Raw genomic sequence first — 72,089 nt, forward strand, 5'->3', positions numbered from 1 at the left:
ATAATTAGTTCTGGGACTTCGCAGGGATTTTATAAATACATCTGCTAATTGATCATTGGAGTTGACAAAACTTGTAACAATTTCGCCTGATTCAATCTTCTCTCTGACAAAGTGACAGTCTATCTCAATATGTTTGGTTCTTTCATGGAAGACTGGATTTGAAGCAATGTGCAATGCAGCTTGATTATCACAAATAAGTGTCATTGATCTTGCTTCTTCAATTTGAAGTTCTTTGAGTAACTGTTTTAACCAAATGAGTTCGCATGTTGCCATTGCCATGGCCCTATACTCTGCCTCGGCACTTGATCTTGCAACTACATTTTGTTTCTTACTTTTCTAGGATATAAGGTTTCCTCCAACAAGTACACAAAACCCAGAAGTGGATCGTCTATCAATGGGTGACCCTGCCCAATCAGCATCAGAGTATCCAACTATCTGAGTATGTCCTTTATCTTCATACACGAGACCTTTTCCTGGAGCACACTTGATGTATCTCAGAATCCGGACAACAGCATCCATGTGTTCTTGGCAAGGAAAATTTAAGATGTGGCTTACCACACTAACTGCAAAAGAGATGTCCGGACGAGTGACTATGAGATAATTCAACTTTCCAACCAATCTCCTATACCTTCCTGGACCAGATAGAGGCTCCCCCTGATTGGGTAGCAATTTGACACTTGGATCCATAGGAGTATCAGCTAGTTTAGCGTTCAACAACCCTGTTTCTTGCAAAATATCCATAGCATATTTCCGCTGGGATATCACCAAGCCATCTTTAGATTGGGCCACCTCAATTCCCAAGAAATAGCGGAGTTTACCAAGATCTTTTGTTTGAAATTGATTCGAGAGATGTTGTTTCAACTGGAGTATTCCTTGATGATCACTGCCAGTTATCACAATATCATCCACATATACAATAAGATAGATACACCCTTGGGCAGAGTGACGATAAAACACAGAGTGATCAGCTTCACTATGGACCATACTAAACTGTTGTACTACAGTGTTGAATCTGCCAAACCAAGCTCTCGCAGACTGTTTAAGACCATAAAGAGACCTGTGTAGCCTACAAACCATTTGTGAGGACTCCCCCTGAGCAACAAACCCAGGTGGTTGCTCCATATATACTTCCTCTTCAAGATCACCATGTAAAAAGGCATTTTTGATGTCAAGTTGATGAAGAGGCCAATGTCGAATGGCTGCAATGGCTAGAAGAAGTCGAACATATGCCATCTTGGCTACAGGCGAGAAAGTATCACTATAATCCAACCCGAAAATCTGAGTGTATCCTTTGGCTACCAAGCGAGCTTTAAAACGATCAATCTTACCATCTGGACCAACATTCACTGTATAAAGTCAACGACAACCTACTAATGATTTCCCAGGGGGTAGATGAACCAGTTCCCAAGTACCACTGCTTTGAAGAGCACACATTTCGTCAATCATTGCTTGCCTCCACTCAGGGTGAGATAATGCTTCACCTGGAGTGTTAGGAATAGAAACAGAAGACAAAGAAGACAAGCAAGTATACTGCAAAGGAGAAAGACGATGATAGCATAAATCAATATAATGTGTAGAAGGATTTCGTGTTTGACGTATACCTTTTCGAAGAGCAAATGGAAGATCAGACTCAGGTTGCGAGATCGGATCCGGTGATGGCGAAGGCGTCGGAGGAGATTCTGCAATGACCTCAGGGACAGGTACTGCCTCAGGAATAGGTACGACAGAAGTGGGTTGGCGACGCTGATATGTTTGAAATGGGCGAGTAGTGGGAGGCTCAACCGTAAGGCTAGAATGGTGGGGGATAAGGGGAAATGAGAATTCTGGAAGAGGTGTAGGAGTACTTTCCTGAAAGGGTTCCGGAGTTACTTGGCTGGACTCGAAGTATGGAATTGACTCGATGAAGGTAACATCGGCCGATACGAGGTATCGTTGTAGAGTATGTGAGTAGCAACGATATCCCTTTTGGGGTCGATGATAACCAAGAAAGATACACTTTAGTGATAGAGCTGATAGTATATCAAGACCAGGGGAGATATTGTGTACAAAACACGTAGACCCGAAAACTCGAGGAGGAACTGTGTGAAGAGGAGAGTTTGGAAACAAGATTGAGTGAGGGATTTTATTATTAAGGACAGATGAGGGCATGTGATTAATGAGGTAACATGCCATGAGCACCGCATCCCCCCAAAACCAGAGAGGAACATTACCATGGAGAAGTAGGGTCCGAGTGGTTTCTACGAGATGCCGATTTTTACGTTCGGCTACCCCATTTTGTTGAGGTGTATGAGGACAAGATGTTTGGTGCAGAATACCATTGGATGACATAAAAATTTGAAATTGTTGAGATAAATATTTGCGTGCATTGTCACTTCTTAAGGTACGGATAGACAAGTCAAAAATAGAAAACAATTCTGATCTGTTCTTCATTAAAAATAGCCACGTGTAACGTGAAAAATCATCAATAAAAGTGACAAAATACCTAGACCCAAAGGTAGACTCAGTACGCGAAGGACCCCAAACATCGGAGTGAACTAAAGCAAAAGGGGACGCAGCCCGTTTATTGAATCGATTGGGAAAGTGACTATGAGTATGTTTCCCTAACTGATAAGACTCACAATGTAAACTAGATAATTTAGATAAGCTGGACACCATCTTTTGGAGCTTGGGAAGACCTGGATGACCTAACTGCGCGTGTATAATGAGTGGAGAATCTGTGGCAGAGCATGTGGTGGATGACGCAGAGAAGTAGTAGAGGCCTTGAGACTCACATCTGACGCCAATCGTCTTCCCTGAACTCCGATCCTGCAAAGTAACAGCACTATTAGTAAAGGTGATAGAACAATTAAGGGCACGAGTTAAACGACTGACTGACAGTAAATTAAACGGACAATTATGTACATATAGGACAGAAGTAACAGAGAGAGATGGTAGGATTTGAACAGTACAAATCCCTTGGGATTGGGTTTGAGAACCATTTGCGGCGGTTATACTAGGTAAGAAACCAGAGGTAGAGATGGAAGAGAAAAAACCTTTATTACCGGTAACATGATCAGACGCACCAGAATCGAGGACCCAAGGACCAAGAGGAGATGATTGAGAGAGGCAAACAGATGAATTACCAATGTGTGCAACCGAAGCCGTGGAACCAGAGTTCTGATTAGTCTTACACCATCTGAGAAAATCGTCGTAGCTTGGCGTAGGATTTTGAAGTGAAGGTGAAGTCTGCATAGTATCGGGATAATCAATTTGAGCTGCATTTACCTGACGTGGAGGTCTGCCATGCAGCTTCCAGCAACGGTTGATAGTATGCCCAAGCCAATTACAATGGTCACACTTGGGACGAGGTTTAGAGTTGGATGACCCTCCTCGAAGGCAATTTTGATTGTTTCCAAAAGATGCAAGGGCAGCAGTGTCACCTGGTGTTGGAGCAGCAATAGATGGAGGAGAAATCGGACCAAACTCATGAGGTGTAGCCAAGCGCAATAGTTGTTCACTAACTGTATCATAGCTAGGAACAATAGTACCTGATAAAATCTGGTTACGAACGAATTCGAGTTCTGATGGTAGTCCTTTAAGTGCCATGACCATGAAATATTTACTCTGTTGTTCGGCATGAGCTGTTGCATCTTTTGTGTAAGGCATGAGGGTTTCATAACTTGCTTTCAAGGCATCAAGCTTACTCAGATAAGCTTGCACATCCATATTTTCCAACGTCAGTGTGTTGAGTTTGTGGATGACACTGTATAAAGAGTGAACGTCGTTGGAAAAGACTTTCTTGGCCTTTTCCCATACCTCATAACAAGTGGAGTAGGCTTGGTACTGAGCTAGGAGGTTAGGTGCTATGGAAAACCACAACACAGTACACAGAGAGGCATCATTTTTCTTCCATTTAGCGAGTTTGTCGGTTGCAACGGCAGACAATTTTATGGTTAAGTGCTCTTTAAATCCCTGACCGTGAAACCACATATCGACAGCACGAGCCCATATGTTATAGTTTGCTGATCCGGTTAGTTTCTCACATGGGATTAGAGGAACTTTAGTAAACGAGTATCCCATAGCTTCAAGTTAACAAGAACGGGGCTGTTTGAACTGGAGGGTAGATTTTTGCGAGTCGGAAGAATAAACCGAGAGCGGATCTGCGATCAGAGAACAAAACTGAGCCAAAAAAATTTTTTTTTGATGAACAGTGTCGCGGTGATGAACAATACCAATATAGTCGCCGAAAAAAAAAAGGTAAACCGGAGTGATGACACGGTTTGCAGAAGGAAATTTCTCACCGGAAGACAGTAGGTCAACCGGGTAAAACACGGCGAAGAATTTCCTCTTAGTAGGCTCTAGATACCATGTTAAAAAATGTGGCTAGGCCTAACTCAACCCTACAAAACCGGCTTGTAGGGTGAGGATTGCCCCCACTTATAAGGACATGTTCAGGCCATATATTGTCTGATGTGGGACTCTCAACACACCCCCTCACGCCCAGGACTAGGCAATTGGAGCGTGGAAATAAATGGTGGGTGGCCCGATAGCGGAAACCATAGAAGGTGGCCCACCGGATCTTAAACGAGGCTCTGATACCATGTTTAGATACGAAAGACTAAGAGGCATTTGAATCAACAGTGTGTCTTGCAAAACACTACGGAGACTTTATTATATATAGAGAGATTACAGCTAATTACATAATATAGTCGATGTGGGACTATTTTATATACAAATATTCTTAACACTATATTTACAAATATCAACACTAATAATAGCAATATTGTCTTGCTTTCTTTATGTCGATGACATGATTATCATTGGTGATGAATCTATTGGAATTGAAGAGCTCAAAATAATTTGTGTCAAAATTTTGAGATGAAGGATCTTGAACCATTAAGTTACTTTCCAAGGCTTGAAGTTTTATCTTTGAGCGATAGATTGTTTGTCTCACAAGCTAAGTATGTCTCTTATCTTGTCTCTTGACAAGCCTTGTTAATTGTAAAATTGAATACACTCCTCTGGATTTGATTTACAGTGCAACATGGTATTGTGCTTGACAATGTCACTCTTTATTAGTAGCTCGTAAGAAGTTTAATTAACCTAACAGTTACTTGGCCAAAATATCTCATATGATGTTGACCTGGTTAGTCAGTTCATGGCTTTGCCACGAACCACCTATTATGTTGCTTTCCTCAAGATTATTTGATATATTAAAGGTAGTTTATTGTCTTTATTACTTAGATGCATCCTCGTTGATTCTTAGAACATACTTTAATGCAGTTTGGCTTAGCAAGAAATAAATTTTGATAACTCGTTTTAGCAATGAAGAAAAATATCACGCTTTTGCTGATACTATCTATCTTAATTGACATATAATCATGTTAGGATCAATTAGTCTTGATTTTTATTAATTTCGTTTTTCTCTGTCTCTAATCCTTCAATATAAATAAGAATACATACATATACATGAAATATCCTATGCATATATAAATAATTATCATATTTTCTTGAGCTTCTATAATAGGTAAAAAAGTTTTGGGAAATAGAAAAATAACAAAAAAAATATTTATATGGGTTTATTGTCAACATAATACACTTAATATAACTTTTCCATCTTGAGAACTTTTTTTTAAAACAATCTCATGTATTAAAAATTAAGGGTGGCAAAACGAGTCAGATCCACCAGGCATGCATGTTTTATCCATTTTTTTTGGCGGAGCAGGTCAAAAATTTATGTCTACACTATAGCGGTGAATTTGGTGAGACTAGAGTCATGGGAAGACTTAGCTCATTTTAAACAGAGTCGCCACCGCACTTTATTGTTTCCAAAAAAGGAATGGGTGAAAGAGCGAATAAAACCCACATAGGTTTTTAAAATCAAAACTAATAAACTTATCAGAGTTCTGGCTACGGAGGGTTTGTTATACAAGGGGAAGGTTTTAAGCACCCCTCATATCCATGGTACTCCATGAGAACCTCTTTGTTTTTATGTTATTATCTTTTGTTTATAAATAACCTTTTTTTTTTTTGTGAAAAACCTATGTGAAAAACTTGTTTGAAATAGAGGGTGGGGATGGGAAGAGAATGTTTTGAAAGTGGGCTCGATAAGATATCGCATCTTAGGCCTACATACCCCTTAAGTGCCATAGGGAAGTCAGAGCTTCTGTAGTTCCTCTTTTTTAAAAAAGGAAAAAAAAAAAGGCCAAAGTGGCCAAAATCTTTTGGGTGTGAGCTTTAAAATACTCACAAGTTTTTAAAAGAGGGTTAAGCTTTAAAATACTTAACAAGTTTGAAAGAAGATTAGGCTTTAAAATACCTAATAAGGGTTAAGCTTTAAAATACTTAACAAGTTAAAAAAGGGATTAGGCTTTAAAATACCTAATAAGTTTTAAAAGGTTAAGCTTTAAAATACTTAACAAATTTTAAAACAAATCAAAGAAGGACCAAGCTTTAAAATACAAGGTCAATGGGTTAAGAGAAGTTTCACCTGGAATAATTCATCTCTTAACACCAAGGTTTAAAAACAAGATCAATGGATCAAGAATAGTTTCATCGGGAATAATTCTATTCTCAATACCAAGGCTTCAAAACAAAAGGGTTTTTGGCTAAACTTTAACGATACTAAACCATAAACAAGTGAAAAGCCTTAAAATACTTTGAACAAACATAGAAGAGATTGGAAAAGAATTTAAGTACCTTGACAATTTAGTCAATATAATTCTCATCCTTTGGATAAAACATCAAGCTTAAACAATTAACAATAAATACCTCATGTATGTATAAGAACAAACAAGTGAGTGTTAACAAGCAAGAGATAAATGTATCTAAACCCTTGGATTCAAATCATGTATGAATGATGAATGATTAATGTGATGATTAAACATTGGGTTAGATAAACAAAAATAATAATAACAAGTACAAATCACATGGATATAAAATCAACAAGTATATGTACAAGACAAGGTTTAACATCTAAGTACAAAGCATGGATTAGAAAATCAACAATTATGTACAAATATTAATAATTAAGTACAAGACATGGATTAAAATCAACAAGTGTGTACAAAGATAAACATGGATAAACAAAGATCAACATGTTGCAAATTTTTTGGTTAGGGTTTTAAACCTAAGACTTTTAAAATTAGGGTTTTCAAATTAGGGTTTTTAAATAAACTTCTAAACCTAATTGATTTTAATTGTTAAATGCCAAATTCTTTAAGAGAGTTGGTCTAAGGGTACATGATAAAGTCAATGACATGATAAAGAACAGAAGATCTGCATCTTCTTCATGAAGACAACATCATCACCATCAATGGTGATTTTTGAACTTCATCAAATCTCAACCAATTTTCACAAAATAAAACCCCAACATGATCAGCATGAACATACGAACTTAACCATATAATTAACACAAATTTAAATTCACTTAAACACACGAATTTTCTAGAAATGAGTATGAACCCTAAAATTGAAATTTAAAATTAAACTCTTAATATGAAGAATCAATGATCAGAACCTTAGGGCTATATATCAATCAACATGTAAAACAGATCACTTTGGTAACAAGAAGCACATAAATTGAGCTCCTTTTGAGGGAGCTCGAAATCAAGTCACATACCTTTTAAAATGGAGGTCTGGAGAGCAATGTAGTGGACTTGGGAATTCCTCAAGGACTCAAACAGCTTCTATGAACCTCGGGAAAGCTATTGCAATGCTTATAACTCTTTGATTGTACCTGCAAAACAAAACTCGATTTCCACTTGGAGGAGAAAAATTTATGGTTAGTGTGCTATAGAAATGATGTTCCAGATGCAAAATAGAAGTTTGATTAGCTTCTATATGATGTTTGGAAGCTATTAAACTCAAAAGGCCTCAAAACGCACGAGCAAAACTTGATTTCCAAACTTTGGTTCAAAGGTTCTTTAAAATGAAAATTTGAAGGGTGATTTTGGATTGCAGGTGTTTGGCAAGTGTTTACGGGTTCTGAATAGCTTCAATATGGTAAATAGAAGCTATTAGAATAATTGGTTTGGTTTGAAAGTGTTTGGTTTGAAAAATGACAAGTTATGAGCTTAAAGAAAGCTTTAATGGAGTGAAAAATGTGATTTTTGGTTTGGAAGTGTTTGAAATGCTAAGAGAGGTATGGTCAGCTTCTAATTGATGTTTAGAAGTTGTTCAAACTCTTGTTTGACACCCAGAACTTGTAGAACAAGAATTCACTATAAAAGTGAAAAGAAGAGAAAATGGAGAATTTCAAGTGACTATGGACTTGGAGAATTCTGGTGTCAGGGATGCAATGAATAATGCCCTCTATTTATAGGCAAGATTTAGGGTTTGTGGAGGGAAAAATCTCAGATATTTGAAGCTCCCATGTGAATTTGTACTTAGTTGCTTATTTGTGAAGAAATGAGAAAATTGGAGTTCCAATGGCAAGGTACAAGTTCAAGCATGCTTTCATGACTTTATTATGAGTTTGGAGAGCTTGCTTGTGGTGTTAAATTTGCTTTTGGTGCAGAAGAGACATTGTAGTGGCTCAAGGAGTGGACTTTGCTAGAGTGGAAGTCATGACTTTAGTCCATAAATGGCATGAATTTTGAACAAAGCTTAGAACACTTGGTCCATAGCTCAAAAGCAAGTGAAATCATTTGAGTTTGGCCACTTGAACAAGTTAAAATGGTTGTACTTGAGAGATTCTTTCAGATTTGCAAGGGTTTTGGATTTGGTTTTTCACTTTCTTCATAAAGCTTCGTCATTTCAAGTATTCATGGTGCCATATTGACAAAATCATATCTCATGAATGGAGCCATGGATTTTCATGCTACTTAGCTCTTTGGAAAGCCCTTGTTACATACTTCAATCGAGTAGTTAAAATTTTCCTCAAAATCCTTTTGGATCTTGGAGAAAAATGGACTTAAAGTGGAGGAAAAACTAGGTAAAACACTTAGAAAATTTTCTAAGTTTTTTGAACATAAACCTTGCTTGCTCAAAATCACTTATAAATAATCACTTTTTGCCAAAATGTGATGCTGACAAAATGATTTTTATTTGAAGAGATCTACAACTTTTATGTTGGAAGTTTTTTTAGTTGTGTAGGTGAAATTTTGAGATCCATGAACTAGGTCAAAATGTACTTAAAAAACCCTAGTTTGACTTTTGTTGAATTTTTTATTCTTGATGAATTCTTTGAATTTTCCTTGATCAAATGTCTTCAATATCTATATGATAATGTTTTGGGCCCTTAAAAGTCCATGGTTGACTATTTTCCTCAAAATTCAAAGGTTGACTTGTACAGTTGACTTTTTCCAAATAAATGGTTGTCTTGTGATTTCCAAATGAATCAGGCTCTCCTCTTCAAATGAATGATGTGAATGGACTATAATGTTAATTTGGATGCCCTTGAATCATATTTTGAGTCTTGGAACCATCTCCTATTAAAAGTCAACCCTCTAGTGGAATTAGGTCAAAAACCCTAATTAGAGCTTCTGATGAACTTGAAGGTGATTGATCTTGTATTGAACCAACCATCTTTGGGCTTTGATTTTGATTGGAGAACTCCTTTGAATCATATAAGAATGTAGAATTTATTTGTGGGCATCAAAACCCTAATTTGTTCCTTCTTCTCTTGATCTGTCTCCTGTCTTAGGACACAAGCAACAAACAGCATTTTTTTGTATTTTTGGTTAGAAAATGATAAATGCATGATGATAATGATGACAATGATGATCCTAATATTTAAGCTATGGTGGGATCTCAGTGGTCAAAAATTTGGGCGCAACATACACCCTCTAATATGTTTGTTCCATCCTACTAGTTTTTTGCAGGTTTTTGTGGGTGCAGATGTTGACAAAAAAATTTGAAATTTTTATTTATAGGGGTGAAAGACTCGCATAACCATCCCACCCACCCCACCCTCATTTTTTTACGAAGCATACCAAAGTTGTTTTCCTGCACCCTTAACCATGTATGTTCTATGTAACACCCCATATTTTCCATTTTAATTTAATTAAGATTTAAATTAATTATTGGAAATTAATTGGCATTTTATTGGAATTATTTAAATATTATGAATAAAGAAGTTATTGGGCTTGTGTTGTAGTTAGTAAAGAGGGGGTGTGATGGTTGGGCCTTTTTACTAAAGTTTATTCTATTTTTCATAAAATAGAATAATTGTGGAAAAAAGAGAAATTAGAACCAATTTTGGAGGAAAAAAAAGAGAAGAACGTGAAAGAAGCAGAGAAAGGAGAAGAAGAGGAAGAGCTTTCAAGGGATTTTAACCAAGGTAAGGGGGGACCCTTCCAGTTAATCTCTATTATGTGATTATGGGCAATAGAATAGATTGGTATATGATTCGATTCAATTGGGTATATTGGGATTGAAATTTTTAGGTTTAGGAATGTTATAATTGATGAATTTGCATAAATTGTTGGTTAATAATGTATTGTATTGATGTATGATAATGTATTACGATGTAATTGATGATTATATGTCTGTAATTGGTGTTTAGAATCGATTTTGGGTTGAGGATATGTGAAATTGCAGGTCTGTCGTAGACCTGAGAATCTGCAGAATCGCACGTGCGCTAAGCGGAGCTAGGCTCGCTAAGCGGATACTGATTGTTTTTCAAAAAATAAAAGGGCTCGCTGAGCGGAGCCAGTCCACTAAGCGGAGGTCCCAATGTGGTTCGCCTCTAGGATGCTTCGCTTGAAGTGGGGTTGTTAAATTTTTACCCCATAAGCGCGCTAGTGGTCGCTAAGCAGACCCAGTAGTGCAGAAAATTATTGGAACTTTGAAATAGCGTATCTTTTGATCCGTGTATCCTTTCTTAGTGCTGTTTTAGGCGTTGTAAAGAAAAGTAAATATTTTATATGAAGAATTGGGAGATGGGCAGTGGTCCGACTTATTTTTAGAATTGATTTAATTGCTTTGTGAAATGAAATATTGTGCATATGTGTGATTGAGTGAATATGGCAATGTTTCGGTGTGATGATAGATGAATGGTGGTTATTGTTATGGTTATTATGATTAATGTGTAAATGATTGAATGATTGTGCGAACATGTACATACTTTGTCGGTGATAAAAATGGTGAGTTATGGTGAGACGATGTGGTGCATCGGATCGATGATGTTTTTAAGTATGCTATATGTGTGCATTCATTCATATGCATTCGGTGATGGATCCCGGTGATGATTGGATCGATGGTGAACATAATTTCCATTGTGTGGAATTTGTGTCGGTTGGGCCGTATCTCGATGAGGTTTAGATCGGTCAGGTGGATTATTTCCACGGTTTATTGGTACCACATGCATAGTGTCAGTTGGTCATATGCATTGATGTTATAACATGATTAAATGATTTCAGTGTTATGTTTGTTGTGTGTTTATTGTGGTTGATGAATGATGATTGAAATATGAATATATGACAAATTGGGTGAATGATATGCATTGATGTTATAACATGATTAAATGATTTCAGTGTTATGTTTGTTGTGTGTTTATTGTGGTTGATGAATGATGATTGAAATCTGAATATATGACAAATTAGGTGAATGATATATTATGATGTTTTGTTGTTTATGAATGCATAACATTGGTTAATTGTGAATGAGACTCACCCTTACTTGTTGACATTTTCAGATTGAGGAGTAGCGGCATTAGTGCTCGGTGAGGATGACTCGTAGAGTTTATGTGTTATTTTGGGTAGTGTTGGTCATGCTCTGATCTTGTAACACTGAGGAACGATAGTTTTAGAGTTTTATGAGATTCCTCTATTTTAATTGGCGTTGGATTTTATTTCCATTGGTTGTATTGGCGATGTTTTATTTCTGTTGTGATGAACATGATTATGTTTTGATAATTCGTTTCCTAATGAAGCATGACTTAAGACTAAGGATGGTTTTTTATTGTTTTTAAATAATTGTGGCTCCCTTGTTTCATGTTTTACTCTGATTTATCTATTAATTGTCGCAGGGTTTAGAAGGGTGTTACATTCTACCCCGTCCAAATTTTTTTGCGGACTTTTGCATAATAATTTAAATAGAGCGGGAATATTTGTTTGCCGCCCTTACCAAAAACCATTAGAATATATTTCGGTCAACATGACTATATTTTCGTCTTTTCAAAATATCTAGCTTAGTATGGTAAAAGCTTTTAAAAATCAAGGGCAAATCTACATGTAGGTATGGTGTAGCCACAATGGATCTTTCGTTTTTCTTTTTATATATATATATATATATATATATATATATATATATATATATATATATATCACTTTTTTCTCTCTCTCACAACATTTTCTTTTTCTATTCCTCTCAAACCCCACCATCTTCAATGCTTGTCTCTTCCTCTCATATTTGTTAATCCAATCATTCTTTATTTTTCTTTAATTTTCTCACTTGGCTTGGTTGCATTTATTTATGGGTGATTTAAAATCAAATTTAAAGTGAGTACTTCAATTTTTCCTTATTCTTTTCTCCTTTTTTGTTGAACCCTTAAACACCAATTTATTTTAAAAAAAAATCAATTTTTCCAATTTCTCATAAATTGTTTTCTAAGTAATCAATCGATTTTATTGTTATCTTTATAGTACGAATAACTAATTTAAATGGTTTCATTATTTTCTTTATAGGATGAAGAAATTTTTTCCTGTGCTTTTAGAGACAAAGTTACTTCTTCGACTAATTTAGAAGAATCAGAAACTCAACATCCAAGTGAGACTATTAAATTTGTTGATTATAAATTGTTGGAAACAGATCCAAGAATAAGGCCTCCAATTTCAAGCTATCATCTTGACATCCCAAATGAGGTAAGGAAATTTTATTTAAAAATAGGTCGTTATCAACCTCCTCAGAATTTCGTTTACCCTTGGTCTGTTCAAGGTAAACAAAGACGTCGATTTTGTAAAAATTGGTTTGATTTGTATAATTGGATTGATTATATTGAATCTAAGGATCTATCTTTTTTTGCCATATTTTTTGTTTAAGAATGTCTCTAAATATGGGAGAGATCACTTTGTAACAGAGGTTTTGGTGAATGGAAGAATTCTCAAAGACTGGCTAATCATGCTACATCTTTCAATAGTCATGATGATTGTGTGCATGTGAGTTACGCTCTCATGAACTCAAATCAAAGTATTAAGGTTGCGTTTGTTAATCAAACTATATAAATCAATTTCAAATATTGTGTCTGTGTGAACACATCTCTTATAGAAACTAAGTTTCTTTTGAGGTGGGGCATGTTGTAACATCCCGATTTTTATTAATATTTTTATTAATTATATTAGTAATTATATAATTTGGTGTTTTTAATAATTACTTATTTATTTAGTTATTATGTGATATAATAATTATTTAAGTATTTAATTATGTGAGTGCTTATGTTGTTTGATTTAATTGAGTTATTAGAGAGATATAACTAAATGGGCCTAAGTGATAGAAACATAATGGATGGATTGGTGGGTTAAGCCCAATTGACATAAGTGAGATAGTAAGAAAAGGTTAGGGTTTTAGAGGTTCCTATTTTCATTTGGAGGAAAAGATAGGAAGAAGAGAAAAGAGGCAAGAGGGAAGAGAATAATGGTGGAAGAGAAAAGCTAGAAGAAACCCCATTTTCGCAGCTATGTTTCAGCAAAGAGTCACCTTAGTAAAACGGACGTATCTCTCAATCCAACCGTTGGATCATTGCGGTACTTGGACACAACGTTCCTGACCCATAGAGGTAAGTTCTGACCGGAGCGATTTTGATTTTGAGGGTTTTAAGTTCGTCCGATAAGCTGATTTCCGAACTGGTTTTTAGGTGTGTCTCCAAATGATGTTAGAAAGGATTTCTTTTGGAGAAAAGCTTAGAGCTATGGTGAAAGAGTCCATATTTACCAAGGTAAGGGTGGGGTTCTTTCATGCTAAAGGGTTGTATGATAGTATGTTATGGTGGGTTTGATTCTATACTTTGATATCCATGTTCTTCTATGTTGCAATTTTGGGTATTTGATGATTTGTTGGAATGTGATGATATAAATGTGATAAGTTGTGTGCAATTGATAATCTATGTGTATTAGATTGTTGTGTTTGTTGTGGGTAAACCATTGATAGTGAAATAATGAGTTTTGTTGTAGAATTGAAAAATAATTGAATAGAAATATAATAGTTGAATTGAAATTAATATAGTTTTATTATTAATTGGATAATTAAATTATTAGTTGAATTGATTCCAATAAGTCTATGTGATTGGAATATACTTGGACTTGGACCAATTATTCGATTTATCGGTAAATTATGGTATTTTGAGAAATTGACCGTAATTGTGTTTTGGTTGAATATTCAAGTTGAGAATAATATATTGTTATGCCAATGATGTTGTTTTGATAATTAAGATTATTTCCAATTGATTTAGTTGATGATTGAAAGCCGATTTGATTTACTTGATATATTGGCATATTGAGATTATTTTGCGAACTGACCAAAAATTGTGATTTTGGTTTGGATGCCTTTGTTGCGAATAATGTTGTGATTGCCAATATGATTATTATTGTGCACTATTATGTGATTAACCTTATAGTATGAATCCTAGTTAATTGTCGTTAGTTTAGTGGATTATGATGATAATTGCGATGACTGTGTTAATATGTGAAATTGAGTAATTGTGCCGATGTGCCAAAACATGATGATAATTGTAATGATCTTGATGATATGCGAATTGTATATTTGTGACGATTTTGTGAATACGTGATGTTGTATATATTTGTGAGGATGATTTTGTGACTAAGTGAAGATGAAATATTATGGTGACGTGAATTACCTCGTATAAATGGTAATTGATTGTGATATAGGCTTATGCCTCGTGACGATATGTGATTGTGATGAGTATGTTGTGTTGTCTTGTTTTTCGAGTCACATTTCATATGCATACTATGTGACGGCCTGGATTGGCAAACTAGTGACGAAGGCTTATGCCTTGTGCCTCTGAATTGGGCAATTGGTGACGGGGGCTGATGCTCCGATTGGTACCACATGCATATGCACAGTTGAGTCGCATATTGAGTCGCATTTTGAATTATTGTGTTTATGAAGTGAATGCTATGATGTGTGAATGCATAGTTTGCGAAGTTGAATTCATTTGATATGAATTGTTGATGTGTGTAGATGTGATATATGTAAATGAAACGTATATGATGAGAATGCGAATATATATGTATTAATGATATATGTATATATGTGGAATATATGAACCATGTTTTGCCATTGTTGATAGTTGTATTAATTTACGTTGTAATTATGAAGTGTATGTTATTATGTACTTGAATGACATACTTGTAAACTTGAATACATTGTTATAGTTGATAGTTAACATTATTGTTGTGATGCAAATTGCTTATATTGAGAAGTGGTGAATTGTGTATGATTTTACCTTTGCTATATTTATTATCATACTTTCCTTTATAATGTTTGATATCTCACCCCTTCTGCTGATGTTTCCCCTACCATGGGAAATGGGCAGGTACTCAAGTATAGCTATGGAACTTTGTAGCTTCATCGTGTCCGGTTGGTGTGTCGCTCTGATACGTAGCACTCGGGGGTTGTCTATATTGTTGTTTCTATGTTGTTCATGTTTTAGTTGTTGAGTTCCAAATTGGATAATGAGAAGTACTATGATGTTTGAAGTTGTTTCCGATTAAATAAGATAATTTGTTTATAAAGCCGAATGTTATGATTCTGCTGCATATTAAAATGAAGTTGGTTTGTCTAAGAGCTGTTATAAGTTGTTTTGTGCTTCTCTGAGATTAAAGTGCTATGTATCTGTTTATGAGTTGTTTATATGAAGTAAATGTGATATCCCAAATGCTTGTTGATAATTTTTAAAATACTCTGATTTCTTGCATGATATTTTCGGGTAGAATCTGGGATGTTACACATGTCATTTAGAGGGAGTGACAAGTCCTTAAGTCTTTATTTAAGGGTCATTTCTTGAGTTGGTGGACACTCTAAAGGAAATTAACCTAGACATAACTACTGTAATATATTGTGCTCCGGGAATAACTTTATGACTTCCATTAAGATTCAAAAGGATCTTGTTGCTGATTTTGCATGTGAAACAACTCAACAAATTGTATGTAATATTTATGATGATGTGTTTTGTGTTTAGGTTGATGAATCTAGTGATGTTGCTGGAAAAGAACAAATGTATGTTGTTATTCACTATGTTAATAGTGAAGAATTGGTAAAAGAAAGGTTTCTTGGTATTGTAAATGTTAAAGAAACAAGTTCTAAGTCACTTAAGGAGGCACTCGAGAACTTGTTGTTTATTAATTGATTATGGGGTAAGGATATGACGGAGCTAGCAATATGCGAGATAAATTTGGTGGTTTGAGAACTTTAATTCAAAATGAAAATCCATCTGCTTATTATGTGCATTGTTTTGCCCATCAACTTTAATTGGTACTTGTTGCATGCTCTAAGTCTCTTAAGTATGTTAGTGGTTTTTTCGGTAAGGTCAATATGCTTGTTAATTACATACATTCGTCTAAAAAGAGACAAGAATTTCTCCGGGACAAACAAGTATCTCAATTTTCTAAACTGGTTGAAAAGGGCCAGATAGAGAATGGTAATGGATTAAATCAAGAATCATCTGTTGTTAGAGCGGGCGACACTCGTTAGGGTTCCCACTTTAGGAATCTCACTAGTTTGATGACTTTATATGGTGCCATTTTGAAGCTACTTGAAGAATTCAGGAAGGATACATCATTTGAAAAATATGGTGAAACTATGCTTTTGCTAGAGGTGCTTCAGCCCTTTGATTTTATCTTCATGTTATACATGATGGTTGAAATTTTAGGATTTACAAATGATTTTAGTGTAGTGCTACAAAAGCGTGATCAAGATCTTTTGAATACTTTATCACTTGTTAAAGCTACCAAACAAGAATTATAAGAAACGAAGAATGATGGATGGGAAGAACTTATTTCTATGGTTATGGAAATTTGCAATAAGCATGATATTGATTGCCTAATATGGATGCACCGTATGTGAAAGGGAAGAAACCTAGAAGACATGCTACAACTTCTAGTGTTTCTAATTTGCATCATTATAAGCATGATTGTTTGCTTAGTGTTTTAGATTTGCAGTTGCATAAGCTCAATGCTAGGTTTGATGAAGAGAATACTGAACTTTTACAATATGTTTCATGTTTGAATACATTGTCGTCATTTGCAGCTTTTGATGGGAAAAAAACATTGAGCATGGTTGAATTTTATCCAAATGATTTCGTAGATCTGCCGGAAGTGGTGGTGCAACATCAGCTTTAAAATTATGTTATAAATGTTTGATGTGACCCATAATTTGCAAAGTTAAATGATCATCTTGTGACTTTTATAGAAATAAGTGTTCTTATAACAATTAACAATGATGTTATTTTAACTCATTTTCAAGAAATGGATAGTAGACAATTTTCATTGTAAATGCACTTCAATTAACAACATTATTTCTTATTTTTAATATAATTTAGTCTATACTTTCATTCATGTTTAACCACGCAAATATGTAATGTATGGATCATCCCCTCTTTAAAATACTAGGATTTACCAAAGATAAAATTTTAAATGATTTCAAATAGAATATGAATAATTTGCAAATAAAAAGTTAATAGATTTTCCATCTTTCATTCAATGACTCCCATATTTTCTATCTTCTCACTTATAATAGTTTTACTTTCACACTTGTTTCCCTGATCCATTACCAATCAAGAGGCTTTAACAAGATGTTAAAAATAAGCTACTAGAAAATATTTACCCAAGATCATAAGACTATCTCTATATTCTACCGAATTCGTGACACAATCTGTTATTCTTCAATACATGAATCACACAAACTAAGGGGGTATATAATGGTTTTTGAACCCTTAGATACTTCTAAAAATCTTCTAATTTTTGAAATTATAAATCCTTATTAATCTTTCTCTTTGCATATCTAAGTTCCCATATCTATAAAAAATAATCATATTTTTAAAAAATCGCAGAAAGTCATAAATATGACACATGCTCTAAAACAAAACGCCTAACATTTCTTCCAGATACTCCACTTCCTCATCCAAACGCCACTTCTTTCTCCTCAAATGTCTCACACTTGAGGTAGACCCAAAGTGCATCACCATAGCACCTCACATTTGATGAAGAATGCAAAAGTTGAAATCTTGAGATTTTTAGGTGTACTTCACAAATCTCCACATTGTCTCTAAAAATGATGGTGATGTCAATTAAACCATCAACCACCTTGTTGATTTCTCCATTCTTATATCACTCTTCAAGCATAATTTGCACCCATATATCCCTCCAAAACTTATTTCCCTAGAGTTTCCTTTGTATACATCAAATCACTATTCAATGAACTATTCAAATGCCTCAGCACCCACTTCAAATCTTCCTAATGAACTAGGCCTAGATTTTCCCTAACTTAACTTACTATGCTAATGGCATTGGTAAGTCTGATCTATTACAAACTTACCATACATGTGTTGAATCAAATATTGCTAATTTGAAGAATAGTGTTCTTTTATTTGGTTTTGATGATAACACAACTTAAAAGGATAACTTATCGTCTAACATTTGTTACATGTGTTAAAAGTTAATAGATTCAATGTAATCTATCATATGGAAAGAGTAAGAAAGTTCTTCTTGTATGAAATGATCCTCTAGTATAAAGATGAATCTGAAAGATATCATCTGCCACTATGAGCATTAAACATCTTGGGATTGCATCGATTAAGACATCATTGGGGTGTGTGTTATAAAGACTTCACTTTGTTACCTTTTGGTACACGTTGTCAGACCTATCGTCTCGTCATGAGTACTCAAATAATCATTAGTTTTGTCTGGTCAACTTTATGTTGAAAGTCAACAGTTTGAATATTTGTTAAAAGATTAAATTATCATCCTTTGTAGAGTTAGGTCATCTAGAAACCGTCGGTGAAGATTCTTTAAGCTTATTCACTAGAGAATAAGTTGGATGATTTCCTTCTTAGTGTTAATATTTCAAAATTGAGAAAAATAAAAGAATTTTCAAATAAAGAACATATATAAAAGAAGCTCTACTAAATGAAAGAAATAATAAAACAGGTGATTTAATTGGATGCATTTTTTTGTTGAAATATTAAAAAAATTTATTTGTACTTAAATTTGTGTATATTCTATGTTGAGTGATATTCGTAATCATCCTATCAATTATTTATTTATTTGATTGTATTTCCTCTCAAAGGACTAAGTGTTAGTCAAATTCTACGAGAAGACAAAGAAATCTATTTGGGATATGTTCTTTGTATTTGAGAAGTATAAGAAATAGATTAGGTGAACTAGGAGATACCTTAATAATAATGTAATCATTTGAAATCTAGTGAAAATATCTCAAGTGTAAGGGAAATGAACGTGACTCCAAATTGTAGGGTTAATAAGAACAAATTCTTCATGTCAATCCCTCTTCCCTTATCTCTTTCGGTTCAACATTTTTTTGTGATTGACTTAAGTTTATTTTTAAACAAATAAGAAAATGTTTTTAAACGTTAACATTATTAAACCCTTTTTTCTTATGTTTTTCTCACCTTAAGTTGGCATTAGACCTCTGGTCTCTTATTTAAACACCTAATTGTGTAAGAGTAAAATATATTTTAGAAAAATGTATAAGCCGTCATTGAAGTGATAATGGTTATGATGTTGTCTTTAATCAAAAGTTATACAAGGATATTAGTAAAAAAGATGGCTTTGCCCTCTTTAGTGGTATCAGAAGAAATATATTCGTAAAAATCAAGTTATGTGACCTTTATAAAAAAGAGGTGAAATGATTTTTGTCAAATGAAGGAAGAGCAATGGCTATGCCATAGATGATTAAGGCATGCTAACTTGAGATTAATCTCAAAGCTTAACAAGCTTGCTCTTGAGAGAGGCCTGCATAATTTGAAATATCAATCATATGCTCTTTGTGAGTCATGTCAAAAAGGAAAACTTGTAAAATTTTATTTTTATGTCAAAAACACTATTTTCTTTTCTAGACCACTAGAGTTAATTACCTATTGGCATGTTTGGACGAGTAAATAACGCACCAAGACAATTATGAGAAGTATTAACTCGTTATTATTGATGAATATAACATATGGACATGGATAAAATTTCTAAGACACTAACGAGTCTCATTTTATGTTCTTTTTTTTATGCGACTCATTTTATGTTTTTAGTATTGTGCGAATAAAGGGAAAGTTGAAAAAGAATTGAAAATTTCAAACATTAGAAATGATCATAAAGTGAAATTTTAAAATAAACCTTTTGAAAAGATTTGTGAAAAAAACAAATTGATTTATCTTATCCTAGAACAATCACACAAAATGGAATTGTATAAATAAAAAAATAGATCTCTTTAAGAATTGATAAAATTCATGATCAACGAGAACTAGGGATTCTCAACCCCGGTTACAAAAAAGCGAGACGAAATTTCAGAAACAAAGAGGTTACAATCCAAATGAGACTTAAGTTAAATAAAACAAAGGATCTTTGCTGAATTCATAAAGGTTACAATCCGCGCCACTCTTTTCAAGAGGTTGTTGATACAATATGTTATTTTTAAAATAGGATCTATGTAAAACCTATATTAAATATAAATATGATTAATTTATATCTGATTTAAAATTAAAATTTGTGGTTTATATATATCTGAATTAAATATAAATTTAGATATGGACAAAAATAATTGTTTATTTTACTTAATTAACCACATTTAAGTATGATTGAAAAGATGTTGAAAAATAAATGTCAAAATATATTTTTGTATATTTATATACAAGTTAAAGGCTTTACCTAGACATATACCAAAAAATTGAAAGTGGAATAATGATGCATCTCCTCTAAAAGAAAGGCAATAATAACATTTGACAAACAACACTATTTTCAGTTTCTATATACATACAAAGAGAAAGTGGCATTTGGTACTATATATATCATGCATATTTCAAGTTGCAAAACATGGAGTTTATGCAATGTACATTGTTGTTATCAGCTGGATTCTACACGAGGCCTATCTGAGTTGACAGAAAAATGAAACTTAAATGCTCTATTCTTTCTATTTGGACTCACATGAAATATCTCTTGTACATTATTAAGAAAACTATAAAACAATGCAGCCATATTTTGATACCTTTGGTACTATAAAGCTAACAAGTCAAGGCCAAAACTTTTTGCAAATTTCAACAGCCTTTTGATTTCGTGTTTCAGTACCACTTTGCAAAAGATACTCAATCATGTATTTCAGGGAAACTGAATTTCTTAACACAACTTTTCAAGTACATAAAAAATGTCATCATTATTAAACTCTAAGATATAATTTATGTAGCAACTTGCACTTGATCAAAAAATATGGAATTAGAGACTTTTTGACATTTTGAGTTTCTAATTTTTAGTCGTTATTTTAACTTTTTTTGAGTAGAGGAATTGACATGATTAGAAATTCAAGGGCCTTGTCACACTATTATTAAGATTCTTTTTTCTATAGCTTCCATATATATGAGACATCAAAAACAAAAGAGAATATTGTGATAATTATTTATATAATATATAATATATATCAATAATCAAGAAGTTCAAAACATTGGAATGAAAAATAAACTACAAAAACCAACAAATATATATAAATATGAAAGAAAGTGAACTCATTAGGGTTTTGATTTGACCAACACAACTTCTATAGCAGTTTCAAATTTACAGCATTTCATATAAAAAATTTGTTATTGCATTTGCATTCCAAAATACCTAGACTCTTCAAAAACAGCTTGAGGAAGAATTGATCCTTCATAATCAGAAACCAAAGGTGAATAAACCAGAGAGTTCATATCTCCCCAACTAGTACTTTCTGTTGAAGTTGTTGTTGTGATGGTGCTACCACCACCATTGCTCATATGATCAATGGATTCCATTCCATAAAAACCATCAATTGTTCGATTCATAATTACTTGTTGGTTCTCACATACAAGCTGATCACTTAAATCACTTGGAAAATTTTCGAACCCTTGAAATATATTGTTTGCATTACTCACCATGGATAAAGGGTTTGATGTCATGTTCATTATGGTTGGAGGATGAAGCATGCTTGTGAAGGATGTTTGATTGTTGAGATCATAGTCAATTATGGATGAATTTGAAACTGGCATGGGATGAATAGAAGAATACTCTACAGGCCAATAAGGAGTAGTACTACTCATAGTATTAACACCAGAAGCTGCTGCTGCTGATGCTGCTGATGCTGCTGCTACCATCATATTCTGATGATCTTCTCTTTTCATCTCTTGTTTCATGTTGCTAACTCGGCGAGCCCGTTGAGCTTGAGCTTGTTGCTCCTTCCTTTGTTTTCCAAGAAGCTTCTTCTTCAGCCTAGTGTTCCAGTAGTTCTTTATATCGTTATCCGTTCGTCCAGGTAACTGCGCTGCTATGATAGACCACCTGCAAATGAATTTCATTATTCTCAAGCAGACAATTCGATTGGCGAGCCAACGAAACCGAAGAATTTCTAAAAAATTAGGAAGTTTAGAGTTGAAATCTAACAAAAATAACCAATTTGATTACCTGCTTCCAATACTAACATAGAGACTACAGATGATATCATCTTCTTCCTCAGAGAAACCACCATGTTTGATATTTGGTCTAAGATAATTTAACCATCTAAGACGACAGCTTTTTCCACATCTCTTAAGTCCTAGACCACACACATCCAAAGAAGAAGTAAATAAGAACAAAAAATTTCAATATATAGAATTTGTTTGATAGATGAAGATGAAGCTATGGAGGTAGCATAAGCATATACATACCTATCTTCTGAGGAAGGGCTATCCAATTTCCACCAGTTCCATTCTGCTCTATGTAAGACTTGAGTTTGGCATCTTCTTCAGGTGACCATGGACCTTTTTTGACATTGGCTTTGTCACAGCAAGGAGCTCTTCCCATGTTTGTTGTTATGAGTTTCAAGTAAAGCCAATCTTTATGATAATGATAATAATGGTGAGTTGTTTATATATAAAGAAAAGTAGGAGTAGGGGTAGAGAGAAATAACCTGGAGAAAGAGAGAGAAAATTGGTTTTGAAAAAAGGTGAAAGGAAAGAAAGAAAAAAAAGATGTTACTTTATGACTAAAATAATGGATAATTTGGAAATGCCAGTGCAATAGACCAATGTTTTTCTAATTGTGTCCTTCTTAGTCTAGAATCTCTCTATCAACAAATCATCTCTCTTGTATTATTTATAAAAAATAAGGAAGGTGTGAATTATTGTTGTGGATGGGGGGATTGAGATCATGAAACTTTTATGCATGGAGAAAGTATGTGGGGCCAATTGTAGTGGAAGGTTAAAGTGTGATCACCTCATTTGGTTGAAATGTTCTTTGATATAGATCATGCATAATGCCTAGAGGAGATGAATCTCTTTTGTTACGCATGAGGAAATAAATTGATGGTGTCGTCTACATGTTCTATGAAACCTCCTCACCTGTCACAAAGGTGAAAATTGAGACTAAACCATTGTTAATTTCTTGTTCATCTCAATTAACTTTATTGGATTTTAATTTATAAGTGTCCATCCTTTTTGTTTTACGCAATACCAATATTGATCGTGTGAGATTCCAAGAGGTTATACTCCGTCATCAACTATAAATGAGTTAAATGTAAGATATACAAGAGATGTGATCAATATATGTTTAATGTGTTGGATTTTAAGTGGTTATACTTCGTCTTCAATTATAAATGAGTTAAATATAAGATATACAAGAGATGTAATCAGTCTATGCTTAATGTGTTGGATTCTAAGAGGTTATAGTTCCGTCATCAACTATAAATGAGTTAAATGTAAGATATACAAGAGATGTAATCAACATATAGTTAATGTCTTAAAATTTTGAATGAAGATGTGGTCTATAGAAAATATTTAAAGAAGAAAATTTTAATTTGTAAAAATTTAAGTCAATGACGTTTGGATACAATCAAGATTACATGACGTATTGATAAGTGCACGGATATTGATTGATATTGATGCTAGATGTTTGAAAAAATTTCCACCAACTTTGGAATTTATTTCACCATAAACTTTTAGTTTGATTTTTGACATTTGAATATTTTTGAAGTGATTAATCTTCAAGTTAAATATATCATTTATGGTGGAGAAAGATAATTATTGTGAACTATAATTATTGGTAGAAAAAATGAAAAAAATTTAAATTGGTTTAGCTTCAAGTAAAGTGTACACTTTAGATGAAGTATGATAGTTCTTTGAACTATGATTGTTTGTTGTAAAAAAATTGGTAAAAATTCAAAGCACTTGGTATAATTATTCATAGTTTTAACACACCAAAAAAATATGATGTGTGGAACAAAAACAATGGCAGCTAAAATATGATGCATGATACTCACAAACCACCACGACCGGACACGCCAGACTCGACATATTTCCTTTTGAACTCCCCTAACACCGTCAGAGTGTCGTCACCACGGCTCTGAAGCCATCCATCAACATTCACTTCGTCGTAGTTGTCTGCCACCCACAAAACTGCCCCCCGTGGCCCTAACGTCTTTAGTTGACTTTTTGGTTGCATTCTGGAATTCGAATTTCTAACAATCTTAAAAATTATTTTTCGTCACTCAAGATTTTAAGGAAAACTTATCTAGAGTTTAAATCGTGGTGATGTGAATTTACCAATCAACCATCTTGTTACTCTCTATAATGTTGAACTCATTATTCAACAAACTTAATCAAGTTCAAGCCACATTTGAATCTTAATCTTGCCATTTGCATCCATTGGCTTCTAACCATTTTTTCCTACATATGTAATATAACAAGCCCAAGAACATGGTTCTTAAACCATATTTGAATCCATGTGCTTTTAAATGTCTCCCTGAAGGTCCTTGTTTCAAAAAAATTCAACCTTCTTGTCACATTTAAATCAGAACATCCAAGCCCAACATAAATGTACCTTTGATAAGATACAATATATGTCCTTACCTTATCATGAGTCAAATGATAATTAGAGACCTATGCAATTATTTTCTCACTACTATTAATATTCATAGCAAGAAGCTTCACCTCAAATTGAGTTTTCTCCACCAAAGTTCCTAAAAGCTTCAACTCTAGGTATTTCCCCTTCCTCACCAAACGAGACTCATTTAACATTAATAAATACTTTAATGATGAACTTTGATCCTCTAGGTTCCACTTTCCATGGCCATAACCCTTCCCACCTTCTAAATAGACATTGAAAACACAATATTCAACTCTACAATAAAGTTGAATTAGCTTGATTTGATCAATAAGAAAAATTTGACTGCATTTGAATAAGAGTAATTTTTAGGTTTCCAACTACAAACCTCCATTGGTATCTGGAAGTATGTTCCTATGAATGGATGCCTTCTAACGAGGTAAGTTGTTTTGGCATTAGCCTTACCCCAGAAACTCAATGACAACCCAGCGGCTAAATATATTTTTATTCCTTGTCTCTTGCAAAACTCATTAAAGTGATCTTAAACAAGCTTCAAACATCCATCATACCTTGACCTCAAATCTCATAGCTTGTTCTAGTCATGAAAGTCTTCACTAGCAGACGATGAATGAACAACAATATTGGAACCTTTTAAAATATATAACCAACATATTTTAGACCCTTTAGCCATGATCATTGCATTATGTGAAAACTTCATCACCCCGTGTTCAAATCTAGTACAGTAGCCTATATTACCAAACATATTATGGATAGTAAATGTCCCTTGAGTTCTGGAAAATATCTCACATTGTGTAAAAGGAACTCACAATCATAAAGCATTTTAGGTATGATTGTACCAATATCATGAACCTTGCAAGCCTTAATGTCGCTAAGTCTAACTAATCCACATTGTCCTTGCTTCAAAGTCTCAAAGTGTTCTTTCCTTGAGAACTTGGATAACTTTTATCCAATTTGACGGAAAAAAATGATTCTTTGCCATCCATTTATATAATAACAACGGTCAAGATATTGACAACTCATTATTCCACATGAAACAACATTGATATGCATGAAACCCTCACCAACCAACGAGAATATGAATGCCTTAATGATCTATCTTGGAAGTAAAGTGTCGAAATACAATTTCTCTAGGATTGATTGCGAGAGGGTTTTAAGTTTGATTCCTTAATGTAATTTCTTCTCTAATAATTGCTTGTTAAAAATGTTTAATGTTAATTTAGAGAGCATGTATGTAACTTAGCAATGTTAGTTATTTTGTGTCAAATAAAATGTTTAATGTTGTTGTTGAGAATAAATATTTTACGATTCTACTGATTTTTTATTTAGTGTTGTTGATGTTGTCATTGCTTTTAAAATATAATGTTTTAAGATTGTATGGATATTGTTTATGATGTTATTGTTGAGATTTAAGGTTCAACAATTTAATTTATTTTGTTCTTGTTTTTAATGATGAAGAATATTTAAAATTTATCAAACAAATTTGATGTTTTGCATATTAAAAAAAAATTAAATAACAATTACGGTTATCTTATTCTCTTCATTTTTCATTTTACTATAAAACGTTAATGAAAATAGTCTAATATCATATTAAGTATTTATAGGAGTTTAAGTAGCATCTATATAATTATTACTTAGCCTTGCCATTTATACACTTATCCGAGAATGCCATTTTGGTCACATGTTAGGCTGTTTTTTCTAGCGAGGAGGTAGGCTTTAAGAAAAAATCATTAACTTGTCTTAATCATGGAGGAGTTTTTGTTGAAATGGAACACCCTAACACTACCAAGAGAAAGAAGAATTTATAGAAAAAGAAACTAAGAAAAATCATTTCATTTGTAAGGACCGTAGAAGGAAGCGTGTGTGCAAATTTGGTTTTGTACAAATTACACACTAACTCGCTAATTAAATACTAGTGTTTTTTCTCTTTGTTAAAAGAAAACAAAATGGTGTTTCTCATCTCGATAAAATTATAATTAAGAGCGATTTTGATGATAAAGAATTTAATGATGATAATTAACTAATTCTAATAGTAATTTTAAATTAATTATAATGATTTAAAATAAACATAAAAATATTAAAGCTAATGATGATTATAATTTTAATGTAAGTTAATAAAGAAGCAAAACCTAAAGTAAGTTAATAAACATAAATTATTAAAAATAATAATTTATTTATAAATTAATTCAACATAAAAAATTAATTGGGATATGATATACTTAAAAGATTTTTATAGGACGTAGTGGAGTATAGGGGTGGCAAAGTGGGCGGCCCGCCCCGCCCTGCCCTGTCATATGCCCGCCAAAAAAAAGAGTGGGACAGACAAGCCCGCAAATTGAAATGGACATAAAAACCAAACCCGCCCCGGCATGGTGGCGCGTTTACGGACGGCGAACTTGCCCGTCTATTTTTTTATTTATTATCTTTTCATTTTTTTAATAGATTTTTTTACATTTTAATTAGATTCTTCACATAGTTTTTAGAACAATTTTTTATAAAGCATTTTGTAACAATTTTTACTTAAAAATATTGCATATATTCACCAATAAATGTATAAAATAAAACCATCAAGAATTAAAATTAGTAGAATTAACTTAAAAAGTAGCGAATTTTGACGGAGCGGCGGGTTTTGGCGGGCAGCGGACTTTGGCGGAGCGGACTATGGCAGGCGGCGGGTTTTGGCGGGGCGGAATATGGCGAACGGCGGGCCTAAAATGTCAACCCAACCCGCCATGCATTTTTAGCGGGTGCGCGGGTCACGGCCCGTTTTGTCATCCCTAGTGGAGTTCCTTAATCGGTATTTATTATTTGAGTTAAATGAATCTAAACGGTTTGTCTATGGTTCAATTCCCGTTTATAGTAGGAGTGTTCGCAGTGTCGTTTGATCGATATTGACGCTAAAAATAATCTGAATCATGAGAAAAAAATATGTGATTCGGTTTAGTTTTCGATTGATTTTTAAAAATAAAATTGAACCAAACCAAAGCAATGCTGTTTGAATTTAGTTTTTTTATAAATTTTTTATTGAACCATAGATATACATTTAAAGGACAAAATAACTTTGTGCTTACTCATTCATACATTATCAAATAATAAATAACAATGTCAATGAATACAAGTTACAACACCATTTTAACACCAAATAACAAAAATTTAAATTACAAAAGACAATGTGTATTACAAAATATATATCACTTGGATCAAAATTAGACTAGCCATCTCACGACACAATATAGAGAAACACTTCAATTTTATACTAGACCTTAAAAGCAAAATGCCTTCTCCTAAGACAGCAAGAAAGCATATCCCGCTATTAGAAAATTCAATCACTACAACACCAAACTCTTTCATTAAAATCATGATATTCAAAAATATCAAAACTCCTTACATATGATAATCGAAGAGCTTAATACTTAAAAACAAATAAAAATACCAAATGTTAGTTGTTCGGTGGTGATTGGCGCTAGACTTGGTAGGAATGATCACGGTTCGATTCGCGCAATTGTGATCGGGAGGAGAACAGAACTACTTGATGTCAGGATTGACTTCCAAACTAAAATAGACAGTCCAATAAACATAATATTGATGATGAAAATAAAAAATAATAATTAAAAAGAATAAGAAATATTATTTCATTTTCAAACACGTCTATTAATTAGATTCAATCTTGAAGCTCTTAATTTGCGGTATTTATTTATACTTACATATTAATATAAAAATATATTAAAAAAATACGATAATCCAACTTGCTAAATAAATTTTTTAAGAAATTAATTTTTTATATAATGGAAAATTAATCTAACCTAAACTTAATGTAAATTAGATTAAAGTTCTTGTAAGCCTGTCTAAATTATTGTTACCCTTAATTAGAGCATATCTCAATCCATATAAAAGACATAGGTCAAACAAAAGAGTTATTTAATGCAAAAGTAGTGAAAACAAAAGAAATATATTTATTTGTTACTATAAAATTAAGGTTTGTAGAAGAAATGTCAAAGTAGACAAATATTTCAACAAAAGTAATTAGAATAGTAATAGTTAGGCCACCATCTCTTATTAGTTCTTCTTCCCCTTTTACATTGTCTTTTCCATGATGTGAAGTAACCATAGTTAAATAACTTTTTTCATAAAGGTAAAAATAAATAATATAAAAAGGTGAATTGTGGGACATTATTTTCCATGTTCTCTTACGTAATGGTGGACCTAGTTAATAGGTATGAAAGTGTCTTTTTGACAAAATCCTATGAAATTGTAACAAATCTATACGAAAACAAGCACTATAGGATATTTCTTACCAAGTTCTTTTGTGCTTTCTAACAGAATAATATTACTAGAGTTGAAGTTGAACATGTCTTCTAATGCAATTATGAAAGTGTAGCAGTAAATACTAAGTAAAGTAATGTTTCTTTATTTGGTACGGAAATTATTAAGGGCAATCAGATTGTGTTGAACGCATGTGATATTGAATTATTCTTGTACATACGAGAAAAAAAAACTCAATTGGGAACTTGTAAAATTTAGGGAGGAAAAAGTGAAATTCAGTTCTAATTTAATACTCGAGTACTTTAGTGAAGTTGGACTTAGAAATAGATTGTTTTTTATATTGCTAACCTAGAAACTCTGTTACAATTTCTCTTTTCTTTTGTATTAATCAAATGGGTTGAGTATGACCATAGAAACAGAAATGATGTCGGTGGCGAGATAGTCGAGAGTGTAGTGAATGAAACGGTCCTTGTTTCCTTTGTGTTTGGCTCAAAAGTGTGTTATGTCTAAAGTTATTCTTGTAATTTAGACCGTAGTATTATATAGTGTGAGTGATAAAAACCGCCTTCACGAAAGAAAGTGTGTTATGTGGGCGGTCGTTGAATTTAATCAGACGGTAATCGACGCGTCTGAATGGTGGAATTATATATCCTTAGTGGTATAAGGGATCACTTACTCTATGCGATCTTCTGTTTGATGTTGCTCTTGGGTTTTCCAATATGGATCTTGCATACAGCCCAGAACAATTTCCTCTTAAGCCTTTGTCTCTACTTTGTAGGCTTAGGTTTTGTCGCGTACGCCCCTAACTCGGTTGTTGGCAAGAGCAAGTGAAGAGACTTGATGGGACGTCTCTTTCGTTGAAAACATGTGCATTAAATGTCCTTTTTGTAACGTGTAGCAATTTGCAGGGAGCTTTTGACGCGTGTACCTATACTGGTCAATAATGATGTCTCTTTTATCCTAATATATTTAAGTGCCTCAAACAATAAGAAGTTTTTGTTGAAGAGACCGTTGATATCCTTCTTCAAGGATCTAGGTTATGTCGGGGGCATTATCCCTCTTGATGCAATGCCAAAGAAGCAATTGAATCGGTTCATAGAGATACATCTGTTGGTGGATGTCGGCTCAAAAAAGGCCATAGAGGTTATTTTTGGTGACTGAGACGAGGAAACTTATATTTTTTTAATATTCTTTAATGATTTCTTTTGTAACTTGTTTCATATTGTCTTACAAATAAGATGAAATGTGAGAAATCAATGCAACAAATGAGGGGGACTCTCCGGGTTATCCTTATCCTGGAAGGTGGTGCCAATATTCCTGTCACTAGAGGTGGAAATTTGAGATTTATCTAACTGGGTTATGATGTAAAATGAAATGAGATTGTCACATCCTGATTATGGGGAAAGATCGAACCTTAGTCTAGAGTTTGAATTGCCTCAAGTGGAAGGGTCGTTCATTAAACCGTGGAACCTTATTTTGCAGGTAATATACCTTTAACTGAGGCATCGTCTTTTGATAATGAAAGTTATGATGACAACTGGAAAGACAATTGTAAAGGCATCTATAAGGTCAGACATAAGGTCAAACATAATGACAACTGATGATAAGTCAAGCCTTGTGCTTAAGTAGTTAAAGATACAAATCCAAGTGATATCACTACAACGTGCAAGGGCTTCTAAAGCGTTTTTTTTTGGGCTTTTAGAGCGCTTAAAAGCGCTGCCAAAGCCAGCGCTGCCGTAGGTAACGACGGCGCTTTTGAAACTCCAAAAGCACTCTCGTAGCCCCCCTATAGCAGCGCTTTTTTGGAAAAAGCGCTCTCGTATCCCCCCTATAACAGCGCTTGTTCCAGAAAAGCGCTCTCGTAGCTCCCCTATAGCAGCGCTTTTTCCAGAAAAGCGCTCTCGTAGCTCACCTCCCTATAGCAGCGCTTTCGTTAGTGTTTTTAATAAACCTCTTATTTTTATAATTTCTAAACCTGCATTTTTGGCGCATTATTTCATGAACCTGTAATTTACCATTGTTATCCCATAAACAATCATAATCCCATTATTTCAGTAATTTCATTATTTCAACAAAGAAGCGAATTCGATTATATACCAAAGGGCATTAAAAATTATACCATTACATTATATACCATTGTAATTAATCCAATATATATATATATACACCGATTCACATATTTCTAACATGACCAAAACAATTAAACCAATTCACGTTACATTATCACAATAAGAAAATCATCCCTAAACAACTAAACCAATCCCACCTATTCTACAAGTTCCAACATCATTCTCATCATTCCAAGCCATGTTCAATAAAACCTTTTGATTCCATCTTGCATATCCTCACTTCAAGCTTAGTCATATCTCAATTCAACCAATGCCCTGCTACACCAATCATGAATTACCCCTGCATAAAACCAGAACACCAAATTCAAAGAAGAAATCAAGATACTTCAGCATATCATATCAATCTTTGTCACAGATGATGATTTAAAACTACACCAATAAGAATCATACTTCAAAAGACAAAGTATATTGTGAACAGGGACGGAGCCAGAAATTTTAGTTCGTGGGGGCGAAATTTTATAACCAATATAATAAGCCGAAATTGTTGAAATCTATATTATCGTATTTGTTATGTAATTAATACGTTGATACGCTTCGATACAACGAAGATACATATTAAAGAAATATATTAATTATTTTAACTAAATTTTTATATAATGTTAGAGGAAAATTTAATTAATGCTTAATATATATATATATATATATATATATATATATATATATATATATATATATATATATATATATATATATATATATATATATATATATATATATATATATATATATATATATATATATTAAAAAAAATTATGACTAACGCATGGCTATATCGGATAGGCATTCATGATTCATTATATATATATATATATATATATATATATATATATATATATATATATATATATATATATATATATATATATATATATATATATATATATATATATATATATATATATATATATATATATATATATATATATATATATATATATATATATATATATATATATATATATTAAAAAAAATTAATGGCTAACGCATGGCTATATCGGATAGGCATTCATGATTCATTATTTATAACATAAAAATTATTACTCTTTTTATATATAATTATAAGTCTCTTTTGTATTTTGTTCTTTAATATATTATGTTTTGCAAATTTTCAGATACATTAATCATTATTGTGACAAATACATTTATTTATTAAACAATCAATTTATTTTAAAAAATAAAAAATTAAATTAAATATATCTATAAATAAATGATAACTTGCTAATAGCAGCAATCACACAATGAATAAATGAGAAACATAGCTGCAATAGCTAAAAGCAGAATCAGAAAGAAAACCTCAACCGCAAAACAAATAAAATAAAGACTAGACGCAAAATTGGTTATGATTATTCAATTATACAGATAGAACACTCTACCTCTGAAAGTTGTTTCTCTGTCATTTTAACACCTTCCAAAAGTGTCTTCAGGAGTTTCACCGCTTCAGTAGAGTCAGTCACAAGAGAGCTACAAAGTTCACTGAAATACCATTTAAGTCAAAAGGAAATTCTCATTTTATTCAAAAAAAAAAGTAATTGACTTGTCTTCCTACTAGTAAACTAGAATTTACTCACTGCCACTGATTCTGAACTATGAAAAGGTGCATGATATTGGCTATCCTGATCTCTCTCTTGTGTGTTTGTGTGTGCATCCCATTCATGTTTGAGATTTTTATAAGATACAGAATTGAACAGATAATTGATGAGATTATAGTGTAGGAACTGTAAACAATTAAATGACATTCCCACCTATAGAGATTCCTCTTTGAGCTGAATTATTGATGGCAGTAGCAACTGTCTTTAAGATAGATAACTACTGAAGCAAAATCCATAGAAAACCTGAAAGAACACAAGCAAGAAAAATAATAGCACATATTTCTATATAAAATATTTGAAAATACTGTTCTGGGGGGACTAAAGAGTTGCTTGGGGGGGATTTCCTAGTCAGAACGAAATTGTCCTCTTCATTATTGAGAGAATCGCCGAGAATGACAATATTCAAAATTCAAATGGAACGTGGACAGCACCAGATGGAAGATTCATTGATTCCAAGTGGCACAGGTAATTGTAGATTCTATGGTTTGAAGCCATGAAATTCCTTTTGCTTCCACTACTGCTACTACTATTGATGATGCAGAACAAAGAAAAAGAAGATTACATGTTCTTCTTCACTAATGGACTCCCACAAAGAATTGGATCCAGTACACCTTGTAACATTTTTCCATAATTTTCAATATGTATAGTTGTATATAAATAAATTATAAAATGACTTATTGATAAGAAATCAAAAGAATGAGGAAAAAATGAATCAATAGTTTATTCGCGTAACTTACAGCATCATATCAGCATAGAACTTTCATCATCACCAAATCGCAACACACTCTCATATTCTGAACAACAATACTTTCATCATCATCAAAACGTGTTCATCATTGTTCGTCTTCAACGAACCCAGCAACACAATAACATTCAACAACACAACTTTCATCATCAAATCGAACAAAGATTCAACGACAAGGTTCAACACCAACATCACCAAACCCGTCGCGAGCTCGCCATCAGAGAAAGAGAGATCGGAGAAGAAGGTCTCATCGGAGGGAGCTGGGGGACCTTTCGCTAGAAACGGGAGAAGATGGTAGCCGTTGATTTGAATCGAAGGGATGAAGGTTGCGCCGTCGCCGTTTGAAGAAGGAGAAAGAGATTTGTTTCAACATCTCAGTGGCCTCACACGAACCCTAATCCTCTTTTGTTTAATGTTCCTTTTATTTATTTATTTTTATTTATGTTAATCTGATAAATAATAAATTATGTTTGTAATGGGGCCTTTACCAGCGCTTTTTAAAAGCGCTTTGAAATGGGGGACTTTACCAGCGTTTTTTCAAAAGCGCTTTGAAATTGGGGCCTTTACCAGCGCTTTTTCAAAAGCGCTTTCGTAAGGGGGCCCTTTACCAACGCTTTTTTTAAGCGCTTTCTAATGTTCCCCTACAACAGCGCTTTTTTTCCTTGTTTTTTTAGATTTGTTTTTAGCGAATCTTATAGCAGCGCTTTTGCCTAAAAGCGCTTTCGTAGTTGTGCTGGCAAAACTCAAATTTGGTGTAGTGTATGGTTTAATGAACTTGACTATTCAAGAAAGGCAAACAAAGTGCATCTATATAAAACCTCAAGAGATCTCAAGCAGTGTCAACACAGAAGATAATATTTGGCAAAAGGCTTGTAGAAGGAGTTAATCTCCTAAATTAGTAAGTGAGCGATCCTATGTAAAAGCAAATGAGCTTTTTCGTAAAAGTATATAGCTATAAGCGCACACATACACACTAAAATCTTTTTTAAAAATATTCTATCAAGAGAAAACTTGTTCAAATATATCTTGAAGTTGTGCCAGATGACTTAGGAGTTATGGAAATGGCTAGAGAGAATTTTTTTAGTAATCTAATAGATTAGGACTTTGATTTAATCGATTAGATCAATTCAATCTTAGCCAAAGAGTATTATATAGTGTAAACAGTTAAAACCATCTGTGTGAGAGAAGACGCATTGTGCAAGTAGCCGTTGAATTTAATCATACAGCTATCGACACGTCTAGAGGATGGAATTATCCACCTTTGGTGGAACGAGAGATCACTTGCTCCGTACATTTTCTTGTTTGATGTCACTCTTAAATCTTTCGCTATGGGCCTTCCTACCTGCTCAAAACATCTTGAATCAATCAACTAGTAACTTTATAATCATATTGTACTCATTCAATTTCTGCTGTTTCTTTTCTTGCTTGTTGTCTTTAATTAAGTTTCTAGAATATCTGTTACTACTGCTACGCATTAAGTTAGTCAAACATGCAAGATCAAGTGTGAAACTGAAAATTAAACAAAATGCATGAAAAGACTAATAAAGTCTCAATGAGTGGAATCCAACGAAGTTCCTATCTATGAATATTTCTAATAGTGTGCTACTAAAGTTAAGCAAGTGCATAATATATTTTTAACTAAGGTAGAACAGTATAAAGAGGTGAAATTATCATTATGTAAGCATGACATAAGGGGATTGTAGCAAAGCAATGGTGTTTTAATGCTTTAGTCCATTCAGTGAAAAAAGAAAAAAGGCAATGAATCTTCTTGTGTGTCATATGAGGATCCATTAGTTAAAAGAAAAAAGGTTGCTGTCATGGGTCAGGGACGCGGTTTTAACTTTTTCTTCTTCTTCTGGTTGCTTTTGTGGGAGTCAGAAAGTGTAAAAATGAAGATGGAGAAGAAGGAGCAGAGGTCAAAAAGACAAAGGGATATGAGACAAAAACTTCATATTTATTTAGGATGACAAATGGAAAATCATGTTTTTTTTAATGTTAAATTAATCAAAATTCTATCCTATCCACATTGCTAGTGGCATACTCTGCGGTACAATAGACACCTGTCAAATGTCATGTAGAATTTGTATATGGGAAACAGATGCTTAATTGTCTGGATTTTATTTTGACTTGAGTTCATGAGATTCGTTAGTTATTATTGAGTGAGATAAAACAATGTTATCTCTCTCTTTTCAACACTTTTTTTAAGATATTTTTTATTAAATAAAATTACTCACTTTTCAATATTTTCACTAACGTTATCTTTGGATACTATTATACCAATGGGAGGTAAAGGAACTAACGTTATCTTTGGATACTATTATACCAATGGGAGGTAAAGGAATAGAGTAGACTAGAATGAGCGGAACGAAATAAACATAATTATTTATATAATGGGAATAACTTCTCTATCCATCATAAAAAGTTGGATGGTGTAATTCCACCAATCACATTGCATCATTTAATTTTATCTTATTTAATTAATTATTAAATAGTATATTTTTTAATTGTTTCTAAAGTATTTTACACTAAAAGTAACTCTACTCAACTTTTTGTGTTAGGTAGATAAGAATTTACCTTATATAATATATTAAAATAGAAGCGTATACTAAACGTTAACACTTCAATTTTATTTGTGTCACATTACCACATAGTTTTATGTAGCATTTTTCAAAATTTATTTTTATTATTCAAAAGATCAAATACAATGTCTCTTGTCTATTAGAGTTCATGAGTTTAAACTTAACAAAGGAAAAAAAATTATTTAGAATTAAATAATTTAACAAGACAATTATTATTCCAACTATGTATTTCAAAATTAAAATAGATGTGTGAATTCAAACATTATAAATTAATTAATTTACAAACGCACGTCGCGCGAGTCTTAATCTAATTATTTTTATTATTTGAATATTTCATGATAGAATAGAACAATTTTGACATTTCGTCTAAATCGGAGGGTACAAAAATGAAAAAATAATAAAAATGAAATTAAATGCATTTCATCATGTTTCGCTCAATTCCATCTGATTTTATTTGATCCAAACAATTACATGTAAACTTTATAACAATATTAAAAGAACATGATCGTAACCAAAAAAAAAAAAGAGAGCTGCTATTTTTACACCAAAATTCAACACCGTATAGTTACACCAACTAAAATACAGCCTATGCACATGAGTTATTTGTATCAGAAAGAAAAAATAATAATAATTAAATATGATAAAGTTACAAAACCGTATAAATTACGGTGTAAGTGTCACCAATAAATGTAGGAATATCATTTCCCAAAAAAAAAATATTAAAAGAACATGATTATCGCTGTTTTTCTGTGTGGTGATAACGACAAAAAAAAAATTGCTTACTTTATTGAACATTGAATATCTGTACAAAACGAAATTGGCATGCGAATGAGGCGAATTATGTGAATCCAATATATTTATAGCAGGAGACAAAATTTGGTTCAAACTTGATGTAAATTTAACAAACAACTGTCAAATGTCATGTATATAAAATTCATCCATGTTAATTCATTTCTTATGTTACTTTTTGTTATTCATTTACATGCAATTATCTTTCTTTTTTTAATTAAACCAATAAATAATCAATTTTAATTTAATCATTCATGAAGTAGTTACTAGTTCTAAATGAAATTAATGTGGAGGTCTTGGGGTGCAAATTGTTAGGAATCAAAATGTTGCCTTAATTGACCAATCGTTAGTTGGTTCAGTGGTGATTGGCGCTGAATTTGATAGGGAGGATCACGGTTCGATCCCCCACAACTACGATCGGGAGGGTGACCCCCGAACCAGACTAAACCGGTGGTTTTAAACCCAAAAAGCCTTAATTGGGAAACTTGTGAGATATGCTTCATCCTAGTAATTAGTTTTTGTCTACTATTCTTTCTAATAAGTGCTTAAAGGGATCAAATATAATTTTTGAAAGACGCCTTACCACATGGTACCTTTTCTCAAAATTCATGATGTTGATCTTCAAATCAAAAACATTATTACAAATGAAGGTGTAAACTTGCACAAACTTTACACCATTCTTCCTATGGAAGTCCAAAGCAAAGTAGCTTAAATAACATCTTCTAGTGAATAGTGTGAAGCTTACAGTAACCACAATTCATTCATGGAACAAAGAGCTAGACAGCTACTTATAGAAAGAAAAAAAAGACCACCAAATGTCGGCTACCATTACGACAATGTGATCATTAGCAATACATTTTCAAAAATCTGACTTTTTTATCTATTGCAATTTGCAAATAGTAATTTGGATAATCAACGCAAAGAACATTAAAATTAAATTTCATATAATCTCATCAAATCTCAAGGCTACTCAATTACCGCTACTAGAATGTAAATAAACATGCAGAATTATCTTTTTTACGTGCTGCTTGCTATAGTTTATTCAATAAATAGCAATACAAACTCCACAGTATATCTACATAACCTCAAAATTCAAGAAAAAGATTTCAGCAAAAGATGCAGTGAAGGCTAGTCTTAGTGTTCTTATCTCAGCTCAACAGTCCAATTCAAGGTATCCTCCGCAAGACCCATCTGTAGACTGGTAAGGACATTATAAAGTTGCTGTGAAACCTTTCCAATGCCATCTCCATAAGATACCCTGCAAAAATATTGAATAATATAAAAATGTCAATCATTATTTCAAAATTACTGTATACAAATTAATGGAGTCGTTTGTTAATACAGCAAGTACAAATTGTCTTCTGTAATTACTATAACATACTTCTTGCCAAGATAGGTAACACTGCCAACAGGTGATACGACCACAGCTGTTCCTGTGCAGAAGACCTCGTCAGCATCTACCAATTCATCCACCGACACTAGTCGTTCCTCAACCTGCATATATTAGATGATGTTTTGCTTACTTAGGCCTAAAACTAAAACCAATAGAAACAAGAAGCAAAGTGAATTGTAGCGTGAATACAAAAATGAAAACATCACTCCTTAATTTGTGAAAATCTGATTTTCAAAACCTGTTGCTTACTTGGGCCTAAAACCAATAGAACAGTAAGAAGATTTTCAAAATCTGATTTTCCACTACTAAAACTAAAATTAACAAAAAAAATTGATTACAAATAGATGCAAAGATCACTCTTTAATTTCTTCAATTTGGATTGAAAATTTTACTAACTTGGGCTTCAATTCTTTAATACCGTGATTTGATTCAAGTAATGTGGCTATTTAGTTTTCTGAAGCGTCTTTCACCTTCTTAGAACTTTCTCTTGTCATTGGATTTCCAAGACCTTGAATGCCATCCATGCTTGTCGTCATCATAAAGTAATCTCAACTCGTTGACTTGCAATGGTCTTGTAATTGCGTCTAGCTTGTGGTATCTAACATCAGTTCGTATTACCTAAATCTTTCCTCTTTCATTTACAAAAGTAAGCTGACTGCATAGAGTGGGGAAATTTCTCCAGCAGTATTCATAATAAATAATTACCGTATGAACGTAGGATTCCCTAGATCCCATTGTTTGGTCAAAACCGAGGAATGCAAAGACAATCTTTCAAAAACAAACTCTACTCTCCATTCTTTCCATACATCCCTACCATTGCCTTCTAAAATACAAGGTCAACTGATTTTGTTATGAATTGAACAAGCACACGAGCCCAAGAAACATTCCATAAGCATCTCAACCAAGGCAATTACCAAAGATTCATTCAATATATCCAATACATCACATATATACAATATATCATATACAATATATCAAATCTCTCTTAAGCAATTCTCAACAGCCTGACAACACCCCTGACTATATATCCTTCATTGCGAAAATCTCTCTTTTCATAGACATCAGTGTTGAGATTGCCTTGTTTCTAGTCAAACTTGTAAGTATGGCAATCTTACTGCAGCTTCACATGATTTCAGTTGTCCAGACATAAAGGCAACTGCATAAAGCCCATTCCAAAATTCCATTACAATTGAAAGGCAACTAAATCCCCCCCTCAAAGATCAGAAAGAAGCCACAGAAGTAAGAACTAACTGATGTAAAAATATTTGTTCTTGGTGCTGTTGCAGTATTCTTAATACATGAATGCAAACCTACTGGGTTAACAGAGTAACCAAAATTAAACCTAATTTTCTTGAAGTATTTAAAAACTTCCACACATACTTGAAACTCCAAATTGCTGAATCAACGGGCTCTCACTCTGTACCTCCAACATGAAACCCACATTCAAAGGTAATTGTTAAGAGTCCCACGTCGGACAATATATGGCCTGAACATGTCCTTATAAGTGGGGGCAATCCTCATCCTACAAGCCGGTTTTGTAGGGATGAGTTAGGCCCAACCACATTTCTTAACATGGTATCAAAGCCTGGTTTAAGATCCGGCCACCTTCTATGGTTTCCGCTATCGGGTCACCCACCATTTATTTCCACGCTCCAGTTATCTAGTCCTGGGCGTGAGGGGGTGTGTTAAGAGTCTCACATCGGACAATATATGGTATGAACATGTCCTTGTAAGTGGGGGCAATCCTCACCTTACAAGCCGGTTTTGTAGGGTTAAGTTAGGCCCAACCACACTTCTTAACAGTAATCAATAAAGTTCTACCCACCCCTTTCATGAAAAACCACAAAAGCATGACCCCATTTACCACTTGGAATATGTGTTAACAATTGCAATAACCTCCATATCATGAGCATACACTTCCAATTTCACACTAAGCCACTAAACATGCCTCTAACAGCAAATGCACAAAAAGGAAGCACATGCAGAAAGTATAACTACTTTTTGGTACTCCCTCATATGTTTCAATCTATCTCAAGGTGAACTTGACAACCAAGCAATTTCTCGCCCAAACGCTTGAACTCACTATTTAAATAGATGTTGAATGTTTCATTATGAGACTACTCTCCCCTTCTCTGTTTTCATAACAACTCTTCTAACTCTCCTTCATTGACTACATAACCAAGATGAGGTTGGGCCTGGCCCATTAGGTATGAGCTTAGAAATTACCCATTTTACTCCTATTTCTCCTAGATTCTTTCCAACAATAACTGTACTAACCTGAAACTCTCTTGGATGTGCACGAAATCCAGATTTTTATAGTCATTGATGAACTCAATCGTTTTTGTATGGGGGGATATCATCTGGTGGCTTGAGTTGTGGTGGCTTTGGAGGCACAATTTGTGGTAGCTCTGGTGACTCAGTTGCCCACATTCTTTAAAGTTTGGACAGCAAGAACTTTGTGGTTGTCGCGAGGGGTTCAAAAATTGATGAATCAGAATATGGAAGAGTAAGCACGATTTTGTCAGCATGGTGGTAGACTGGTCGAAACCAGTGAGAGAACTGATTCTCCAATTGCACTCATTCATAATGCTTTTGCCAACGACGACCCATGGATGTCATAGATGGACTGACGTATGATGGTTCAGGCTCAGGAGGAGTCACAGGTGGTGTTGGAAGCGGTGTCAGACTTCCTGCAATTTGGGTTGCTTCCGCATGCAGACCAAAGTGTGGTAGTGCCAGCAGAGATGGAGCCAAATCACGTAAATAATCCTTTGGCAGCTTCACTGGCAGTTCTTGTGTTGCTGTTTCTCCTATAATTGAGATCCCAGTTAGTTTTGTGTGCACTTTCTAATCTTTCAATTCCGGCGATGCACAAGGTTGAACGGGATCCTCAAGGACCAAGAACGAGTTACTGCAGAACAATAGTCAACTTCTCATCTAGCATGGTCCGACTCTTGTTTCTATCGCTTCTGTTTTCCTTGGCATGGTTGTCAAAATCGGGATCTCTAAAGATCGTTGGAGTGTGAAAAAAGTGAGAATAGTAAGATTGTAAATTGGAATGTAAGATCTCACCAAATAAACAAAATTATATAAATAACTAAAAAAGATAACATTAACATAATCTTTTTTAATTAATAATAAACCACATCCAAAATTCCAAATCATAAACCCTAAACATAAACTTCAATTTAACAAATCATTCAACGCATATTGAGAAGTCCAACATCCAAATCATCTTCATCACCTCTATCATTTGCATCTTCAAGGTTGTGAACCTCCAAATCATCTTGATTGTCAATTCCATTCTCTTCATCATTTTGATTGCCAACTTCCAAATCTCCACTTTCAATTGTGAAATCCAAAATATCATCATCTAATGAACCTTGATCATTGTCCACGATCCACTCATCATTCGATTCAATGTCATCAATGCTATATTCTATCACCTTTCTTGTTTTCTTCTTCTTTGCCAACTTTGAATTTGTCATTACAAACACAACATCATTCATTTTGTCTTGCTTCAAGCGGTTTCTTCTCTTTGTATGGACCATTTCAAAGGCACTCCAATTTCTTTCACATCCCGATGAGCTACAAGTTAAGCTAAGGACACGAATGCAAACTTTTGGCGGCGCTTAAAAATAAAACTCCGGCACAGTGGTGGAGTCATATGGGAACGAGCATCCCGAGCTACAAAAGTTTGCAATTCGTGTCTTTAACTTAACTTGTAGCTCATCGGGATGTGAAAGAAATTGGAGTGCCATTGAAAAGGTCCATACAAAGAGAAGAAACCGCTTGAAGCAAAAAATAATGAATGATGTTGTGTTTGTAATGACAAATTCAAAGTTAGCAAAGAAGAAGAAAACAATAAAGGTGATAGAATATAGCATTGATGACATTGAATCGGATGATGAGTGGATCGTGGATAATGATCAAGGTTCAGATGATGATATTTTGGATTTCACAATTGAAAGTGGAGATTTGGAAGTTGGCAATCAAAATGATGGAGAGAATGGAATTGGCAATCAAGATGATTTGGAGATTCACAACCTTGAAGATGAAGATGATGGAGGAGATGAAGATGATTTGAATGTTGGACTTGCTCAAGATGCCTTGAATGATTTGTTAAATTGAAGTTTATGTTTATCTTAAATTTTAGTTTATGTCTAGGGTTTATGATTTCGAACTTTGGATGTGGTTTATGACTTGGAATTTCGGATGTGGTTTATGACTTGGAATTTCGGATGTGGTTAAAATTATGTTGATGTTATTTTTTTTCAGTTATTTGTATAATTCTGTTTATTTGGTGAGATCTTACGATCCGATTTACGATCTTACGATTCACGCCTTTTTCATACCTCAATGATCTTTAGTAAAATCCCGATTTTGACAACCATGGATCACATAGGTAAATTCCATTCTCCTCAAAGAACTATTCATCCCTCTCGATCCATGCAATAAGATATGTTCCCATAAAATCCAGAAAATGTACCTTCTTAACCCACATCTCATCTACCTCCGGTAAGACTGGTTTCCTTTCCCCGATTGGGCCCGACAAGTCGGACCAATTGATTGGAACCCAAATAAAAGAGAAGAAAATTTATTATTGATCGAAAAATGTATCACAAACAGATCTCTCCTTTAACCCAAAACAAAGTATCCTCGGGAATTTTGGAATTCCTTCTACACAAGCTCGAAGCCAAAAACTATCCACAAAAGACTAATTGCCTTATTTTTCCCTCTCACCCTTGTAACGTGCATTTTCACTCTCTCAAACTAACTTTCCAGCTCAGCACTCCCCTCTCTATTTGGGTCCTATCAGAGATCATGTCAAACAAATTAAAATCCTTGTTGAGGGACTGATGGAAAAAGAGTCAACGGCTGATGAGATTCTTCTTTGTAAATTTACTTTTATAAAACATTCCTCGTTGCCTCCTAAGATGCAAATATTGCCTAGATTTTCCAACCACACTTGACATTTATTACTAATGCCTAGGGATCAAAAAGATAAAAACACTGTTTAATTCTTTTTTTCAGATTTAATTTGAAAAACATTTTTTTGGAAAAAGTTAGATATCAGAGACAAGACAATATTCATCGTTGATTAAAAATCTAGTACCTGGAAACCTTGGCTTTGAGCAACGTCAATTATACTCTTTCGAGTAATGCCAGGCAGGATAGTCCCTTTGATAGATGGAGTTGAAATAATGTTACCCTGAAAGCATATGGAAATCAGGACAGCACAATGCAGTAAATTCTAATGGAATAGTATTTCAAAACAATAGCAACAGTGAAGCTAAGCTAGACCATAAAACATGCGAGAATACAAAATTTAGAAACTTCATAATCTATACGAAAGATGCCAGATTAACAAACCTATTCAGTTTAGTGTGAAAGAGCCAAACATTAGACTCTTTTCAGACTTTAACTATTTTCAATGCGAGACTTAGCTTTTTCTCAATATATGCTCTATATTTTTTCCAAACACATTATTATAATAAGCGCTATTTTCAGAAAATACATTGCAAGTAATATACTTAAGTTTGTTTTTAACTTTTGTACAAAGCTGCTATAAATTATTACTGGTGCTGTCATATATATTCTTATACAAGACTGCTATTTCTATCACATCTAGTCAGGCTACTATTTTTTGTCAGGATAGACCGACAACAAAGTTTAAGAACTAGTCTTAATCAGGGAGAATTTTGTTTAAATGGAACAACCTAATATTGCCAACATAAAGAAGAGTTTATAGAAATCGAAAAAAGAAAGAGAGAAAAAATAATTCATTTGTAAGGACCACAGAGAGAAGTGTATGTATAAATTGGTATAACCGTAAAAGGGAGCATTATGGACCAAGAGCATGTCGTACTGATTTTGCAAGTGTAGCTAAAAGAGTACCCAAAAAAATTGAGATTGTCTTAATCAGGGAGAGTTTTTGTTCAAATAGAACAACCTAATATTGCCAGCAGAAAAAAGAATTTATAGAAACCGGAAAAAGAAAGAAAGAGAGAAAAAATAATTTATTTCTAAAGACCACAGATAGAAGTTTATGTAAGAATTGGTATAACCGTATAAGGGAGCATTATGGGCCAAGAAGATGCCGTACTGATTTTGCAAGTGTAGCTAAAAGAATACCAAAAAAAATTTAACTTGTCTTAATAGGGAGACTTTTTGTTAAAACGGAAAAACCTAATATTGCCAACGGAAAGAAGAATTTATAGAAATCAGAAAAAGAAAGAGAAAAAAAATAATTTATTTGTAAGGACTACAGAGAGAAGTCTATGTACGAATTGGTATAACCGTATAAGGCAGGCAGCATTATGGGCCAAGAGGATGCCGTGCCGATTTTACCAAAAGATCAGGTGAAGGAGCTAACTCTGGAAAATGATAGAAAAAATAGCTCGGACACTAACTTGCATGAAGAGTCTGATTAAGTCAATTTTTGTCTGTATTGCAAGAGAAATGAGGTGGTGGAAAATAAAACCATATGTGCAAAACAGTAAATGTAGTGTAATAATCAAGCATATAAACGATGACCAAAAACATAATCACAGTTGTAAATTTAAACTGGTTCATTAAATATAATACCTTAACAACAAATATATTGCAGGAAGAAACCTCCTCCAAGTATCTTTTGTGCACACAGTCAAGGTACAAAACATCAGAGTAGCCTTTAGCTTTGGCTGCAGATTGTGCCTTAAGAACCTAAGAAGAATAATCACATATGCACAGAGTGAGAGAAAGTCAGTATCTTAAAAATAAAAATAAAAAGGTATGCCAGTGTCATGAAATGATAGTTAAAAAACCAAACAGAAAACTCAAGCCACCTCTGAATATGTCGTAATGGTCAGTTCTGTCAATAAAAAATATAATAATTGTACAAGAGGAAGAAAAATTAATGTGGCACAAGAAAATTCTCAATTTTCATCCATATGCTCATTTAGCCGAGTACAAGAAAGCAATTTTGCTGGTTTAGTTGAAAACATACTGCTAATTGAAATAAATAGAAAATAGGAAAATCTTCAAACCGAAATTGCTACTACCACAAGTTCTCTTTGCAAGAAACAAACTATCAATTCAACAAGACAAATGAAATGCCTTTAAATCACTTGATTTTAATTAATAGTATGTTAAATTTAATTTTATTCTAAAATTACCCATACTATTAAATCCATTAATGGTTGAATAAACCCATGTGCATCAGAAATTACAATAAATAAGGGTATAAAAGGAATATTAAAATTAATAAACTTGAAAAGAGGTCATGTTTCTTATTACTAAGGACCACGAGAATAAACCCAATTATTGCTTATAAAAATAAAAAATACTGGATGAGATATTATTTAAATTCAAGGCAACCATGGAGAACATCTACAACCACGTCAGAGGACAAACAAACTGAAAATGAGAAGGGGATGCAATCTGGCTTACCGCAGCATAGTTTCCAATGGTCTTCACACCTCCAGTACCACCAGGAGTTGCACGATGTAGATCATTCTCCACAATCAGATTGATTGGAGACAAACCTTCCTGCGGTTAAAACGATAAGCCATAAACTTTTGAAAAGATAAATTGCAACCTTAAAAAAGTATTAGAAAGAGATGAGCATGATTGGTTATGTTCATAATAAAATTATTATGACAACATCAGACTGATAATTCTAAGGTGTAGTTAAAAGTCAAAAATGGGTTATGTAATGAGTACACCTCATTTAGATGTAGCTAATAGAGTCTACCAAGACGAAAAACTCAAGAATATAAACCCCTAAATGCTTCAACGAGTTTCCCTCATACTTTCAAACTCAAAGTTCAAACCATTCAGTCCCCAACACAAAAGGCATAAATATTAAATTTCTGTTAACATTTATCACAAGTGATAGTGAGAATAGGTAGTTAACATTATTAATCCGGCTAAAGTCAGCTTTAACACTGCTACAGTTGGTTAGAGGAATTACGACAATTGGTAGTCATAGTCCATAATTCATAGTTATATGTGCGTATGTGTGCAATATTTTCATTTAGTTGATTATGATGATCATTGAATCAATGAGAAAGTTCACATCACTAACATGGTATCACTAACAATGATGCTACTAGTCCTCATAATATTCAGAAAGTCCCTAGCTCTAAGCTATTCATCGATGTGAAACTTGTGAATGAACACAGGAACTGTACAAGTTTAAGATTCTAGGTAACATAATTGGGTTAACAGTTAACACACATGCAAACTCATTTCTCCGTAGGAGTGGACTCGAGCATAGTCAAACATACAAAATCACAAGCCTAGCTGCAAGTTGACAAATCTAAAAGGAGATCTAATATCTACAACAAAATTACCCAAACTGACATAACAAAGCTATTGTGTTGCTACGAAACCATAAAATGCCCATAGTATAAAATTATCTGCAAATCCAGTGTCCAAGTATGGTAGATATGGCAATTTTTATGTAAGGAAAAGACAAAAAAGGAAGGAGAGAGAACATGATAATTGTTAGTTTTGCTGCACATTGGTTATTACAGCTGGCTCACAGCTGGCAGCCTGTGAGTGGAGGAAGGGTCCTAGGAATCAGAATAAATGATTGGAGCTGCTGGTGGTTAGGGTACGCAGAAATTAGTAGTGGATATCCCACTTGGGAGAGACAAGGCCTCTCTAAGAGCCTCTTTTATTTTTTCTATCTTTCTGCCAATTTTCTACAGCATACTACTTTTGTTTGTAACCCTAGATCCCATTTGAACTCTAGAGAAATTCAAATAAAAGTCAGTCTTTTCCTATATTATTCTGTTTCTGTTAATTTCCCTATTTAGATATTAAATTGATCCTATCAATTTGGTATCTAGAGCCTTGGTTTCATTACACAGTGAATGGTCATTCCTAGAAGCATCATGGAAAACAGAGTTGACACGATTGAAGAGAGGATGAACAATTTTGAAGGAACTATGGAACAAATTCGTCAACTGATTGTAGAGCAACAAACACGACCGCAGGTCACAGTGGAGCAGATTAGGCAGTTGATTCGAGAGCAACCTGCTCGGAATCAAAGGCGACATGGTAGACCACGTGGGCGGAGTTACGAGGACGACGGAGAGGATGAAGGAAGCAATGGCAGTACGATTTCGCGAGAATCGCAACCACGACATTGTCGTCATGGTGGTGGAAGTGGATCCGGTTTTTTCGGAAACAGACGAAGGTTAGAGATCCCAATTTTTAAGGGAGAAGATGCGTATGGTTGGCTCGTACGCGTTGAGAGGTATTTTCAGCTGAATGGGGTAAGAGTTCGTGACAAATTGGATACGGTGGTGTTGGCGATGAAAGACAAGGCCTTAAATTGGTATCACTGGTGGGAGGAGCAGACACCACTAAGGACGTGGGAAGAATTTAAGGTAGCTGTTATGAAAAGGTTTCAACCGAGACCCTTACATAATCCGATGGGACCTTTGTTGAGTTTGGGGAAGAAGGGTACAGTGGTGGAGTACATGGAAGAGTTTGAGATGATGGTGGCTCCATTGAGAAGGGAGGAGAGAGTTATGTCAGATTCCATTTTTTTGAAGGGAGTGAAGGAGGAAAAAGATGAGGTGTTCAATAAGAAAAGCAGTTCATGGAGAGACAAAGGGGGAACTCTAAGAATCAAGGATCCTGGAGATTTTGGGGGATATAGGAAGGAGGAAGAAAGGACCAATAATGGAGGAAATGAGAAATCTAAGGGTAGGGGACAGAACCCTGCAGAACGGGAGGAAGGCAGTAAGAAGGGATTTTGTTTTAAATGTGGGGACAAAGGGAATAGAGAGCACATTTGTAAATTCAAGCATATGAGTTTAAAATTGTGTGCCAATAGCAGTGATGAAGATGAAAAGGAAAGGGAGGTGGAATTTCAACAAGAAAAGATTGAGAAAGTGGTTGAAGAGTTGAAAACTATGCAGCTATCCATGCAAAGTAGGGAGGGATTCACTTCAAATAAAATCTTTCAAGGTATGGGTGACAGTGGAGGATAAGAAGTTGGTGACCTTGATTGATTCAAGGGCAACCAACAACTTTATTAACTCAAGGTTAGTGGAACAGTTGAGGTTTAAGGTAGTGGACACCCCCACTTATGTCATTGAAGTGGGAAATGGAGAAAAAGTCACAAATCAAGGGATTTGTGAAGGACTGAAGTTTCAAATGCAAGGTAGCATGATCAAGGCACTAAATGATGAAGACATGGGTTTTTATTTACAACCCTTGGAGAATCACACAGCTGTGGACCCACCTGAAGAAAAAATAGGGGAGGAAGTGTTAAATTCCTTTGAAGAGGTGTTATATTTGGTTACAGAATTGCCTCTTATGAGGGAATATGACCCTGGCATTAGGCTCCAAGCTGAGGCTGCAATACCAAATTTCATACCATATAGGTATCCCTTCTATCAACAAAATAAAATTGAGAAGATAGTGGGAGTCATGCTCCAAGCTGAGATCATCCGACACATCACCAGTCCCTTTTCTAGCCCGGTTTTGTTGGTCAAAAAGAAGGGTGGAGGATGGAGATTCTACACTGATTATATTGGAGGGTTACCTAAGGTTCAAGGGGTAGCTACTGTGATGGTAGTAGTGGATAGGCTGAGAAAATATGTTCATTTTCTCCCAGTCAGTCATCCCTACACAGCCAAGAGAATTGCTGAATTATTCATTCAAGAAGTGGTCAGATTACATGGTTTTCCCTATTCCATTATTTCTGACAGGGACAAGGTATTCCTAAGCAATTTCTGGGCTGATCTGTTCAAACTAGCAGGCAGTAAGTTGAAGTACAGCAGTGCCTATCACCCCCAATCTAATGGGCAGACTAAAGTGGTGGATAGGTGTTTAGAAACCTATTTGAGATGGGTAACTGGTCTGAAGCCTAAACAATGGCCTAAATGGCTAGCTTGGGCTGAATATTGGTATCATACCAATTACCATGCCTTTTTGACGACTGCACCTTTTGAGGCCTTATATGGTAGGGCACCACCTGTGTTAATAAGAGGAGACACACCTTTTTATGCTGTGGATGAATTTAACAAATTGACAGCTGCAAGAAATGTTATGCTGAGGGAGTTACAAGATCAGTTGCTTAGAGCTCTAGATGTGATGAGACGCCAGGCCAATAAGCATAGAAGGGAGGTTGAGTATGAAGTAGGAGAAAAGGTGTCCTTGAAGATACAACCTTATAAGATGAAGAAGTTGGCTATGAGAGTGAATCAAAAACTTAGCCCTAGGTACTATGGCCCTTATGGAATGTTGCAAAGGATAGGGGCAGTAGCTTATAAACTGAAGCTACCTGAAGACACTAGGGCACACCCAGTTCTCCATGCTTCTTTTTTGAAGAAAACTGTCTCATCTTCTCTGGAATCACAGCCCCTGCCAGCTTGTATGAATGAGGAGTGGCACTTAGAACCTCCTCCCGAGAAGATGATAGTTTCTAGGAGAAATGAGCAGGGAGAGATAGAGGTTTTGGTAAAATGGAAGAACCTGCCCGACGTCGAAAATTCGTGGGAATTAAGAAACAAGATAGGAGCAGAATTTCCAAACATTCTCCTTGAGGTCAAGGAGAGTTTTGAAGGGGGGAGAATTGGTAGATATGGCAATTTTTATGTAAGGAAAAGACAAAAAAGGAAGGAGAGAGAACATGATAATTGTTAGTTTTGCTGCACATTGGTTATTACAGCTGGCTCACAGCTGGCAGCCTGTGAGTGGAGGAAGGGTCCTAGGAATCAGAATAAATGATTGGAGCTGCTGGTGGTTAGGGTACGCAGAAATTAGTAGTGGATATCCCACTTGGGAGAGACAAGGCCTCTCTAAGAGCCTCTTTTATTTTTTCTATCTTTCTGCCAATTTTCTACAGCATACTACTTTTGTTTGTAACCCTAGATCCCATTTGAACTCTAGAGAAATTCAAATAAAAGTCAGTCTTTTCCTATATTATTCTGTTTCTGTTAATTTCCCTATTTAGATATTAAATTGATCCTATCAAAGTATGACAAAGAACACAATTCCTGTGATTCCTGTCATGAACACAGTTTTAAACATCATCGTGAACCCAACTTCAATCAAATATCCAACCAAGCATTGAACTCCACGTCAATTTTGGACCCAGCTTTCTGTTTACTCTACTCCAACCCAAAATCCTGCTATCGCTCTGTTGCAAAATTTCAATTTGAATCTAGTTTACACTACTCCGACCCAAAATTCCGCTTCCGATCTGTTGCAAAATTTCAATTTGAATCTAGTTTACACTACTCCGACCCAAAATTCCGCTTTCGATCTGTTGCAAAATTTCAATTTGAACCTAGTGTTTAAACGTTTGGACCAACAACCCATTGTGTTTTATATGTGAACCAGTCACCTATTGTGCTTTGTTTTCCAATTTCAAATTTGTGAATTGTTACAGTTTGTGAATTATTACACTTGCCTTGGTTCATGTGTTGCCTTTAGCTTAATTCAATTTGTCTTAATTTAAATTTCAAATTTGTGATTCAGTTATGTTTGGGTTGTGAATTGTTACACTTGCTTTAGTTCATGAGTCGCCTTTAGCTTATATATCAGTTTATCTGTATTACGGAATGGGTAAAAATCATGAGTTGCCGTGAAGCAATAAAGTTGTTACTTTTAAAAACTAGAAAAAAACACTGCTGGATATGGTACTAAAGTATGTTTAGATAAAATTATATGGTTCTTAAATAACATATTTACATGAGGTAAATGTTTGTGAGCTTAACATATTGGCGGGTTTTAAATAGACAATCAAGTTTGAAAATCTGAAGGCTATTTTCAAGTAAGCCTTTCAAAGCTCCTTATTTACAAGTGAAAGAAAATAGTGATAGATTTGTATAAACTAGCATAATGAAGATTTCATATCTCAATGTAGCAATGCAGATACATTACCTTGAAGTAGTTCCCGACAGGTGAAACATATATTAAAAAGGTGTACTCTGGAGCAGGTGCAAGCCCAAGTACAGCTCCACTTCCCATTAGCAAAGGTCTAATATACAAGGAACCCTTACCCTGAGGTGGTATCTGAAAGCAAAAATCTCCTAATCAAGCTTATGTATATCAAAAGTTCTGGATTTCTTAAAGCAATTATAGGTTTTATAGTACCCAGCGTTTGTTTGCTAAAACAGTGTCTTTCACAGCTTCCACAAACTGTTCTACGCTAGGTGATGGCATGCACATCCGCTCGGCACCCATCTTCATCCGTAAGGCATTCTCTTCCGGACGAAAGAGGAGTATATTCCCATCTTCTTTGCGGTAGGCTTTCAAACCTTCAAATAACCCCTGCAATAATTGTGAACCAGAGAAACACATTCTTTATCAAAGAAACAGACAGAAAATTCAATCCAAACATAAAGGACACAAATTCGATTTCAATTCTAATTAAACAAGTCAGAATTCTTCAAAATGTAACAGCCCAAATTCAAAACCCAATTATCAATTAAGACAGTGTTCATAAATGCAGATCGCAGAAAATAGCAAAAAGTAGCAGTTTGTTTTAATTCCACTAAGCAGCAGTGCTATATAGTGCATCGCAGAACAATAACAATTTGCAAGGTTTTAAATAAAGGTCTGCTACTGCAATTAAGACTATAGCATAATGGTAACGATAGCATTTTCCCCATAACAAAAGAGTAAAAAAAAATCACACCAAAACGCTGTTACAGATGCGATAAAACACTGTTACAGCCATGGAAAAACACCGTTACAGCTGTGACAAAACACATAATGATGTTCATAAAAATAGACAGAAAATCACATTTAATGCATATCTAAACATAAATTACATAATTTTATCTTATAATAACATAAAACAATTTTCAATTTCAGTTAATACAAATAGTTCTAATAAGATTTGGACAACATTGTGATCAATTCACACAGCAACAACCGCAACATGCATAACAGCCGAAATCGCAACATCCTTAGCATAACCCCGACCTCGGAACCATTGTTTAAAACCTTGGCATTTCGTTGTAATTCTACTCAGCAATATCGCTATAGCACCGATATTTAACAACAAACAACTGGATTAAAGTCAAAAGCAACTGCATCAAGTCAAATATTCAAAAACATGAATCCAATATTCATAATATAACCTGCCCATAGTTTAAAACACCAGCAGCAGGGTTCAATTCAATGTTCCCAAAACGCTTCAATTCACCCTTAGAAAAAGTTCCACCTTGATCACATTTGGTGAAATACATATAATCAGTAGGTTGAAGACCAAATCCAAGATTATCCCAATCTACATCAGCCAACTCAATCGCCTCACTACACAATCCAAAACCATCAACAAAATCAAAAAAACGTGACAAAGCAAAAAAAAAAAAAATCAATTAATCAAATCATAACAAACAGTTCAGAAAAATGAAAATGAATATAGAACCTGTAGGTAGGAGAAACAGAGGCGGAAGGTCTGAGAAGAGAAGCTTGGGAAGTCGAAGGAAACTGCTTATGAAGCTGCGAAGGGGAAGGAAAAAACGGTTAGGAATTAGGGAAGAGAAAATGCGAGGAGGGAATTAGAGAGGAAGGAGATGGAAGTACCTTGAGGGAGAGAGAACGATTGGGCGGAAATGCGGGGGAAAGAAAAGGGGAGGAAAGACGGGAGGGGTGGATCGAGGAAGTCAATCGAATGCCGGTGAGTGCGGCGGTCGTTTCCATTTTTTTTTTCAATCTGCTCAAACAATGACGACGACTCTGAAACTCTCTTGTTCGTACCAGCGAAACTAGTAATTAGTGTTAGGTTGGTTTTATCCTTTTAAAATTTTTTGGTCAAAGGTTGGTTTTACTATTTTTTTTATATTTTTTTGGGTAAAGGTGGGGATTATTTTATGGCATTGTGAACTGAATGAGATGACGAGGGATCAAGTATATCCTTGCATTTACTTTCCAGGTATACTTTTCACTAAAACCTAATGATAAGAACCATTTCTTTTTAACATTCTAACTTTATTGACTAAAGTATATATATATGGGTCACTCATTTTAAAAATACTCACGTAAACTATAAATCCTAAATCTTAAACCATAACCTCTAAAGAAAGAACGATATGAGTTTTTTGAAATAAATACTAGGGATTGTTGTTCTCATCTTTAGCGGTGAACAGTCATATAAATTGGGAAAGTACGTATTTGAACGTATGTATTCGTTAGAGGTGTCAATTTATGGGGCCAATTAATTTGAGCCTCAGCCCCATAATAATGGGGCCTAAAAAAAATTCAAAAATAATAGGCCCTTAAATACATAGGGCCCAAACTTAAAAGGCCCCAAAATTTAAAAGAGGGCCATTAGGCCCCAAATCAAATAAAATCTTAATTCAAGTTGAATTCTTGAATCACTGAAAAATTATCTATGTTGAAAATCCTTTAAGATCACTACCACAGACTTGTCGTCGCCGCTTCATCTTGTCGTCGCCGCTTCATCTTGCCGTTGTTTTCTTTGCCACCACCGCCTCGTTTTGCTGCACCCATCATGATTGTCCTTTTTGTCTTATCTCGCTTCCACCGTCGTGCTTGAATTAATCTCCATGTGGACATCCGTCTGCCATGTCAGAAACCTCCGACAGCATAGCAGATATGCTTCCAGAAGCTGAGATTCAGTGCATGACATTTGTCTTCTTTTTTTGAATCTTTCCTGAAGAAATAATAGATAGTCAATAATGTTAACGCCATAACTTGAATCTTTCCTGAAGAAATAATAGATAGTAAATTATATTAACACCACAATAATAAAGCAAACAGTAGTTTGTAGTAAGAAATGGAGTGTAGCAATGATCTCAACAGTAAACATAGTTTTAAAAAATTGAAGTGCAATTTATAACTAATAAAGAAGTTATAATAAATGTAGAGTATATGGAATTAATATAGAAGGAGAAAGAGATAGTGATAGTGGAAAGAAGTTTCAAAATCATGGTAGTTTCTTTAGTGGGATCGAGTAGTGGGTTAATTGTTTTATTTATTTAATTAAATATATATATTTTATCTATAATTTAAATTAATTAATAATTAATTAATATTTATTAAACCATAGTTGTTTCTTTAGTGGGATCGAGTAGTGGATTCATTTTGATGCAGTTATCCATTCATTTTTTGATTTTTTGACGAAGTTATGAAAACAAAATACATAATTTGAATCAGTTTTTAAATTGATTACTATAATAATTAAGAAAGTGTTTTTGAAATAGTGGGAGTTTTTAATTCATTTAATTAATTTAATTATTTATATTTATTAAAAAATTTGGCGGGAAATTTTGGTGGAAGAACTCCTAGAATTATAATTTAGTATGATGATATGATGATGATGATAATCCATATTGAAACTAGAAATGAAATTTTTGAAACAAGATAAGGCCCCTCAATAGGGCCCAAAAATAACATATTAATTAAGGGGCCTAAAATTATGGGGCCTAAAAAAATTTTCATTAACAAAGGGCTTAATAAAGTAGGGCTTTAGTGGGGCTAAAAAATTGGGGCTTTGAAAAATTGGGCTTATTTGACAGCTCTAGTATTCGTCACCAAAACACGTGTAAAGTAAAATACGCCTCCATTTCTCCAAAAACTAGTATGGAAGTATATATTCAGACTTATCCATACAATGATTTTGTTTATTTCACAATTCAGTGACAATTTTGAAAGTGCGGTTCTGAATTTGTCAAGCGGTAAATTTAATAAAACATCACCTTGCATGTATGTTTCACTCCACACCAAATCAACTTTTCTACTTCAAAATAACATTTCTCTATTTTTCACATCAAAAGGAGCAAAAGAAGTATGAATTTAAGGTAATGTACATGTATTTTCTTCCTCATTACTTGCTAAAATTTGAATTTTGGTCTAAAAACAAATGTTGCGTCTGAAACTATATTTCCGAATTATTGTTGAATGCCATATGAAATTGTATTTCTAGATTAGAGCAATGTTGAATTTGGTGTGTTTTTTTCTTCTATGATTGGCTTTAGATGTGGTGCACATTGATGTTGTTCTCAAAGTTATTGTGTATATGGATGTTAAACTGATTGATGTCCATGTAGATGTTTATAAACAACTTACAAATGAACATGAGTTTGTTGTTCGTGAGCATATGCTAAAATGGATATGCACGGAGGCTGCCAAATTGGGGTTTGGTGTTGTAACCGGGAGGTCGGGTAATGGTCCTGATAGAAGACAAACATTTGTGACATTGATATGCGAAAGAAGTGGCGAATACACAAACCTTATCCAAAAGTTGAAACAGAATTACACCGGTTCTAATAGATGTGAGTGTCCTTTTAAGTTGTGCGGGTACTTTATGGCAAATAATACATGGACATTTAATGTGATTTGCGGTAGACATAATTATGACATGTGTTACAAGCTAGATGATCATCTCATTGTATATTGTCTTAATCTTGAAGAGAATGAACTTGTTTCTAACATGAAAATAAACATGGTGCAGTCCAAAAATATATTTGCAACTTTGAAACGGAGAATACCTTAAAATGTCTCAAATATCAAGCAAGTATACAATGTTTGTGCCCAAAACAACAAGAAGTTAAGAGGGTCAATAAATGAAATTCAACAATTGTTGAATCTTTTGGATGATAACTATTATGTACCTAGGTACAAAGTGTGCGAGGTTGGAGAAACTGTTCGAGATCTATTTTAAAATCGTCGTGATCCCATCGAGTTGTTCAACATATTTTCACTATGCTCATTATTTTTTCAACATATAAGACAAACAAGTACAGGACTTCACTTCAAGAAATTGTTATTGTTACTTCTACAGAGATGACTTTTTTAGTTGGGTTTACATTTTTGGAAAGTGAAAAAAAGGGTAATGTTACTTGGGCTTTAGAAGTATGTCAAACTATGTTGAAGAACAAGAAAACATGCCAAAGATCATTTTCACTGATTGCGATAATATTGATGAATTCGGTGGCAAAGGTGTTTTCTACGTCATATGCATTACTTTGTAGGTATGACATAACAAAAAAAGTGAGAGGTAGACTTAAGCATGCGCTAGGGACCAAACAAATCAAGAGTGGAGTGGGAAAATGGTCAAAGATAATGTGATATTGGAAAGTATAATGGATGCCTAGAATGTTATAATAAGTTCTTCTACATAAGAGTTATATGCCAAATCTATAATACATTTCAGGAGGATGTGTGAGAAATATCTGGATTTCTTGAAATATGTTGAAAGTATAATTATAGACTAGGTGAAGGAGGAGATTTTTGTGTTGCACATGAAACTTCACACACAAGAGGGGGTGGATTGTATGGTTTAGAAAACCATTAGTTTTGAAAACTTTTGGCGATTTAATCAGAGATTGAAAATATTTTCTAAGTCTAAGCATTGGAAATATAATATTAAAGTGCAGAAATTAAGGAAGAAGAAAGACACCATGAATTATATAGGTTCGGTCAAAAAAAAAAAAGACCTATTCTTCTCCCTAAGATTTGGTCTTGAGAGTTTCTAATAATACTTGAGAGATTTTAAAAGGAAAGACTCACGAACTCCCTTATACAAGGAAATGGTGGTTGTCATGTAACCATAATAATACAATATGATATATATATATATATATATATATATATATATATATATATATATATATATATATATATATATATATATATATATGCATTTGCGTCTTTTCCAATAAATTACTGAGATTGAAGTGGCCAAGCTTCCTTCCCAACTGTGGATTAAAGGGGTTAGTCTTTTCTCCATGAACATGGACTTTGTAGCGGTTAGTCTTCAAGTTCCGAAGTATATCTTAGCTCAATTGATTTAACAGCATTACCAAATAACCTCTTGAGATTTTAATCGGGTTAACCATGAACCAAAGGTAAGGTCTTCAAAGTTATATGATCTTCAACCTAAATATATATATATATATATATATATATATATATATATATATATATATATATATATATATATATATATATATATATATATATATATATATATATATATATATATAGTAGGAATTGATCACACAACCCCCAACCATAAGTTTTTAACGGGTTTAACTTCTAACCACATATATGATCTCTAAATGGACAATATTCATCCAAGGTGCGTGAACAACATCCTTCGTGAACTTATACAATGCTACCCTTCCAGAATTACAATAAACATCTCACTCACAAATGAAACTTTCCTCACAAAAGCATTTGGCTATAAGAACTAGTGAGAGAAAGTGAAAAATAAAACTTATAGAGAGAGTGTGTGTCAATACACAAATCGAGTTATGGATTATTTTAAATAAGAAATGGAGACTCTATTTATAGGCATGAGGTTCCCCAAAAAAGGAAATAGCATTTAAGCAAAAATAGTCATTTTTAATTGATTAACATGGTCGATTAAATATTGAAGATTAATCGAGTATGACTTCTCAAATAGGATAGAAATGATATATAGTCGTTGGATAGAATTTGGGTGCATTCAACTTGCCTTGCGCCTTAAGTACACACTAATATAATCAGTTAGTACAATCGATTAAAATTAAGTCAAAACATGTTTTATGGATTTTTGGCTGCTCTCATCTTATTCTATACAACTTCTATATGTTTTTCAAAGTGTTTTATTTTGGCAAATCATTTGAGAAAAATGGTTTTAGTGTGCTTGTGCTCATATCCATATACTTTTATGAAAAGGCTCTTTTGCTTTTACAAAAGGTTACTCACTTACTAAATTAGGAGTTTAACTCCTACAAGCTTTTTGCCATATATCATCTTTTGTGTTGGCACTGTTTGAGATATCTCGAGGCTTTAGATAATTTCTCTTAGTTTTCCTTCTTCTTTGATTAGTCAAGTTCATCAAACCTTTATATTTATGGTTTGCATCTTTAACCGCTTAAGTTCTCTTTCTTTGTTGTATTCTTATCATGATGAAGTTTTCTTAGTATTATATGTTAATTATCTATTTCATGGATTAACATTATGTTTGGTAAAACAACTTATGGGAATATGTTGAACAAGATGTTCTATCCACTTCAACTTAAGAGACATGTCAAGAAAGATGTCCTATGCAGGATCATCCGACATCGTGACTGTTAAAGTACAGTTGGATCTGTTAGAGTCTATTTTATTTACAAGTGCATAATATTTTGGAATATTATGCAATCCTATGTGGCGCTTGATTTAGGGATAAGAGATTGTATCTGTTTTCAAGATATTTAAATATGGAGAATATTTAGGAAACTAATGATTGAAGCTCTATCTTCATGGAGGAGATTTTGGAGTATTTTCTGAAGTGCCCTACTGCGGTTTGAAGCCCAAATCCAATTCAGAAGATTGTTTTAAATAGCAAGCAATAAACCTAGTTATTTCGTGGAACTTACATGTAGTTTGTGTTAGGGTTTGTGCAGTCTTGTGTATTGTAAGCCTCTCTAAGATCATATTAATAGAAGAGTTGGACGTTTTCATTGATTTGTAAGTTATGTGTTCATTCATAAGCTTTTAAGCATTGAGTGACTGTGCCTTGGAAGCATGTCTTCTAAAGTTTTGTAATTGATTATCACGGTTGTGATTGAGGGGGATTGAGAAGGATCTCATACCTAGGTGAGTCTTAGGTAGAAGTATACCACGGGTAGTGATTAGGCGAGAAGGAAGTAAATCGGAGGTTGTTTATGTGTGAATCAGAGGTTGTTTGCATAGTACTTTGAACTGATACTATCATAGTGGACTTATCCTTGGCTTGGTAGACCCAAATTAGGTATTGTTATATACCGAACTGGGTGAACAATTACTTGTATTCTTTTAAGTTTCTGCATTGCACTTTTATATACCTTATCATTGTGTGTTGTTTAGAGATCATTGTCTTGATATCTCTTGGGACATCTGAGATCTAAACACCAAAATTTCAATTGGTATCAGAGCAGGCATCCTGCTCTGACTCTGGGTGAGATTCAGAGAAGTTAATTTATGGTACAATGGACAACGAAGGAGGAGGGTTCGTGAATAGACCATATATTCTTGATGGAACAAACTATGACTATTTGAAAGCTCGTACGGTGGCTTTTATCAAGTCCATGGATGGCAAGGCATGGATAGCTATGGTAAAAGTGTGGAGTCCCCTGCTAGCTAAAGACAGAGATGGTAAGTTTGCTGACTTACTAAAGGGAGAGGAAGACTGGGATGATGAAGATGATAAAGATGCGCTAGGAAATTCCAAAGCATTGAATTCCCTATTCAATAGAGTGGACAAGAGCATCTTCAGACTTATAAGTGGTTGTACTATTGCTAAAGATGCTTGGGAAATCTTGAAGACTGCTCATGAAGGAACCTCTAAGGTAAAGATGTTAAGACTTCAACTTCTTACCACTAAGTTTGAGAACTTAAGAATGAAATAAGATGAGAGTATTCCTGACTTTCACATGAATATTATTGAAATTACCAATGCCTCTAGTGCACTTTGAGAGAAGATGTCTGATGCCAAATTGGTCAGAAAAATTCTCAAATATCTTCCTAATAGATTTGACATGAAGGTCACTACTATTGAAGAAGCCTAAGAAAAAATAACATGAAGGTTGACGATCTTATGGGATCTCTTCAAACCTTTAAGTTGGGACTTGGTGAAAAGTCTGAAAAGAAGAAGAGTGTAGCCTTTGTGTCCAATGTTGAAAGCTTAGAAGATGGAGGTGAAAATTTGTCTGAATACCTAGTGCTACTTGGTAGACAATTCAACAATGTGTTTAAAAATATAGACTGGAAATCGATACCAAATGTCAAGAACAAGTCTCTTGACATCAACAAAAATCAGGACGCTGATAAAAAAGTCAAAGACTGAAGAGCAATCCTACCGAGGAAAAGGAGTCTAGTGTCGTGAGTGTGAAGGGTATGTACACATAAAGTCTAAATGTCCTACTTATCTCAAGAGGTAGAAGAAAAGGCTAGTTGTGTCATGGTCAGAAGATAAGTCTGAAAGTGACATTGAAACTACTAAGCATGTCACAGCCCTATCTATAGTTTGTGATGAAGAATCAAATTGTGAAGAGCTTACTTTTGAGGAAATTTCCACATCATACAAGGAATTGTGCCTTAAAAGTGTGAAAGTTGATCAAGAAGTTGAAGATTAGAAGAGGATTATTGCACAGCTCCAAAATGAGAAAGTGAAGCACCTTTCTACCATCTCTGAATTGAAAGGGGAATTTATATTGCTAAATTCGAAATTGGATAATATGACTTAGTCTTTTAAAATGCTTAACAGTAGCTCTAATGTGCTGGATAAGATTCTTCAAATTGGGAAGAATGCTGGAAATTGTAAAGGCATTAGGAATACCCATCATGGAAAGGCCAAAAGTAAGTGGCTAAAGTGAAGTTTTTCAAGCAGGGGGAAAACAGAAGATGTCAGATCGAAGGCCTCAGCATCCTCAAAGACATCAGAAGAATTTCTCAGGAAGTAAGATATCTTGGAATATAAAACATTAAGTGTTTCTTTCTTGTTGTTCTTGAATATTTTCTTATAATTTACTTTTTTCTTCTTGTCGGATCTTCTTTGTGCTTCTATTTGCAACATGTTAGTTTGTTTCTTTATACCCATGTATTTCTTTGTTGAAAGTCTTCTTTAATCTTCTCGAATACTCTTTCATACTTTCATGAAGTTTTACACATATTATCTTCTTCTTGTGTGTGTCTTCTTCTTGAGCAACTTCATTATCCACTTTCCGTGTCTCTCACTCTCTTGTGTATATTATCTTCCCTTTTACTACAATCTTCCGATTTCTCTTTAAATATATAAATAAAAAGTAGATCCGTTGTAGAAAGAGGGATTGAGTATCCACACAATGAATAATTGATGGAGACGTTAGCTAATAACCAAGTAGAGTGGCGCTTGCAGCACTAGGATAGAGATAGGACGTGTGAGAGTAGTAATTGTACAATGTATAGTCCTTTACCCTGATTTACTAGGTAATGGATAGAATGTTATACTATAGTCACATGATCTTGTACTTTTGTAAATTTTCCACACAAATTCCTTTCACGGTTAACTTCGTGATTCAAAGGCTTCTGATAAAATTAGATGAGGTTGATCAGAGGTCAAAGTCACTATCTTTTTCTTCACACTTAAATTCTTGAGTTATAGGCTTATAATAGAATATGATGAAACTTGATCAGAGTAAGTCTTCGGAGCTTTGAGATATCAGAGTCGTAAAGAGTTAAAGTCCGTGGGAGATATCTTCTAGATAGATTCTTGTAGAGCATTGACTTAATAACCCAGATGTTTGATTTGATTTTCTGCTTATTCAAGATCTTATTTGAGACACTTTACCTTTGAATCAGAAGCTTTAAATAAATAATGATGAAGCTTGTTCGAATTTCAAAGTCATTCTCTTGCAACAGATTCTGTTTGCTTTAAATTACGCCAATCTTCAGACTTTGTCGGCTTTTGAATTCAGATGATCTTTAGTTTCGATGTGTGCTTACCTCAACATCTGGTGCATTCAAACTTGACATTTTCAGATTCAAAATTGATTTTTTAGATACGAACACTTAACAATAGTTAGAGTACAAAATTGTTCTCCATACAAGTGTACTTGTTATCATCAAAATTTCAAGGATTAGTTGACGAACCAAACTTGTTCCAACAAGGAGGAGTCTGATGCCTTTGGCTTCTTTGAAAATTCATCGGCATCATGGCTACATCTCAAGGAGATACGATCGACTTAGGGATGATGGTATAACTCCTCCGAGATGTGGCTTCCTACAACGTATAGCCTCTTGGATTTACGATATGCAGGCTTTCTTCTAGACAAAGTAACCTTTCCTCCATATCATTAGTTTTGTTACCGAACCATATTATACATGTTATTTAGCACTTCGTTTATGCATTGCATGCCTATATTGGATTGCAACAACTAGAATTCAGGTAGTGACTCTGGTCATGGTACAATTGGAGGTGTTTTAGGCCTAAATGACGCTTCACCTTTTTGGAGTGCTGGAGAAAATCCTACAAATGTTGCAGGAAGAACGGGATCTTGATGCCTTAGAGTTCTCACAATGACTTGGTCGCCACTGTTTTGAGGAGGAGACGGTGCATCTCTTATGGCTTAAGCTGCTGCGACAACCTCGTGCACTGAAGTAGAGTGAGTAGATCAAGAACCTGTCATTGTTGGAAGATCAAGAAATCAGAGATCTGAGAAATTGAGGACCAGAGTTAATCTACGGTTGGAGTATATCAAGGACAATGATATGTGGTTCGAATTGAGGAGATATGAACTTCTAGGTCGATGAAGCCTTTGGTTTGGTAAATTGAGAGTTGCATGTTTAAACATGGAAGACGCTGAAATCAGATGTCGATTTCCACAAACAGAGCCAATAGTTTCTATGGAACCAGAATTGATCGGAGATCAAAGGTTAGGGGCTGCAACGGTGGACTTGAGCTTCGTTACAGTGAGAATGGAGCTAACATGTAAGGTTAGCACTCCAACGCTCAAGTAGTATGAGAGTAAGGTGAGTGAATGAAGTTTGAATTTGAATTGTATCTGAAAAATGACACGCTTAATCTTTATATAGTAAGGCATTTATAACAGGTTGTTGATCTTTAAGCGTGAGATACGGAGATCGTTTAAATGGATCCTAGATCCGGATTCGCTGCACTTTAGTCAAGGATAACATTTATGTTTTGCAAGTGACTTTAATAAATCAACACGTTTTTTTGAACTGCAGTTATTGAAACTTTTTATCAACTAAAAACAAATATATATATATATATATATATATATATATATATATAATTTTGATATGATTTATTTTGTTTAATAACTTATTATTAACAATGAAGTTTATTAATTCAAACATTGATTAGTGTTTTAATATATTAGTGATATAGCAACTTTTTTTAATATAAATCTAAAAATTGTTTTTATGTAATTTTAAAGGCGCCTTTTTATTTAACAGCCCGAGCCTTCTGCGCTCCCGACACTGTCACCTCACGATCTTCTCTATCCCCCCTCTCTAGTAGAGTTTTTGCCTTTCGTGGGAATCAAACCTTGTACCCTGGGGTTCAAGTACACGTTCAATCCATTCCCACTACCAATTGAGATACCCTGAATAATTCGATTAATTATTTAATTAATTATTTTTGAATTAGTAGATGAATTATGAAGTGAATGTGAAACATCGGGCTTTAAATAATATTATTGAGATTTAATTATTTAATTACGGTAGTGAAATCATGAAGTAATTATTTATTTGGATTGTTTCGATGGTTAGAAGTAGCATTATCGGGGGTGTGAATATTAGGCCCAATGTGAATAAGGAAATAATATTATTTGGTTAAAGTGAATAGAAAGAAAAGGGAATTAGAGGTAGCAGTAAGGTTTTGCTATCAGAGATCAAGAAGGGAGGCACAAGGGTTTGGTGAAGGTACGAAGAATTGTTGCGAAGAGGAAAAATTGCAAGAAGTGAGAAAAGGCATATGGTTGGAAGCTATGGCAAGGTTGGAATCTACGGCGAAGCTCAAATTCGATCGGAAATTATAGAGCGGACTCCAATCCAAGGTAAGGGGTGGGGTTCTAGATCTATAACTGGGAATATGATCGATAATATATGGGGTTTAGGTTGTTAAAATTATTAATGTGCTTTGGCGTTGTCTGTTGTGTGCTTTTGAAATCGATAGGAAATCGTTATGTGAAATGAACGGTTGTGTTGGTTTAGCATTAATTATTATTTTTGTAATGGTAAATGTTGTTATTTTGATTTAATGTGACTGATATTCATGCGATTGTTGATTATTGTATTACCGGTTCGTTGGAAAATTTGGATCAGATGAATTCTGGGTTTGAGAATTGTAGATCTAAGAAGAAGAAAGAAGAAAGGAAATTGGGGAAAAGAGGAAAAATAGGGCGGAGGCCACCACATGTAAGGGGCGGGCGCCCCACATGCCCAGGGTGGGCGCCCCTAAAGTTTAAAGGCTGGGGGCGGGTGCCATGGAGTTATGGGACGGGGGCCACAATTGTTCCCATGAGCAATTATTTTATTTAGTATACCTATAGTTTTAATTAGTGTAACTCAATTACTTTCATCCTGATTAATCATTTTAGTGATAACAGTGATGTATAAATTAATTAAGTTGAATCAATTAAGTCTATGGTTAGCAAATTAAGTCTAGTAGTATAAATTACATAGTCTTAATTATTTAGTAGTTTAATTAGTTAGTTGAAATGCAAGATTCAGTAGCCACTTGTCTAAATTAACCATGACTAGTATTGGATGGAATTTGGGGTGAGGGCCATGGAATTTAAGGTGAGGGCCATGGAATTGAGGCGGGGGCATAATGCATGGTATTCTAATTTTTTTAGTTTAATCAATTAAATTTCATTTAATAAATTTAAGACTTAGTGGCATAATTACACATGAAAGTTTAATTATTTAATTAGTTTAAATATAGTCGCAGACTTAGTAAATTTAGTGGAGTTTTAATGTAGCAGTATTTGTATGAATTAGCAGAGACATTCTGGTAGCAGCAGATAGCAGAACTAGTAACTTTGGTTAGTGATTATATTTAGAAACAGTTGTAGACAGTATCAGTAGATTAACCATAGCAGAAAAATATTGGTTAGTAGCAGAGTATTTTGAAGACAGTGGGAATAATAGCCGATGAAAGATTTTTGTAGCAGACACCAATTGTTAATAACAAGGACTAGCAGTACTAATAAGGGATGTATGGAAATAGTACCGAATAGGAGCATTAACTTTAACCGATAAATTAATTAACCAATTAGAATAAAAAAAACTGTCCGAATAATTATGGAACGCGTGTAAATTGTTTTGGTTGAATTGTTGAGTTGAATATTCATTGGAAATATGTGAATTTGCATGTGGTGATGAATTTAGTGGAATTTCCTCTAATTCATGGCAAGATAAAGTCGTAGGCTTTATGGCCAATGTTGATTGTCGTTGTATTATTTGTGTTAATTGTTGTTGTTGTTGATTTGTGTTGTTGAGTTGTTGTCGTTAATTTGTTGTTGTTAGGATGTTGATACGAAGTTGTAGGCCTATGGCCAGTGATGATGTGATACGACTATTTTCTTAATATTACGAAGTGCAGGAATTGTTGTGACAATTAATTACCTCTATTTATTGGTAACAACGGTGATATAGGCGTATGACTCGTGACGAGTTTTGTTGTGATTGTGTATGTGATGTTGCATTCATCGAGTCACATACATTTGCATTTTTGTGACGGCCTGGATTGGCAAACAGTGACGTAGGCTTATGCCTGGTTTGAATACCTCTATTAACTAGCAATTGGTGATGGGGGCTGAAGCCCTAGGAACCACATGCATGTGCATTTGTTAGAGTCTCATTCTATTATGCATGACTATGAATTGGTGTGACTTGTATTAAGAATTGAACCGTTTTGGTTACAATAATGATGTGCAGTGATTTGTGACGAATATACCGCGATGTGGTAACTTTTATGATTCTAACTCTAATATATTATTTATCATAATCTTATCTATATTGATAGATATCTCACCTTTTTTTTGTTAACTGTTGTCTTTATACTGGTAACGTGCAGGTGACAGCTATGAATGAAGACTTAGTTGTCGTGAGTTCGAGTCGGTTTATCGCTCTGATACGTAGCACTCTTAGAGACGAACGCATGCTTTTTATTATTTGTTGAATTGTTTTATTACTGAGTTTTGATGTTGTTTCGTTAAGACTTGTGACTTTGAAATTGTTTTGTGGCGAAGTAAGATGCTATGATTTTATTTGAAGTTTAAAGTGATGAATCCGTTGCGTGATAATTTAACTTTATTATTATTTTTAAAGACTCAATAAACCGTTATGAGTTCGTTCGTTTTAAAAGTGTTATGTATCTATTTTGAAGGCGTTTATGTTGCTGCAATTTAAGTCGTCAATGTGACATCCCATGTGATGATTGGAATTTTTATACTCTGATTTTCGTTATAACTATCAGGTAGAAATGGGGTGTTACACTGAAGGCGTGAATATTGATAAACTGATATTCTTTTGAAAGATAATTATCAAATAACAGTTATCAGTGGCATTTTGCTAGGATTGCATATTAATGATTTGTTAGAAAAACTTGCAAATATGAGTTAATAATGTGAATATAAGTGACAGATAAAATATTGACCAATTTTTCTAATCAATAAAATTTGATTAATTTAAAAACTATAACTACATGGCGATCACACGGATCCAACCCAACAATCTCAAAAAAGACAAATCAAACCCTATCACAAAGCTAATTCAACATGAGCTCAGCTATGTGTTTTATAAGTTTCATATCAGTTAATCCTCTATACACAATCTTATCAATAGTTCTATCATCTATGTGACTATTATTTACGCTCTTCCCATAACTTTTCTCTCGACAAGCTTAATCATGGCAGCTCTACAACTCTTCCTTTTACCTTGTTAAGTTAACCAAATCAATTCTAGATTCCACCCAACAGGCTTATGTTGAACTCGGATCCACTTCAATACCTTCTCCCATATAACTTGACCAAAATGCATGTTTAGTTTTGAATAATTCATAAATCTTAGCTATGAAGTTATTTCAATAATTTTGGTACCATGCAGCTAAAGGAAAATAATAGGTAGTAGCAAGTTTGAATCCATTTATACTGTAGAAGTTCATATAAAACTAATACCTCAAATTGGTAATTAAGTTAGTATCTAAAGAAAACTTGAGTTATATTGTCAATTCATTTAGCTTATGATTTAACAGAAATAGAAATCTAGAGATGGGGCTTGCTTGATGCACTAACAGAAAGCAATACACAAATTAAAAAAGTTCATTGTCACTGATCAACTCCTAAACAGGTGTCGCCCTCGGTTTTTTACCATACCTCTCGTGGGAGAGATATACGAACTGACTCTTCTTTTTGCTTTTGTGTTTTTGAAAATCAGAGAGTCGCCACCGACTTTTATTTTATCCAATTAAGGAAAGGTTTATAAAAGAAACAGAAAAAGACCTTTAAGAGATTTTGGGTAAGGGGGTAGGTTATACAAAGGGAAGGTGTTAGCACCCTTTGTATCCATGGTTATCCATGGGCTCTTAATTGCTTAGCTCACTTGTTTTGAATCATTTTTTCTCTTGCCTTGAAATGCTTGTATGTGGTTTTAAAATTCATTTTGTAAATTGACTTTATAATGATCCTTGTGCGGATGTATACAAAGTGTTTTATCTTTCGAAAGATGTTTTGAAAAAAACAACGTTAACTTCGTAATGATCCTTGTTTGGATATATACCAAGTATTGTCTTTTTTTGAAAGTTTTATTTTGAAAAAACAACAGTATATGAGACATTTGTTTGTTTGATTTGAGCAAGCAATTAGGAGGTCTACCCCTAAGTTATAAGGTCTTTTCCTATTTCCTTTAGAAAATTCTCCTTTCACCGGATGTAAACGAAAGTTCGATTTTGCATTTGAAACAGTAGAATTAGATTTTGATTTTGAAAAGAGTAAAAGAGGGATTACCCTAAGAGATGCAAGTGTGATTGTGTTTTGATTCAGATATTTTATCTTTGAAGTTAGTGACCTAACGCTTCAGTTTTTATCTTTGACATACACGCAGTTTTATATGTACTGAAATTAAAATGCGGGAATGTAAAATGCGGAAAGTAAATCTACGCTATTACATCGTTTGTGCGAGAAATGTAAACTACGCTATTTACATGAATTTGACAACCTATACACTTTATCTAGGAATTTAAATTGCAATAAGATAAAAGGAAGTATTTTTGGATTTTTGTATGATTGATTTTAATTAGAATTAATACATGATTAATTTAATTAAAATGAGAAAAAGGTGGAAATAAAATTTAAACCTAAAAATTAAGTCTAAAATATATTCAAAATGCTTATTAATTAATTTTAAAATAAAACTAATTTTTTTGGATTTTTTGAAGTTGTTTTGAAAATTTATTAAGCTAATTAACATATAATTATATAACAATTATACAAATAATTAAAACTTTAAAAGAAAAATATTCTAAATATGTACAAAATTAGTCTATAATATATAAACTAAATTTAATAAAAAGAACAAATTTTTTCTGATTTTTTTGATTGGTTGAAATAATTAAAAAGCCAATATATAAATATATACTAATTAATTAAACAAAATATTCTAATTATTAAGAAAAATAAAATATTTTTGTGTCAAAAAATAATAGATTATTTTTTAAGCCTAAAAATATTTTTATTATATTTTTTTGATTTTTTAAATTATTTTAAATTGATTTTGCAAAGAGAATAAAATGAAATAGAAAATAGAAAATAAATGATCATGTGTGATAGGCTGGAGAGTCCATGGTATGGACTGCTTGTCTGGTGCGTTGGATGTGTTTTTAAAAGAATCTGATGGTACACGTGGAAGGGTGCAAGATAAGCTGAGCAAAAGAGATGCGCTGGATCTCTATACATTCCAATCTTTCAGGTGGACCCCACAGATGCACGCGTGGATGGGAAGACAAGTTGACTGGCCATTGGTGAGCAGCCACGCGAGCGGAGGGAAGAGTCAGCTTTGACTGACGAACCACGCTTGGACGCGTGGTCGTCTTCAACCTCCGTCTCCTTTATTTTTTACACGCAAATAGCGGCGGTTTTGAACCCCCACTATTTTCACGATAAAATGCCATATTTTGGTAGCTTCACAAACCTGCAAGAACAAACATCATGAATAATAAAAAGCAACCCAAATCCCCTAATTATGATGCTCTGAGTCCAAACATGATATTAGTTTCGCTGTTTGAGTGTTGTAGCCATGGATTCGAAGATGTTGAAGCTTGAACATGCATGAGCACTTATTAATGGCATTGAGCTATTTTCACTTGGAAATCAACATGTTAGAGCCCAGATCTGTCCTATAAGACCTCATGAACTCATTAGAATGATTAGATTACATTGATATTGATTAAATGTAAGAAAACGAAAAATTAATTATGCATGAAGATAAAGAGCACTATGCACGTGTTATAATCCTTATAGGACCATATTATGAGCTCATTCTTACTCTATGCAACTTCAGAAAATGATTGAAAGTGTTTGTTTGTATTGATAATGGTTGGAAAATGTAAAACGAAAGTTACAAAGTTTTGGTGTTTTTTTGAGAATTTTTGTGAACTTCTTTGCTATGCTCTTGCTATAATTTCGTGTGTCCTTTGTTGCTGAAGCATTCCTCTTCATTTATAGGCCATGGAGGGACTTAAAAACTAAGCTAACATGCATTGATGATTTTGTTGAATTTTTGAATTTTATAATATATCAAGCTTTGAATTCAAGCAACCATGGCTTGATTTTTCCACTCTCTTGCTCTAGGCCTGCTGTACCAGCTCCTTGTGGCAGAGTTGAATCCATTTTGGTGGCCTTAGCTTAAGATCAAAGCAAAATAACATTATCCTTTATCATTTCTTTTTCAATTTAATTTTAAATGTAATAAAATTAAATCAAAAAAGAAATAAAAATGTTATGGGCCTTGGGTTGGTCGTGGGAAGCCCTTAGCATTGTTAGAAACATGTTTGGATCATGGAAATTTGGTCTCTTTTGAAAAAAAAACACTTTTGATCAATGGTGATTTCATGCATTTTCCCAAAAAATGGCCAACTTCAACAAGGCATAAATCCCTCAATTTTTATCATATGAAGGAGTTCTTGTACTTTTTAGAAACCTCAAGATGTCCTCCACAAGCCACTTTGGAAACTTGTTTTCATTTGGAGAAGTTATCTTGATGTTATGGCCTTTGACAAAAAACCACTTTTTGTTGACTTTGAAAATGACCTGTAATGTCTTGGTTCATATTTTCCAAATGGTGAATCTAATGACCATGGGACCAATTGAATTTGAAAGATAATTTAATTTCCTTCAAAATGAGCTTTGGTTGGAATTTTTTGGATGAAAGATGAGAGAGTTATGACCAGTCAAAGTTTAGTTGACTTTTTAGGAGAAAACCCTAATTTTGAAACTTAGGGTTTTGCTGATTTTTGATCTTTCCTTGATGAATTATGATCAACCAATGATCAAATGATGAATCTTTTGACAAAATATGGATGTTGACAAAAAATTTCATTTTTGACTGTCTGTTGACTTTTCGATCAAACTGGTCGTCTGTTGACTGTTTGAGCTGCTGACTGTGCGTCTGAGTGAATTGAAGTTTGAAAATTTGTATGGTGGTACTTTGAGATATATGGAGGTCCATGAAATCCATTTGAAGTCTCAAAAAACTTATTCTCCTGAAAAAAACAAAAACCCTAGTTAGGGACTGTTCATGTAGGAGACAGTTAAGCGTACCTGATTTTTGTGCAGTGCTGAGTCTCTGCTAATCATGTGATATTCAGAAGACTTCTAGAACAAAAATCTTGGAATTTTGAAATGCAAAAGATTGATTTGATTGATGGTACAAAACACGGAGAATTGCACTATCAGCGGGTTTGACTGTCAACTGACTGTTCAAGCATTAATGTAACAGTTAAAGTAAAAATTCAACAGTCAAAGTTAATTTTTTCTTTTTTTCTTTTTTTTTGTTTTTTTTGTTGTGTTAATGGTGAAAATTTATTTACATGAGTTGTTAAAAAAACACAGACATAATAAATAAATAATATATATTGTATGCGAGCGAAATTACCGATAATAACCCTGAAACACATTTAAGGCACAGAAAATAAATATTTAACTGGCAGAAAACACACAAAATATTATCTTAATAATTAAACAACAGTACGACAGATAGTACGACATTTAATACTGAGAGTACAAATATTACATAATATAATGAACAGTACGACGAGTAAACGGTACATTATTTAAAAATAAAAGATATGACAAACTTTAAGAATGACGATTAATAACCCATGCTATAAATAATAACATATAGATGATTGGGAGTGTAAACAACCCAGGTCCGCATTTTTCAAGACTATGCAGATAGAAGAAGGACATGATTACCACTACGACGATGATGACCATAAGAAAACACGTATCCATCCGCTTCGCCATTTTTGCCGGGGAAGAAGAGAGAGTGAATATGATGTAGAAATTTGAGAGATGAGTTAGAATTTGATGTGAGATTTTATGGAAAAATGAGAGGTATTTATAGAGTGAAAAGAAGGATAGAGACGTTGGGGAATGAAGTGATTCCGTACAAAAAAGGAAAATTTGAGTGGTAGTAAGATTTGAAAGAAAGTATATGGTAGGGTTTGAAAAGATAGATGTGTAGAATAAAGTTAGGATTTGATTTTGAAAGAAAGAGAAAGAAAAAGATTTTGAAAATAATAGAATATAGTACAAAAATTAGTGGGAAACAAAAGTTAATAATAATTTACTTGTTGTCAGTACAGTCTGAATCCCCGGACTCTGCGCCTGCAAAAGATTTAATTCTGTACCAACTGCGTCAGTACTATTTATCTGCAAATAAGTCTCAAATAAACAGCGTGTGTGAAATGATAAACAGTAATTGGCGTTTGCGTAAGAATGAATTCAACAGCGAGCCAAAATACCGTATAAGAAAAATTCTAAAAACCGAGTGTTCATAAATTAGGATATTTATGAAATAAAATCCAAGATTATATGAAACTCCCAATTCTTAGACAGAAGTCTATTGCCTTCTTTCTGAAAAAAGATGCCGGCAAATTTTGGGGTATAACAACAAGCAACTAACGAAT

General features: G+C 33.9%; 3 protein-coding genes and 1 pseudogene across 3 annotated transcripts; 2 read left to right on the forward strand and 2 right to left on the reverse strand.

Annotated features, from left to right (window-relative positions):
* The first annotated feature begins 16,015 nt into the window (after nucleotides 1-16,015).
* LOC131650207 (uncharacterized) lies at nucleotides 16,016-17,276 on the forward strand (annotated as a pseudogene).
* Nucleotides 17,277-21,508: 4,232 nt separating this feature from the next.
* LOC131646944 (transcription factor RAX3-like) lies at nucleotides 21,509-23,089 on the reverse strand. Its single transcript, XM_058916870.1, has 3 exons — nucleotides 22,808-23,089; nucleotides 22,566-22,695; nucleotides 21,509-22,442 (listed from the first exon to the last, which is right to left on the reverse strand). Exons 1-3 carry the CDS (start codon nucleotides 22,941-22,943, stop codon nucleotides 21,731-21,733), a joined length of 978 nt encoding a protein of 325 aa, XP_058772853.1. The 5' UTR covers nucleotides 22,944-23,089; the 3' UTR covers nucleotides 21,509-21,730.
* A 14,885-nt stretch (nucleotides 23,090-37,974) lies between these two features.
* LOC131652295 (branched-chain amino acid aminotransferase 2, chloroplastic-like) lies at nucleotides 37,975-53,224 on the reverse strand. Its single transcript, XM_058922121.1, has 10 exons — nucleotides 53,009-53,224; nucleotides 52,851-52,924; nucleotides 52,561-52,735; nucleotides 51,569-51,745; nucleotides 51,356-51,487; nucleotides 45,896-45,994; nucleotides 45,053-45,169; nucleotides 43,581-43,676; nucleotides 38,453-38,565; nucleotides 37,975-38,329 (listed from the first exon to the last, which is right to left on the reverse strand). Exons 1-10 carry the CDS (start codon nucleotides 53,123-53,125, stop codon nucleotides 38,215-38,217), a joined length of 1,215 nt encoding a protein of 404 aa, XP_058778104.1. The 5' UTR covers nucleotides 53,126-53,224; the 3' UTR covers nucleotides 37,975-38,214.
* A 2,239-nt stretch (nucleotides 53,225-55,463) lies between these two features.
* Nucleotides 55,464-55,940, forward strand: LOC131650208 (uncharacterized). Its single transcript, XM_058919926.1, has one exon. It carries the CDS (start codon nucleotides 55,464-55,466, stop codon nucleotides 55,938-55,940), a length of 477 nt encoding a protein of 158 aa, XP_058775909.1.
* Nucleotides 55,941-72,089: the final 16,149 nt, after the last annotated feature.

This window comes from Vicia villosa, linkage group LG2 (assembly GCF_029867415.1).
Source record: "Vicia villosa cultivar HV-30 ecotype Madison, WI linkage group LG2, Vvil1.0, whole genome shotgun sequence".
Lineage (NCBI taxonomy): Eukaryota > Viridiplantae > Streptophyta > Magnoliopsida > Fabales > Fabaceae > Vicia > Vicia villosa.

What these genes read in the sequence shown, in the direction of transcription:
- LOC131646944 (XM_058916870.1), bottom strand. Translation starts at nt 22,943, where the DNA reads ATGGGAAGAGCTCCTTGCTGTGACAAAGCCAATGTCAAAAAAGGTCCA. An exon ending in AGCCCTTCCTCAGAAGATAG is followed by an intron (nt 22,696 to 22,807) that starts GTATGTATATGC and finishes TGTGTGGTCTAG; the next exon opens with GACTTAAGAGATGTGGAAAA. An exon ending in TATGTTAGTATTGGAAGCAG is followed by an intron (nt 22,443 to 22,565) that starts GTAATCAAATTG and finishes ATTCATTTGCAG; the next exon opens with GTGGTCTATCATAGCAGCGC.
- LOC131652295 (XM_058922121.1), bottom strand. Translation starts at nt 53,125, where the DNA reads ATGGAAACGACCGCCGCACTCACCGGCATTCGATTGACTTCCTCGATC. An exon ending in GTGTTTTAAACTATGGGCAG is followed by an intron (nt 51,746 to 52,560) that starts GTTATATTATGA and finishes CAATTATTGCAG; the next exon opens with GGGTTATTTGAAGGTTTGAA. An exon ending in CCATTGGAAACTATGCTGCG is followed by an intron (nt 45,170 to 45,895) that starts GTAAGCCAGATT and finishes TATTCTTCTTAG; the next exon opens with GTTCTTAAGGCACAATCTGC.
- LOC131650208 (XM_058919926.1), top strand. Translation starts at nt 55,464, where the DNA reads ATGGATGTTAAACTGATTGATGTCCATGTAGATGTTTATAAACAACTT.